Source organism: Emys orbicularis, chromosome 11 (assembly GCF_028017835.1).
Source record: "Emys orbicularis isolate rEmyOrb1 chromosome 11, rEmyOrb1.hap1, whole genome shotgun sequence".
Lineage (NCBI taxonomy): Eukaryota > Metazoa > Chordata > Testudines > Emydidae > Emys > Emys orbicularis.
In genome coordinates, this window is record NC_088693.1 from 30,749,815 (window position 1) to 30,815,315 (window position 65,501).

At 41.9% G+C, this 65,501-nt stretch overlaps 2 protein-coding genes across 2 annotated transcripts in view; both read right to left on the reverse strand.

The window, feature by feature from the left end:
* The window catches only part of ERMN (ermin), a 9,201-nt gene extending 1,202 nt beyond the window's left edge, over positions 1 to 7,999 (reverse strand). The window contains exons 1-2 of the mRNA XM_065413843.1: positions 7,753 to 7,999; positions 7,274 to 7,366 (exon numbers count right to left, since the gene is read on the reverse strand). Coding sequence (XP_065269915.1) covers positions 7,274 to 7,366; positions 7,753 to 7,999 — 340 coding nt within the window. The remainder of the gene's footprint in view (positions 1 to 7,273; positions 7,367 to 7,752) is intronic.
* Positions 8,000 to 36,023: 28,024 nt separating this feature from the next.
* CYTIP (cytohesin 1 interacting protein) lies at positions 36,024 to 58,421 on the reverse strand. Its single transcript, XM_065413733.1, has 8 exons — positions 58,251 to 58,421; positions 53,393 to 53,442; positions 52,917 to 52,971; positions 45,121 to 45,223; positions 44,881 to 44,974; positions 42,334 to 42,403; positions 37,238 to 37,304; positions 36,024 to 36,490 (listed from the first exon to the last, which is right to left on the reverse strand). Exons 1-8 carry the CDS (start codon positions 58,419 to 58,421, stop codon positions 36,024 to 36,026), a joined length of 1,077 nt encoding a protein of 358 aa, XP_065269805.1.
* Positions 58,422 to 65,501: the final 7,080 nt, after the last annotated feature.

Here is a 65,501-nt window from a genome sequence, read left to right on the forward strand (position 1 = left end):
CATGCAGTATTCTCCCAAGTAACCTTGTGTTCATATTGTCTTCAATCACTTCAAACCCCAGCCCCTTCTGTCCTATTGTCTCCTCCTAGTCTCAGTTTAGAGCCTGATTCTGAAAATTGTTATTACTAGGTATTAGAGCTCCCAGGCATAACTCATTGGCATGAATGGTACCACAGCCAGAATTGGGCCCTTCAATTGTAAATTCTTTAGGGCACAGATCACGACCTTACTTGTTTTGCAAAGTGCCATGCACATCTATAGCATTATAGATGTGATAAATAATATCAATTTGTGCACCTTCATGATGCTGGAAAGTGATGGCTTGTGACATAATGTGAAAGCAAATCTAAATATAGTGAATGTTTTGCCAAGGTTCGTTATGGCTAATGTAAATAATCAGTCTTAATGCAATGTGAAGGTCCTGAAATCAAGCTCTCAAAAGTCAGGAAATGCCAAAAAGTCAGGAAATTGGAAAGGTGTCATGGGCCATGGTTTCTCTTTCAATGTCAACACGGTCACAATCTTAGAGTCAAATGATGGCTAGGCTCCTGCATGGGGGTGGTGGGTGAGAAAGGGCACAGGGAGCCTTTCTACCCTCTCGCTAAGATGGGCATGCTGGCCTGCCATCTCCTTCCAAGAGTGCAAGGAACTAATGCAGCCCATGCTCTTATGATGCAATCTTGTGCCATTAATATTGCATTAACAAAGTGTGTATGGGGCAGAGGGAGGATTGCTGGACTTGTTTGGACTGGAGGTATCGGGGGGGAGTTGTTTTGCTTTTTTGCATGTTGATCTTTTCTGTAAAAATAATTCCAGAGCTATTTGTGGCTTGAGCTGCCAAGCTCGACAGGCTTCATCAGCTAAGCTAGCACCTCAATTATCTTGAGCATAGTTAACCATAACTCTTCGGGGTAGAGTCACAAAAAGACTTGGGTGCCTAACTGCCAGTTCAGACTCCTAAATCCCAGATTTGGGGGCTACTGGTATTCACAAAAACCCAGCTCAGCTGCCACCTAACCCTGTAAGCACCTATACTCACTCAGCACCTACATTTCAACCGTACAAATTCCTAGGTGCCTAAATTTCTGTCTCGGGGCATGCGCACTGCTGCCTAGGTCTAGGCATCTGAACGCCTAAGCTCCAATGTGATTCACAAACTGAGGGAAGATAGGTGCTCCACCGCCTAGCCTATCTGTAGGGCCCGATCCAGTAGGCATGCTCAGACGCTGCCTAACTCCACTCAAAATGGCTGAAGTAGGACCACCTCTCTCATAACTTTTAGCCCAGAGGTAAGGTTACTCACCTGGCTTGTGGGAGAACTCTGGTTCAAGTCCTCCCTCTGCCTGATGAGGAGAACAGGATTTGAACAGGAATTTGTCACCTCTCACATGAGTTCCTCAACCACTGGGCTATGGGATATTCTGATGGGGGCAGCCTCAGCCTCCCCAGTTGAAGCTATTTCACGTTGACTAAATACTTAAAGTGTCAGTGGGCCAAAGAGCAAAGGTGAGAATGATTTGATGGCCTGGTGCGTAGGGCACTCACTTAGGAGGTGGGAGACTCAGTGTCCAGTCCCCTCACTCCAAATTATTTCGCCAAAGAGGAACAGCTTCACTACACAGCTAACGCCTGCTTGCTGTGTTCCCATCCTCCATTATTCAGATAACAACCCCCTTAGTCTATTCCACTGGACATTATATGCAGCAAACCAGACAGGGTTTCCAAGATAGCTGAACATGGAACCAGTGTAACATCACTTCCTTGCACAGTTGTTTGCCTCCACAGAGAGAAGGTTCTACCTGCTTCTCCTGCAAAGTGTGTCACTCCACTCCTGGATCAAGAGTTACAAATGTGCTATAAATTCCCTCACCCACAACAAAGAGGTTGGCTCTCCTTACAAGCTCAACAACATCTTGCTCAAACACTATTAAGCCTATTGAGTTTGCAATCTCTTCCTGCTTCTGCAAATGAGCTTGTAAATTCCTGTAACCAAACAACTTTGCTGTGAGTGTTTTTTTAAAACCACAATATTTTTATGTGCGCACAACTAACAGCTCACCAGAATTTTCTGCTGCACATGCTCAGTCCTGTATATTCAAACCTTTAGGATTTTGTTTTAAAACCATTCCCCCTCAATACAGGCCAGATTGTGATATCCTTACTCGTGTTGAGTACACTACATGGCGAGTATCCCCAATAATGAGACTCACTGAAGAGAAAGATGTTAGGCAATGTGAGTAAGGGATAACAATCCGGCCCTAAGGGCCAGATTCTCCTCTGCATTCCTGTTCTACTCAGTTTAGGGAAGTAGGGGAGGAGAAAGTTTAGGGAAAGAGTTATGACTCCCTAATCCTGTGGGTTGGTCTACAATGACACAGTCATAAGTTAGAGTCACCTCAGGGTTTATACCATTTAAATCTTTGGCATGGGACACTCAGCCAATAGAGAATCAGAAAGTTATGTTCTTGATTGTTCTCGCCATTCTCGAGGAGGCACAGCAAAGATTTTATCCCATGAGTCATAACAGACCATTGTTCAGTAGATCCAGGATATTTTATCTCTTCAGTTCTGGATGTGTTACTGACAGACCAGACAGCATGGCATTCTAATCCTTGATTCTGTCAGACAATGAAGCTTAAAAGGATTGAACACTGTTTCCCTTGTGGCCAGCTGTGGTGGTTTAAGGCAGGATGTGGGTCTCCAATTTGAAAGGGGGCTTTGCCATCTGGAAGAGACAGACAGCATCCTACATCTTCAGGAGTGGGCTCATACTGCACATCCCTGGGCTGCATCAACTGGTTTTTATTTCATTCCCTCACCTAAGGGCAAGCACAGCATGCTGCATACCAATCAGCTCAGCACAAAGACTTAGCAGCATTTTGTAGCAAGTAGGCTTTTTCCTACCCTGTGAGAGGCTGTAGGAAAGCACAGTGAGACCCCAGAAGCATGGAATCAAGCAGGAGTCCATCCTAGCATTCTAGGAAATTTTGGTATTTCTAGGCCCCATTAACTCATACTCTACTATTGCAACAGAGGGTCCTGTGGCACCTTTAAGACTAACAGAAGTATTGGGAGCATAAGCTTTCGTGGGTAAGAACCTCACTTCTTCAGACTTGCATCTGAAGAAGTGAGGTTCTTACCCACGAAAGCTTATGCTCCCAATACTTCTGTTAGTCTTAAAGGTGCCACAGGACCCTCTGTTGCTTTTTACAGATTCAGACTAACACGGCTACCCCTCTGATACTCTACTATTGGTTATCAGCACTTTAGCCTTCATCCATTCATAAGAGTAAGACCCTTCCAGGATAATAGGGTGACCAGACAGCAAATGTGAAAAATCAGGACGGGAGTGGGGGGTAATAGGAGCCCATATAAGAAAAAGACCCCAAAATCGGGACTGTCCCTATAAAATCGGGACATCTGGTCACCCTACAGGATAATGAGATCCAATTAAAAACATTGGAACAGAACTGCAATAACTTAGACAATGTTTTCATCATGGTATCAATGAGAGCAGACAGGCATTTTTCCAAATGTAATTTGTTTAAAAAAAGAAACTTAAAAAACAGAAGAAAAAAAAAAGACTAAAAAGACAAGAAAAGTGGGAGTTGTGGGAATAACCTGCTGGTTTGAGTTTTTGGAATTAAAATGAATTTTAAATGAACTGGATTTATATAAGTGAACATACAATTTGTTAATCTCTCCTTAGGAAATGATGAGTCATCATATGTTCACTTGTTTAGTGCAGACAATTGGTTCATCTACTCTGGTTTCTAACAGTAATTGCATCATTGCCTACACTTGATGCCTCAAGGGAAGAAAAACCTCAAGAAACACGATTTTTGTATTTTGCCATTAGGGGAACCCCCACGCTAATCCCCACTCTAAATCAGTGTATGCCCTGAAATATGAGACATTTTCTCTCAAAGAATCAGCAGAAATCAGAAGATGGAGACATATTAGGTCATCTAAACCATACAATTCTGCCAGAGAAGGATTAGTCCCTAGAACTAAGGTAATGGAGCTTTCTGTAGGAAAATATTCTACAGTCTAATAGATTTAATCTTTGGGACATTTTGCCTGATATTTAAAGTGATCTTATTTAGCTCCAAATATATGGTATTTGTATGTTTTTGTTATTTTTCCAATGCAAAACAGATATTACTAAAATCTGTGATCCTTACACCCATGAGAGGGAAATAAAAGATTTTCAAGAAAAAGGAAAATGAGTCCCAAGTTTCAGTGAGCTGTTCACTTAAGATTCAGCCTATCCTTCATTCATTCATTAAATGTGAGACATAAAGCTAAAATTAAATCTCAATTAAGCACTGGTTTCTGTGTGCTGAAAGCCTCAATAACCTGGCTTTGAGGAGCTTTCAGCAAAGAAATAAGTTTTAATTAACATTGCCTTTTTCCCCCCTCTGTGAAACCTTCTTGCTCCAATGGCCACAATTAAAAAGTGGGCATTTGCTAACAATTACCACAGGGTGGTATCTGAGATACACTATCACACTTGCCCTTTATAATTAGAATAAGAAGCTATGTGGTAACTATGTGGTGTCAGTTACCAAATGTTGATATTTTAATAGTACCACTGTTCTTCCTCTTTATGGTTCTGAGAAGATGTAACAGTATCATAAATACCAGGAATCTCATTAAAATTTGTGCAATCCATAGTATTGTGAAGTCCCAGAATGATACATTCTGAGATATCATCAGTGAACCAGGAAGTTCTGAAAGAATTTCAGAGGAGGGAAGATAGAATAAAGAAGAGGCTAGTTTAAAGTTATTTCTGTGCTGAATGCCTCCTCCCCACCCCAGCCCCCAGCCTTGTGAAGGTGGACAATCAGTTCAGAAAGGAGTTATGAGGACTGATGATTTCCCCATTGTTGTTGCCCTATAAAGGTGACAAAGAGTTGGGAGCTACTGGAAAATGTATCATTCGTGCACTGTCTTTTGCCATTAGGGCTTTCAATGGGATGGTGGTAGATGGACTCAGTGAGAATCTGAAATAAAGGGGAACTGCAAAGTGAATATCATCATTGTGTTTGTTCCATTTAGTGTTGAAAGATGGCCTCAACTCATGATCTCACACTATTAATGCCCCTCCTCCCCCACTTCCCTTGTTTTGCCAGAGACTTTGGCAAGATTTTTGGAGGACCTAGATTGGTGATATCAAAGGAAGCTGACACCTCAGCAGATGGTCTCACAGCTAATTAGGAATGGGATGTTGAAGCTTGCTCATCCCCTTCCACCTCAATATCCCTGCCCCCTCAGTTGAGATGGGAGAGCTGCAACTCAGTTTCAGCCTTGTAGGAGGTAACGCTCATTGGAGGCAGTGTAACTGGACTGGAAGTTAGGAGATCTACTTTCGATTCTACTTTTGATTTCCAGCTCCACTGCTGACCTGATGTGTGAATTTGTGCAAGTCGCTTCACATTTCTGCACCTCTTTTTCTCTTCCCACCCTTTGTCTGTCTTGTTACTTAGACTGCAGGCTCTTCAGGGCAAGCTGTCACTCACCATGCATTTATACAGTATCTAACTTAATGGGAGCCTTATCACAGCTGGGACCTTTAGGTACCACTGTAATACAAAAAATAATTAATAATCCCACCATCCAGGCCCTCCAGAGATCTTACCCAAAATTGTCCCTCCACCAAAAAAAGAAGGTAGTCAAGATCTGATATTTCTAAAGTAATAAAACAAACAGGAAAATAAACTTTCGATTATAAAAATAATCAGAGTTGGATTTCCTGCCGTGCAGAGAGCAGGGAAGTAGAAAATACTGACCCACCAGAAGAATGAAGAAAGACCTAAAGGAGGTTTCCATGACTGCCAGGAAAATAGCTAAAGATCTTGGGGGAATGACTAAAAAGGACAGTGGAAACTGAAACAAGATAAGAGGATTGTTATGGGTGGATGGGGGAAGAAGAGGAATTTAATTGTGTGGTGAAAGTGTCCTTGCCTTGGGAAAGAGCTGTTAGAAGAGCCAATGCAACCGGGGTAGGTATTCTACAAGTGGCTCATTTGGGGCCCAATCCTGTTCTTATTGAAATCTATTGGTGTTTTGCCATTGAGGTCAATGGGAGAATGATCAGGCCCTTATTGGGAACCAGGATTCTAGCAAGCCTTGGGAATAAACTATACAGTGAGGGAGGCAAAGCAGGCCCATTAGACCAGTTTTCCAACTATCTCACCCTCTCCCTACACTGTATTTTTACAGCGCAACAGTGACATCCAGTCGCCAGCTGGATTAATCACAGGTGGTTTGTATATTCCCTCAAGACATATTCTATACTTGCTTCTCCCATTCAAAGGTGGCAGACTACATTTAGATGGGTATCTCCTATTTGTCCTATTTGGCACATCTCTATTTTAAATGACGCTTTAATGTTGCAACAAATGATCTATTCAACATTTTGCCTGTGGGGTCCTAAGTATTAATTAGGCTAAATTGGTTAGGTACTAAAAAGCTGCCTGCAATTTAGAGATAAAGTGCTTGTGGCCAGGCGTTGGGGAGAGGGGAGTCTGTGAAAGATTACTTACTAGGTTTTATTGTACACTTGTAAGGCAATACCGTTGGAATATAGATGTCACTTTAAGAAGGAAAAGCCTCCATCATGATTTATTTTCTCAAACCTATGGAGCTTCTATGAAATATAATGTAGCCACTGATAAATGTTTATATATTGTTCCTTTCCTTAATCAAAGCAAATGTAATTATCCTCAGATTCTGAGGATACCATATTTGGTAGTATTTATACAGCTCTTCTGCACCTATCCCTGAAAGTTCCATATAGTAATTCTCTTTGTTCACATGACTTTAACATTGAAATATTTTTCACACTTGAATCAGAGTTATTTTTCTGTATTTTTCTAAATAGATCTATGCTGCATTTGAGGAGGTGGTTACTATTCATGTGCAAGCTAGTATGGTAAGAGCTGGAGATACTACATGAATGATATTACAGTCAGATGGGCTTATGAAAAAGAAAGGTAACTATAGCAATCCCTTCTCTAAACAGATACGCTAATAATCAGATACGCTAATTCAGGCACGTTGTACCTTGCAGTACCAGTGATGTTTTCTAAGGTTCAACAGTGCTATAAATCATGAGTGACTTACTGCTCATTGCAGAATTAGAATTTGGATAAATTTCCTATCTTGTTATTTAGAAAAATAAATACCCATGCAATTGTTCTCTTCAAAAGTCATCCCTATGTTCATATGGTCAGCAAAATACCATACATCAGACAGCATTTCTCATTACCTTCTCTTGATTTTTCTTCATCAGTTCTTGTGTTCTCGGAAGGGATGTCAGCTGATCCCTCCTCTAGAGTTGCATTGTTTTCCTCTTGTTTTTCTTTAGAAGACACAAGACAGTGAGAAAGTGACTAATGACAGGAGTTAGTAATGATGATGATGACTAGTTTTCATAGTTACATACTGTCACCTGTATATGATAAGTGGGAACTAAAAACTGCTTATCTCTTGAGCTCTTACTACATCTTGCCGTGCTTGTAGCAATACTGTAGACAGCTAATAATTTCTCTTTCTCGTTTCCATTCCTTGTTAGTTCAAATTTATATCTGATTGTGAATCACCTCTTATCCTGGTTTAGGTCTATTCATGTGTGTGGAGTTTCTGATAACATGTAAATTACATTCTATTATTCATTATGCTATATGTAAAATAAAGGATTGGGTTTTCTTCCCAAACAAATTGAAAAGAGGCAGTATTGTACTTTACCTTCGCATTGCTTCTCCCCATCGAGAGCACCACATATTGTGTTGTCCTCTACTAAATTCTTGTTATCCTCTTGATTTTCCTTTTTAAGTGGAGCTTCAGGACTGGTTTCTGCATTTTCACATGGAACTGTCCCAACAGATTTTGCTATTTCATCAATAATATCAATGACCTGCAGCTGAGTTTTTTCAGGTGGTACATTCCCATTGTACTCAAGTATGCTAGATGTAATTGGGACTTCTTCGGTCATGATTACTGTAGTGTCCAATTAATTCCTTTGGGTCGTACACTTCCACTGAAGTCCCAGTATCCTACAACCACTGCAGAAAAAATAAGCTATACACCTTATTACCTTTCTCACTGTTCTGCCTCCCCCCCTCGAATAGTCAACAAGCTTCTCTTCTTCTGAAGGCGTTGTAGCAAAACAGAGAACAGAGAGTAACAATGTCAGGATTTGTCTAGGATTTGCCAGCAGTCCCCTTCTACAAAACTATCCAATCAGCACCTTGCTTGTTGCTTAGAGTCTTCCAGTTGCATAATTAAATGCACCATTTTAATTTACATAAACAAACAATCTGAAGCAACAAAGCTTTTGTGCTGGCATGCAGAGCGGGTCTTTCAGCATGTCAGCCCCATGGTAATAAACAGAGATTTTGTACTCTTGTCACAATGGCTCTTTGTGCGTTCGCCTTGTAACAGGAGCAACAATTGTTCTAAATCTTTAAGCCATAGTGAGTGACCACCTTTATACATATTAGTTATGTGTAACCAGCTTAACATTCCCAACCAGGTTTATGTTCTGGTAAACCTTGAAATACTGTTGGTCAGACAATGGCTTCATTTTCTATTTGGTAAGAAATAAACTAGCTTGTTTAATAAGTGCACATATTTTGCATACAATACAGTATAATGCCACTTTCTTTAGTACAGCATCACTCAGGCCAACTGTGTCCAAAAATGCTTTACAGAGATAGGGCTAAACCATGAGAGGTGCTGAGCACCTGCCACGGGCATTTAATTCAGTGGAAGCTGCAAGCCCTCAGCATCTTTCAAGATTTTGCACTTAGAAATAAGACCAGAGAATTAAAATGAAAAATAACAACAGCAGGACAGGCACGAGGGACAGGAACATTTTGAGATGAGTTTTGAAATGAGAAGGTGAGTTGATGAGGCGGAGAGCTCCAGATGACAGGATATTTCTAAGTGTTACCATGTGTAGTAGAAAAACTTCCAGTAGAATGAAGATAAAGTCTCAGCAAACTGCGTGGCTCACAGTATAACATATCAGTGTTTCCCCATTTTACCAATCCAAGTTTTAGTCCCAGCAATAATAATATTCCCTATGTTAAAGGAACATAATAGGGGCAGTGGCATGAGACTAATACGTACATCACTGATTATCAACCTGACCTACAAGCTAACTGAGTTTGAGAAACTTTTTCTAAGGTACAGTACTCACAAAGAATGAGTGAACTCATTGCTGTAGTTCACTGGGAAGCAGTTGGCTGGACCTGAGTGTCAGAGGCATTTTCTGCCCATAGCTGAACTTGTCCTCACAGTCTCTTCCACAAGCCTAGCATCTGAAGCCAAGTTTACGTAAGAATGAAATCTTCTGCTTTAAATATCTTTTCATGTCAGTACTATTATACCCTGACACCCCAATATTCACCACTGTCATGTAATTAGGATATGTCTTATACAAAGTATGCCTTGTGAGGTGTCATTCTAAAAGTTTTGAGCTGCTAGACAGTGATATCTCATTGGATTGTATGTGCTATCATTGTGTGTGAAGTTATGAAGTTTGGCTATGTATGTGTTGCTGAAACGTGTCCTGAGGTTGAAAACACCCATAAGCAGCCTTTCAGGTACGACAATAAAAAGGCCAAACAATGTTAATGGCTTACTGAGGAAATGCACACAAGCACAAGGATTACCCCAGGAACTGTGTGCAATAGAAGTCTCTCAGAGATAGCACTACACAATGGGAACTGTTTGACCCAGGTCACAGCAAAAGAGCAAGTAGGGAGAAGATACAAAAAGGGGGAAATGACATGATGGGGGGATCTCACTCTCCCTACAACAACACACCTGGAAACACCTGAGGAACAAAGACTGAACTGTGGGAAGTGAAGGTCCCAGGCTAGAGGGATTTTTAGCCTGTGTATGAAAACCTAGGAAAGCCAAGGCAACTTGTGCCTTAAGAATCTGCCAGCCTGTTTATCACTCAGGGTGAGAATTTGCTAATTTATATCTTACCTGTCTAGTGTGTTAAGCTCAGTTTGCGGTTTTTGTTTATTTACTAAGGTAATCTGCTTTGCTCTATTTGCTATCCCTTATAATCACTTAAAATTTACCTTTTGTAGTTAATACACGTATTTCTTGTTTATAACATAACCCAGTTTGTGCAATTCATATCGGGAGTGGGGGGGGGGGGGGGTGCAAGAAGCTGTGCACATCTCTCTCCACATTGAGGGAGAGGGCGAATTTTTATGAGCTTGTGCTGTGCAGATCTTTCTATACAAGTGAAAGACAGTATTATCTTGGGTTTATCTCCCAAAAGGGGTGTGCACGTGAGTGCTGGGAGAGTCCTCTCACACAGAGCTGACTTCAGTCTGTGTCTGCAGTTGAGTGTGGCCCTACCTCTGTGTGTGTGTGTGTGTGTGCGTGCGTGCGTGCTGCAAGAGGCTGGAGAGCCTACTTGAGCAAAACAGGGAGAGGGAATCCAGGCTGGTGGAGCAGGAGAGGCTCAGTGAAATCCCAGTACATCAGGTGGTATCATAAAAATGAGTTTGGTGTAAATGATTTGTAATTGTTTTAACTTTTCATGAGAGATGGCTACAGTATAAAATCTTGAATGTGGATTGAGCATATGTGAGCATAGGTAGCCACAAGGAAAGAAATTGGATACTTGGAAAATAGGTTAAGAGTGTGATAGGTAATTTTAAAACCATACGCTGCTGCTGCTGCTGCACCCCCCGATTTAAAAAGAACATTCAGGTTTGTTCAAATGGCCTCCTTAAAGCGGAGCTCTAATTTATGGCAATGAAATGTGACATGTTCTTATTTGGCAGTCAGTCTTGTTCCCAGTGCTTCTCCCAATGAGGCAACACCACTGAATTGGAGGCAGAAATGGAGCTTAGCTGAGCATCTCCAATGTCTTGGTTTGCAAAGTATGCTGTCAGTGACAGTTGTGAGGCCCACTTAGTACAATGTATATACCAATATATTGGTATTGACTATTAATGGGTTGGCGTAGGAGAGGTAGAGTGGTTCAATGTGCTGCTTTGATCCCATGATACTTATTGCATTCATTCATCATCATGCATTCTGAAAGATAGAAATGTTCTCTCCATTCTATGTTAAAGGCCAATGTAGTTAATTAAAGAAAAATCAAACACTTGGTGTTCCATGCCGAGACTCACCCTGGGCCATTTTCACCACTCCTATGACATAAAGAGACCAGAAAGGTGGCAGATGTCCTAAGAGACACCCTAGGTGGCATAGAGCTGCCATAGGCCATCCTCCCCAGGCCACCAGCCTCCAGTGTCAGTGGGGATCCTGGGGGGAGTGACTTGAGCACTGCAGCATTCTGGTATTCTCAGCTGGTGGACCAACCCTTCATGGCCATATCCAGCAGGTTATAGGTAAGAGCAGCCCCAAACCATACCAGTATCAGCTTGCTCCAAATGCTTCTAACCAGAGCTGTGTTATTAACATGGGTTTTCACCCTGGGGTCACAAACAGGAGTCAGAAGTTTACAATCACCTTTCCCATATTGCTAAATGGGAGGGAGTATCAGGAAAGGAGGTCCCAATATGGGAAAGGTTAAAAAGCACTAATCTAATCTACCTCTAGGATGCCAGTCACCATGGTATTTAGCATTACTTCCATTGCCAAGAGAGCCAGGGTATCTATAATACCCACAACTGGTCAGAGGACTTCAGTTTTGCGTCTGATAGAAATAATGGCCAGTCCAGCAGCCATTTCATTTGAAACACGACTGGCATCTTTGTAGTATCCTACATTTTTTATTAGAGCAACAGGCTTGATATTAGGAATGAGCACCCAGATCTGATTCAACAAGAATTGACCCAAACTTTTGTCCCAGTTTTCAACCAAAAACAAAAAGCTTTTTCTCGGTACCTAAAAGTTCTAGGAAGCCCTTTTACTCCTTCTCTAACTGACTGCTAAACTCCTATCCTTACTGAAATCCAACATCATGGCTTAGTATTTCCTGCAATTTTTATTATTAATTATTTTTATTATTATTATTTTCATCAGTGCTGGTAGTGACATCTGTAGTTAAGGTTGCCTAACACTTGCCATTATCGAGCCATTTTTTGCTTGCTCAGATCTTTGCAAACTTTAGTTGTTTAGGCTGAAATTTTCCTATACTGGCTGTCTGGCCCAGGCTGATTTTTTTAAGTTTCAGCAAAAATAGGTCAGTCTTTTCCAAGAATGAGGTTAGGGGAAAATATATTGTTTTGCCCATGTTAAACAAAGCTTACAATCATTTCACTGAGACGCTTTAGCAACTCCATGATTTGGAACAGGGACGTGAAATTTGTCATGGGAATCACCCTATTGTCTGGAATGTGTCTTTTTCTGTCCCAAATTTAACCAAATTATAAGTCTCTATAAAAAAAAAATGAACAGTTTGCCCATGCTCAGAAAAGGTTTATTAGAAGCTGGCAGTTAAATTCTCCAAAAATTCCACCTGCATTGAGTATACCCTCTCGCCACACACCTCCATTGTGCCAACCATATGTATATGCACATCCCCACAGAACAAATGAGCCTGCACCACTCACGACCTTTAGGGGCCTACCAAGATCTCCCCTGCAATTGCCGCTCCCAGCTGCCAGAGGCTGCTGTGGCACTGGACACCAGAACTGCGAGCACGGAAATCGTGTCTTCAGTGCATTGAGTACTGGAACCCCAGTAGCCTGACTCAAATATAGAGAGGATGGAGGTAGGGGAGCCAAGGATAAGCAGTGGGTGATAGAGGCACAGTGGGAAAGGAACAGGAGCTGTGGAGGGGAAATAGGAGCCAATGACAGAACAGGGACAGGAGATGGGTGAGAGGGGAAATATGAACAGGAGGGTCTCCATAACTTCTCTCCATACGTTGGAATTGAACCCAGGAGTCCTGAATCTCAACATTCTTCTGCTGTCAGAAAATAACTGTGAAACTCACTGGGAAAATGAGTGTTTCTTCCCCCTCTACTTTCTGTTTTGTTCTGTTAGCTTTTTTATAAAATAGGGAATTATATTTTACAACTATTTTAAAAGAATGTTAAGTTACAAAGTTGAGCACTCAAAACTTAAAGAACGAGGAGTACTTGCCACAAGTACTTCTCGTTCTTTTTGCTGATACAGACTAACACGGCTACCACTCTGAAACCGGTCACCACTCAAAACTTAGGAAGTGCTAGAATTAAAGTTGTCCATGCAACCTTAATTTGCCCGCCTTGTTTGCATGTACACAGTGTTTAATTACATAATTACATACTGTTTTTTCCGCTGGACGCCTTCCTCAGTCAGTGCATGCTGCCTCCTGGGTGGAGTTCAAGAAATAACTCAGGGTTGTGTAGTGAAAGAGGGTGGTGCCTGTGGGACCCCTGCCTCGTTTGTTGCAAAAATTGGAAGGTGTGCAGTGAATGAGACACAGAAAGGATGATCTTGTGGTTAAGACATTTGAATGCCACTCTGGAGAATCGGACTCTGTCCCTGCCTCTACCACAGAGTTCCTATGTGATGCTTGGAAATTACCTTACACCAAAATTTTCACAAGTGGCCACCGTGTTCCTTATTCTCTGGGTGCCTGTAGTGTATATGAATTGGATAATATCCCTGCAAATAGTTTGGGAGCCCTCTAGTGGGCCTCCCTGTCTTTCACTGCAGAAGCCATCGGATCCTAACAGAGGATACCATGACCATAGCTAGGCCTTGAATGTTGGTTATAGTAAGTAAACATGGTTATTTGGAACACAACTTTAGTTTCCTCATATTCTTAATGATGCATAGAGAGTTTAGAAATAGCAGTGCCCAACTTCAGACACTTGGGGCCTGATTTGCAGAAGTGCTGAGGAATGACTACTACTGCAAATGAAGTCAAAGGTGTGTACTTTAAACAAAGTGCCTATAAAAATGCATGGTACATTGAAAAATTAGATCTTAGGTGTCTCCAGTTGGGCACCGAAGATTATGGATTACTGATGGCAATTTTCTCCTAATCTCTCTGTTCCTCATCTCTAAAATGCGGATAATAATACCATTTTACTGCACAGCGTTGTGACGAAGATATATGCTTTGATGTTTGTGAAACACTCACATACTCACGAACTCCAAAACCCAGGAGGAAATTAATAATTCTGTCTTTGGCCCAGAACCATGTTAGGCTTTACAGTATGCAACACTACACCATCACAGAGTCACTTTACAACTGTATCCTTGCTATGTGTTCAATGAAAAAGTGAGTAGCTGAGTGTTCACTATCGACAATTCATACAGTGTATGCATTTCCTTAATTATAAAACAAGAGAAAGAAAGAAAGAAAGAAAGAAAGAAAGAAAGAAAGAAAGAAAGAAAGAAAGAAAGAAAGAAAGAAAGAAAGAAAGAAAGAAGCACCCAAAGTTCAGTGGGGCTTGTCTAGCTAAATTTCCAAAACCATTTGAAGTGACAACCATCACTACTTGTCACCAGTCTGACTAACAGCAAAAGGATACCATCACACACTATTATCCTGGATTTGTGTCAGGAAGACACTGTTCTCATTCAAAGAACAAATTCTTCAGCTTCCTCTTTCCTGTCCTCCCAGGCAAAGCAATGACAAGATCATATTTTAACCTTCCCAGCTAAAGCATTTATTGCAGCACCTCTCAAATCTATTCAGCATTGCACTGTCGTTCTTTGTGAACCATTGAAAGGAGAAACTCCAATTCCAGCTGGAGTTAAAACATTCAGCATTAAGGGCCCATTCTGACAAGGTGCTCGTCCCTCTCTGCTCCTATGGACATCAGTGAAGACTGAGGGGAACACAGCACAATTCAGGAAGCTCTCAGAATTTAAAGGGATAGTTCCCAAGAGCTTATCTACATCCCAAAGTTTTCCAGTATAGTTAAAGCTGCACAATGCCCCCCTTCTCTCTCTCTCTCTCTCTCTCTCTCTCTCTCTCTCTCACACACACACACACACACACAAGAGGATAGCCAGTCATACTGGTGTAAAGGTGCCTTATACTGGTGTTGTTTATTCTTGTATGAAAAGGGGAATAAGTCACACTGGCATGAGGCACCTTTATACTGGCATAACCATAGCCACACTAGGGGTTGTACTAATATAACTATTTTGGTAAGAAATCACACCTCAAACCGACATAGTTATACTGGTACAAAAGGTGTGTATACAAGGTGAACACCAAGGTAAGCTAAGAGCTCTTCGCTTTCCTTTGCAGTGTTATTGTAGCCATGTTGGTCCCAGGATATGAGACACACAAGGTGGATGAGGGATTATCTTTTATTGAATGAACTTCTCTTGGTGGACAGTACAAGCTTTCAAAACTCTTGAAAGAGCTCTGTGTAGCTCGAAAGCTTGTACATCCACCAACAGAAGTCAGTCCAATAAAAGATATTACCTCACCTTACCTACCTTGTCTCTCTTCACTTTCCTTTCATCTATCAAGGTGAGCCTAAAGAAGCTGGACTCTGGCTGACCTAGCAGGATCTGTGGTAAGCTTGCCTCAGCTCTAGTACTTAAACTGGAAATTTGACTTAATGAAGAATCCATTCTCCACCTTTAAACCAATCTGCTTTCTTTGCTCATAAATATTTCTTTTCCAGTCAATGACATTTGAAATAGAAAAGACCCTCCCATCTCCCAGCTTATGCAGGATTGTTCCCTACATTACATTCCCTAGTGGTTAGTTCAGCCTGGGTTTAAAGGTCCCAAGCAATAGGGATTCCATTTTCCCTTTGTGTTTTTGCAAAAGGATATTGTAGCAAATTTAGATATTTACTAGTGCCACCCATTGGTGGCAAAATTAATTCTGCCTTATTCACATTTCCCCAAATTAGAGTAGTGTAGGAAAACCCTGTTTGGATGATCTCTGTTTACATCTAAATCTTTTTACACCCGTCATTTTCTACTGGGAGATTTTACCATAGGTGTATTTTGAATCTATTTGTTTACTTCAGAAATAGTTCCCCACACTATGTCAGGCACTAGGATACTATGGAATCTGAAAGTGATACTCCTTCAGGTACTAACATAAAGCCAATCCTTAGAGCGGTATTAATCCAGACTCCTTTCAGTGATATTCAAACTAATCAGAAGGAAATTTTGGCTAATTCTTTGATACCTGATGATGATTTATTCCCCCCCCCCCAGCCCAATTTCTCTTTTTAATGATAGGTTCTTAAAAGCAGCTCTTCTGTGACTCTCTCTAGGTTTTAAAGATCCTGCATGTTACCACATAAGCCCCATCTGTGTTTGCTGAATATACCCTGGGAAAATGAGGCAAAGAGAAATAGCACCACTTTTTAAGTGTATCAGGGACATCTATTGTATTATCCCTATCTGCATGTCCATGGGTTCAGTTTGTGTTCAGGGGATTCTGGCTATTTTCCTGTCTTGGTTCAGTGATCCCTAATCCACAAAGCCCAAATATTAGGAAATAACAACGGACAGTGTACATCAGATAGTCATCCTTAGCTCTTCATCCATCCCTCAACAAGAGACCCACCAGTCTCCCAGTTTAATCCTTATTTTCTCTCAACTCCCCAACCTGCCCTACAGCCCATCCCTTGCCAATTCACTCACTAATCCAGAAGAGATCTACTTGTATCTGCCCACCTCCCATCAGAAGTGCCCAATCTACAGCCTCACCAGCTCCATCCCTGACCTTCATTCCCCCACTTCCCACCATGACACTGGCCTGCAACTTCTGGTCACAAGCTGAGAGTGTGGCTGGGAACTGGCAGTGGGAGTGAATGGCCAGAGAATTGGGAAGAGTTTCTAGCAGCGGGGAGGCAGGGAAGAATCCTACCCCATCTCTCAGCTGCTAGAACTCACCATACCTGGCTTCACCCCAGGATCTAGATTAGGAGACAAGTCTTCTTCGAGCACCAATGACCCAACTCATAGGTGTCAATGGAAAGTTTTCTGTTAATTTTAATGGAGGTTGGATCAGGCCATACATTCGGAAAACAGCAACTTTCTATGTATCACATCCCTGCAAACTACTCAGTTTTCCAAGTGTAAAGATATTTGTCCATGGAAACCCTGTGCGTGGAGTCTTCCCCTCTGAGAGACTGTGATGTTGATGTAAAAATATAAGAACTGCCATACTGGGTCAGACCAATGGTCCATCTAGCCCAGTAGCCTGTCTCCAACAGCAGCTAGTAACAGAGCTTCAGGGAGATGAGTGTACAGAATAAGGCAGTAGAAGTGATCCACCCTGTTTTCCCATCCCATGACTTGTGGCAGTCAGAGGTTTAGGGTCTCCTGAGCATGGGATTGCATCCCTGACCATCTTGGCTAATAGTCATTGATGGACCTATCCTCCATGAACTTATCAAATTCTTTTTTGAACTTTTGGCCATCACAACATCCCCTGGCAATGAGTTCCACAGGTTACTGTGCGTTATGTGAAAAAAAATCTTCCTCTTGTTTGTATTAAATCTGGTGTCTATTAATTTCATTAGGTGACCCCTGGCTTTTGTATTGTGGGAAAGAGATATAGCTTCTTTTAGCCTATCTTTAATAATTTAACTAAGATGCAATTCATCAAAGTGTAAGGAAGGGAAATTCACTCATACTCAATGGCCAAAATAAATCTCCAACCATATTAGCGCAGAAAAGATTACATTTAGATTGCTGGTTCACATTCACCTTCATCCAGCCTGTCTCTACATGAAATCACAGACTGCCTTTGAGTTCTATGGATTCAGCTGCTTTATTTAATTACTCCAAACTGTGTGTTCTGGAGAGTATCACAATAATAAAAGTAGAGGAGAATCAATATTTCATTGCAACTCCTCTAAGTGGGACATCTCACTCTGTGTCACTAATGTGCTGTCGCCATGGCACTGAGCAGTTAATAAATTCGGCTGTGAAAAGCTGATTGTTTCCTCTAAAATGGAAAATGTTCCTGCATCTTAATTTACTCAAAGAATTAATAAGTTATCCCAGCCTCCTCATATTAACTTTTTTACAATTCCTACAGATATGCAGTAGGCTTTTGAAATGAAATATTAGTGCATTTCTGCAGACATCTATAGCAAAAGTAAGGGTGATTTTGGGTTCACACAGGTATGCACCCATGAAGTTTTACTTTCAGAAACTCTACGGGTAGGTCTACATTTACTTCCTGGTCCGGCGGTAAGCAATCGATCTTCTGGGATCGATCCCGGAAGTGCTCGCCGTCGACGCCGGTACTCCAGCTCGGCGAGAGGAGTATGCGGCATCGACGGGGGAGCCTGCCTGCTGCGTCTGGACCCGCGGTAAGTTCGAACTAAGATACTTCGATTTCAGCTACGTTATTAACGTAGCTGAAGTTGCGTACCTTAGTTCGAAGTGGGGGGTTAGTGTGGACCAGGCCTAAGTCTCTCCACTGGGTCACAATAGGCCCAGGCTTTCCCTTACCTCAAGGTGCCTTCTTCAGAATGATGGGCTGGAAATTCCATCATCCCTGTCAGTTTCTGCAGGAGGCCATGGCCATTCAGGGGATATCTGGCCTGTGTTTAACGTCCTCTCCTCACTCTTTCCATCCGCCCTCAGTTTTGAAAATCTTCCACTCCCTTTTCACTCTGTTTTCTCCATTTTGGTTATTCCTTTTCCTTCTTTCTTTGTTTCAGATTTTAAAGCTTTCTTTCTCCAGTGCCGCCTGTTCACCACACTTCTTTTTCACCTGCTTCAACATGCTTTGAAGTGTAGTTTTCTCATGAAAAGTTCTCAGTGCAGATCATTTTGCTGCATCACATATTTTCTCCACCCCCTTCCCCCCTTCCCCCCCCCCCACACCATTCCTTCTCTTTTACACTTTGGAACATATTTGCATGATAGGAGGATTTTGGTTTTTTGATGGACCCAAGGGACAACTCCATCAGGCAGAGATTGCCAGAGTGCAGTGATGCCCTGCCCTTTTCTCTAGCTTTGCCCATTAGACCAAAGGCCAAGAGGAGGGGTGGCACATTGCCACTGCATCAGCCCTGTGTCACCCAGGGATTCCTCCACATTGGTGTAATCCTTAGGATGCTGGTTAAGATGGATTTCCCCACCATAATGGCAAAGAGTGACTTAGGAGCATACTGTTTAGCTGTTCCTGGTACCCACTTAAAAGGCTTCATAATCCTTCATTTGAGGCATAATTGATTGCTCTGAAACATAATTCTTATGCATTAATAGCAATCAGTGAGACATATTTAGTGCAATAAGATTGGCCATACTGGGTCAGACCAAAGGTCCATCTAGCCCAGTATCCTGTCTTCCGACAGTGGCCAATGCCAGGTGCCCCAGAGGGAATGAACAGAACAGGTAATCATCAAGTGATCCACCCTGTCACCCATTCTTAGCTTCTAGCAAACAGAGGGTAGGGACACCATCCCTGCCCACTAGGGACACCATCCCTGCCCATCCTGGCAAATAGCCATTGATGATTCATGATGCAGAGCTGAAGGACACTATTCCTAATATGGGAATAGCTTTGAGGATTCTGCTCACACTGCTGGTCACAGTCACGAGTGGGGAGCGCAGCTTTTCAAAGCTCAGATTCATTAAAACATATCTTCAATCAACAATGGCCGATCAGAGAGTGACATCGCTTGCTATTTTATCGCTTGAAAATGCCATTGGCCAATCTTTGGATTTTTTGGACACAGCTTCAGTTCGCAAGGGCAAAGGCAAGAAAAGTGACCTTTTGAACTAAAGGACAAGGGTTAACATTCTAAGGCTGTTGCATACTGTAATACTATTTAATACTGGTCCACCCAATGTTGGTGCGCAGTTCAAATTCTTGATGTTAGTACATTTCAGTTATTCTTAAAATTAAAAAGTTTCTATAAGCTTAAGGAAATGAATTTTTTGTTTGCTTATATATGGCATGAATAAATACATAGATTTACAGATCCTATCATGCAAATTTATAGTCTTATATGACAGGGATAAATCATGCATGCAAATCGTGCATCAAAGTCCTGGAATAGGCTACAAATGCAATAAAAAATAAATAGTCAAACGCTTAACAAATGGAGGAGGGGCACCGAAGACACTCCTCACCTGGGGCCCCATTTGGTCTACAGCTGGCCCTGAGCAAAGCCTTCTGCGGCTCATTAGTGCTATTTAAACAAGGACGCGATATGAACAGCAAGTAGGCTCAGTGAGATCTGGTGAGATCAGGGACCCTACAGCTGAACAGTAGGAGAAGACATTTACCTGTGCTTGTTTAAACTTTTTACTCCAGCAACCAAACCCAAGTCTTGGGGGACAACTTTCTCTACCCCCTTTTGTCTTGTAAATGACACTCCTGAAGCAATGAGAGAAAGAGGAACCTGGGGTTAGATTCACAAAGGGACTTAGGTACCTGAGTGCTCCCTTAGTGCCTAAGTCCAACCTTTAGGTGCCACTGACATTCACAAAACCACCATTCAGCAGCTACCTAACCTTGCAGGCACCTAAATTTCTATGGTGGGCATGTTCAAAACCACCAAAGTCCTGACACCACCCCACAGCTAACAAGCTGCTCAGAGTCCCCGCTCAGGCCTAAGGCCTGGCAGGATGCTCAAACTAGGTGTTCCTCTGCCTAGCTTACCTGTGAGACCTGATCTAGTAATTGTGCTCAGATCAAGCCTATCCCTCACAAAAGGCAGCCAGAGGCAAGCAGGTCAGAACAATTTGGGGTTATCCAGGCATCTACTGCCTAATCATAGATTACTTAATAATCTATAATATTAATAGCCTCATGGTTTGAATCCCTATTCTGCCTTGTTTGGAACAGGGGCATGAACTTCACTCTCCTACATCCCAGTGAGAGCCCTAACCAGAGGGATAGGGAGACTGACTCTTCTCTTTCTAGGCCCAATGAACATTTAATTATGTAAAATAAAGTGAAGCAGTTTCATCAGGATAGTCAGCACCCCCAATAGCTTGGTGGTTAGAGTAGTCAACTGGAATATAGGTAGACCTGGGTTCAAGTCCTTGCTGCCCCAAATAGACAGAGTAGGGATTTGAAAACAGGTGTCCCAGGTGAATGCCCTAACAATTGGGCTATAAGAGAGGGAGTGGGGGGCTCACTCTTCTGCCTTTTGTGTGAAAGGGCTTGTGACGGGTTGGATCACAGAAACCTTGGGACTGCCAACTGATATGCCAAGACTACTTCTGCCCCTGCTTTCCCTGCCAGCTTGGGACTCCAGAGCCCTGCCTGGCTGTGCCCGACATGCTTGCTGGCCACAAACATAGACCCAGGTCTGAACCATGTCCCACAAACTGAAAGCAGCTTAAGAAGTGTTCCTGTGTTTAACACTCAGATGCCCAACTCCCAATGGGGTCCAAACCCCAAATAAATCCATTTTACTTATACAGGGTAAATCCGTTTTACTTATACAGGGTAAACTCAAATTTTTCGCCCTCTATAACACTCATAGAGAGATATGCACAGCTGTTTGCCCCCCTCCCCCAGGTATTAATACATACTCTGGCTTAAATAATAAGTAAAAAGTGATTTTATTAAATACAGAAAGTAGGATTTAAGTGGTTCCAAGTAATAGCAGACAGAACAAAGTGAATTACCAAGGAAAATAAAATAAAACACGCAAGTCTATGCCTAATACAGTAAGAAAACTGAATACAGATAAAACCTCACCCTCAGAGGTGTTCCAGTAAGCTTCCTTTTACAGACTACTCTCCTTCTAGTCTGGGTCCAGCAATCACTCACACCCCTGTAGTTACTGTCCTTTGTTCCAGTTTCTTTCAGGTATCCTTTGGGGTGGAGAGGTTACCTCTTGAGCCAGCTGAAGACAAAATGGAGGGGTCTCCCAGGGGTTTAAACAGACTTTCTCTTGTGGGTGGACACTCCTCCCTCCCCCTATTTAGAATCCCAGCTACAAGATGGAGTTTTGGAGTCACATGGGCAAGTCACATGTCCATGCATGACACAGAACTTACAGGTAGCAGTCAGGAAGCTGACCAAATGCTTTACTAAGGCTACTTAGAAATCAAGCAAGTACACAGCCAATATTCATAACTTCGAACACAAAAATGATACATGAACACAAATAGGAGGAATAGATTCAGTAGATCATAATCTTTACAGAGATATGTTACATGGCATATGTAGCATAAAACATACTCCAGTAATGTCATATGTACATTCATAAGCATATTTCCATAAAGCCTTATGGGGTGCAACATCACAGGGCTGACCTGGGTTAGGCACCTAACTTCAGGAGTGGAGATCCTCACCTAATGCCTGATCAATTGGAGCTAGCCAGCTAACACCTTTGTGGAGCTGGCTCCTAAGCCCCAACCCGGTCCTCTGCATTTCACTCCTGGCTAGGAGTTAGGCATTGCATCAACTAAATCCCCTTTGTGAATCTAGCCCCTGTAAGCAGAGAGAGTCCAAAGCTGGAGGAGTGAGCTGGTGGAGCAGTAATACTGGATAGTCCATGGGCTCAGCTACACTTTGATCTGTAAATTCCAGCCCAAGTAGACATACCTGCATTACCTCTGATCGAGGTAGCACACCAATGACTGATACCCCTGGGGGCACAAGCAGCAGGAGAAGCTAGCCACCCCAAGGATGCGATGAGTGTCTCAGATGAGTACATACTCAGGGTGATTATCCCCCCTGCTGCTTGCACTCCTGTTGGTACATACTATTTTTAACACCCCAGATCTGATTAAGCTAGTGTAAGGACATCTCCTCGAGCTGGTATCTACACCTCCATCTCAAAATACAGATGTACCCTTTAAAAAATTATGAGATTTAAGAACATAAGAACGGCCATACTGGGTCAGACGAAAGGTCCATTTAGCCCAGTATCCTATCTTCTGACAGTGGCCAATGCCAGGTGCCCCAGAGAGAATGAACAGAATATGTAATCATCAAATGATCCATCCCCTGTCACCCATTCCCATCTTCTGGCAAACAGAGGCCAGGGACACCAGCCCTGCCCATCCTGGCTAATAGCCATTGATGGACGTATCCTCCATGAACTTATCTAATTCTTTTTTGAACCCTGTTATAGTCTTGGCCTTCATGACATCCTCTGGCAAGGAGTTCCACAGGTTGATTGTGCATTGTGTGAAAAAATACTTCCTTTTGTTTGTTTTAAACCTTCTGCCTATTCATTTCATTTGGTGACCCCTGCTTCTTGTGTTATGAGGAGTAAATAACACTTCCTTATTTACTTTCTCCATGAGTCATGATTTTATAGACCTCGATCATATCCCCCCTTAGTCATCTCTTTTCCAAGCTGAAAAGTCCCAGTCTTATTAATCTCTCCTCATACAGAAGATATTCCATACCCCTAGTCATTTTTGTTGCCCTTTTCTGAACCTTTTCCAATTCCAATATATCTTTTTTGAGTTGGGGTGACCACATCTGCATGCAGTATTCAAGATGTGGGCATACCATAGATTTATATAGAAGAAATATGATATTTTCTGTCTTATTATCTATCCTTTCTTAATGATTCCCAACATTCTGTTCGCTTTTTGACTGCCGTTGCACATTGAGTGAATGTTTTCAGAGAAATGTCCACAATGACTCCAAGATCTCTTTCTTGAGTGGTAACAGCTAATTTAGACCCCCATAATTTGATATGTATAGTTGGGATTATGTTTTAACGTGCATTACTTTGCATTTATCAACATTTAATTTCATCTGCCATTTTGTTGCCCAGTCACCCAGTTTTGTGAGATCCTTTTGTAGCTCTTTGCAGTCTGCCTGGGATTTAACTATCTTGAGTAGTTTTGTATCATCCGCAAACTGTGCCACCTCACTGTTTACCCTCTTTTCCAGATCATTTATGAATGCTGAATAGGACTGGTCCCAGAACAGACCCTTGGGGGACACCACTATTTACCTCTCTCCAGTCTGAAAACTGACCATTTATTCCTATCCTTTGTTTGGATTTAGTTTGGATAAACACTTATGCAAATTTTGGGCCTGATGTCTGCACTTGTTCTGCATAGGATTGTGTCCACCTTTTGCCTGATTTATCTGCCATTTACTTTGCAGAAACAGGAAAACCATGATAGCAATAGCACTGGAAGTGCATGGCTATGCTATAGGGCTAACAATTCCTTTCAGGTTGCTGGGCAGACCAATTTTCCTTTTAAACTATTAAAAATAATGGAAAAAGGCAAAAAAACTATCAGAACCACTGTTAAAGAGCTCCATAGAATAGTACTTCTGGTTCCAGCCTGAGATAGAGGCACAACCACCATTCCATCCAGTGTAGGTAAATCATGTCTTGGGAAGAAGAACTGCCTATGAAACAGCAGGGGGTTAGTACTTACTGGCTGGCAACTTCAGTCATAGCATGGAGAAGTATTTTTTTTCTCTGCAAATTAAAAAAAAAGTCAGTTTAGGATGATAAATTCAGGGATACATTAGGCTATAATGCCTAAATATGCTGGGTAGCTAAATCTTTGACAGCAAATGGAACCAGAGAAACGCAACATTCCTCCTGGAAATCATTGTTGTGGGTTTCCATGTGGTTGCTAATGTAAAAAGTACAGTAGTTGTTTATTTTGAGCTATTTGTCTTTGTGGTTTATACTCTTCAGCCCTTCAAAGTAACTTTGCACAGGAACTGATTAACTGTCCATCAGCGGGTTTTAGTTGTCATGGTGACAAGCAGTAGGAAAGTTATGTTAGCACCTAAACATTCATAGCATTATTAAACTCAAATGAAGTAGAAGATTTAAGGTCTTCCACCAAAAGTATTGATTTATAAGGTTAAAGACTGTATATCAGATCTATGAATAGCATAGCATAGCATTAGTTTAGGGGCCAGAATTACACAGGTGTGTAGGTGCCCAAAGATGCACATAGTCAGTGGGAGCTGGGCACCTAACCTGCTTAGGCACTTTTGTGAGCACCACGAGGTGCCTGTCTGCATCTTTAGACACCTACACACCTTTGTAAGTCTGGCCCTATACGTTTATCAGGCCTGGGTCACCTGGTTTCACCTAGGGTAAGCCCCCAGCTGCAGCCTGATGGTTTAAGAAGGACACCCGAGACTTTGTAGGTTTGACATATCTCAGCCTTCTTTAGGCAGGGAAACTTAGGGCAAAGATTTACCGCTAATGCTGGCAGTGTTGTTCTGATTTTTCAACCCACAATCAGCAGAAGCGGGCATACTGTGGTGACACACGTGGTGGGTGCCTTCTAACAAGCAGAGCTGGAATGGGAGCATTCGGTTACTGACAATGCTTAGCAATCCATGTAGTCCATCCTGTGACGGATGGTGGTGGCTGAAAGTAACAGACATGAAATTTTAGTGTATCCCAAATGCTTAGAATTCAGAGCTGGCAAATTAGTGGCCCATCGTCAGTGACTATTTCTTCTGGAATGCCAACATGGGAAAGGATGTCCTTAACTTTTCTATCACTTGTTGACTAGTGGGAAAAACACTTTCTACAAATCTGGAAAACTAGTCATTTCTTACCGGATAGATATATTCCTTTCCATAGCATAGGTCTCATGCTGTTTTTGGTCAAAAGACCTGCTGATTATCTCTGTGCATCTGAGAGCTTGTTTGAGTGGGGTTCTGGTCATTTTGCTCAGGGCTAGAAGACTTGGTGGTAAAAGTGTCCGAGCCCATTCTACATTGGTATTTCACCATGCCACTTCACTGATGGTGAACTATGGGTCTGAATTTTGCTAATGTGCCATGTGCACCTTGGGATTTCTTCAGCTCCATTTTGTGGGCTTAGGTGGACCACGCTGGCTGCTCCCTGCTATGCACACAGTGTGATCGCAGAAAGACTAAAGTGCCTATCAGAAGTGAAAGGACATGTGCACGTTAGAATGGTCACTGCTCCATGTGATTCATTACTGTGTCGTTTCTGGGTGGTTTCTTGGGCCATTTCAAATTATACTTACACCATATTCTTTCCAAAGTGCACATCAGAATGCTTTCTGCATTCTCCTTGATGGTGAATGAACATTTTGTATGAATGATTAATCGCACAACTACACTGGAAACAATTTCTCTTCTTTTCTGGCTATTACGGTGAAGATACAATTCAAGCAGGTTGCTGGCCTGTGTGGTTGCAACATTTTATGTTTCAGCAACAATTGGTTTTATTCCTAGAAACTGCAGAATTAGAGTAAGTGTTGCAGGCATATTAAAGCACTGTAATCCACTAATTTGTGAGAGGTGATTATGGTGAATTCCAAAATAATCTCTACGTGAGTATTACTATATCTAATGCTTGTGAATTTATATGTATATAGATACACACACCCCTGCCAAGTGGTAGATGACTGGGTGTGGTACTTGTAAAACATCAATACGAGGAAGGAAGTGTCTGGTGTTAAAGCCAAAAATAAAAAAAACAGAAGTGAAAGCATTAAGGTAAAAAGATACAGCAATCCATGAGAGGCATGCATTTAAATGTTCACTGTAAAATGACAGCAGCACAATCAGTGGAAAACTGATATGGAGTAGCAACAAGAAATCTAGAAAGAAATATACTCAAGTCCTTCAGCACCTCATAGGATTGGATCTTAATTGTGGGAGGAGAAATACATTTTTTTTTAGAACATCATGTACATGGAGCCAGAATCATTTTCTGTTTGCATCCTCAAATGTCCCCATCAGAAGCCTGAGTCCATTAGAGAGCTTTGGACAAACTTCAGTAATGGAGACAGTAGATTGAAAGAGCCCAACAGGATCTGAGGGGACTGAGGGTCATGAGGACCATCCACGCTAGCTAGAGAGAAAGAGGCTATTGCTAAGTGAAAAAAAAAACGGGGACCAATCTTATAATGGATCAAATGGGGTTGGGGAGCATCAGAAGGTGCTCTTACTATAGACTTTGTCCTGTAAATCGATTGATGTCCATTACACAAAATTTAAAGACTCCCATTGACTTCAATGGGTTTTGGATGTTAGCAGAAGCTAACATCCTGCTTCTCTTATCACTACAGAATGCACTTCAGCAAAGGCCTGCCCACTGTGATACCATACAAATGTTTGATTTTGTACCAAGAAGGAAACGCTGTGGGGTCCTGTTCCTAAAAAATAAACTTTGCCCTCTGTGTCCTTTAAATGTAGGTGCTGATCCTATTCTAGTCTGAGAAAAAGGCAAAGCCTAATGTTTTGTTCTACAATCAAGCCCAAAATCTTTAAGAACGGTCTATTCTTGCCACCTCTGGTAAGTCAGCCTTCTTCAGCCTAGTTGCCACCAAGTAACTGAAATCAGAGGCCATAGCCTATGATTCTGTCTCAGTTTTACACCAGGTTTACAAAGTAAAGTAAATGATGGCTTCGCTAAGGGCCTCTTATAGGGTCAGGCATAGTAGCAATGAGCAAATTAATTAAACAAGTTTTCTGTTTTATAGGGAATTTCGTTCTTTCAGAACAACAGCTCTTATTTCCTTCTTTAGTAAACTCAAGTTGCCCTCTTTATCCACAGAGGATAAGCAGAGTATAAAGTAATCCCTTAACTCTTAGGAAATCAAGCAAGCCATTAAAACCTATAATCAGTTAAAGCTTCTCCTTTTCTGAAGAGACACAGTGTGCCTTTCATACAAATGACAGCCTCCTGCTGACCCTCTGAACTGCATGGGCCTAATTCTTACCCCAAAAGCCAAGTAAAGAATCACTCAGGGCTATGTGTTCTACAAATCTATAGCCAACCCCCATGCCACAAAACATTAACCAACCAGCTTAAACCTCTGGCAGTGAATTATAGGGGCAGATCATACAAGCTGTTTCTCTGGCATGCTCAATGGTTTTCCCCTGTGATTCAAGAAGTTAAAACCTTCACCCTCGCCTTTAATGCTTAACATGAAGAAAGTTTTCAATTTGGGGGTTCATTTGGTGGATGAATATCCCCTTTTTACAGCATCAACCACTTCAGCTGGGTATTCACATCCCTGACACACTGGCATGCGTGCCCCTTTTTTGCATTTGCTATGGAGCACTTAGTGGCAGTGCTGGGACAGAATGTAGAATCCATGGTGAGAAAGTCTTACTGGTGGGAGAAAACAATGGGACACTGTACTTTTTGGTTGATGCCCCTACTGCTTTGTGTTTCTAAATTGGAAAACTGCTTGCGAGGTGTTGTCATTATTACAAGCTGTTTTTGAGAACTTCAAAATAAGTTTTCATGAATCATAGGGTAAAGTTGATTGCTGGACTTCTCTTACCTAGCTCTCTACTGTGAAACTGCTAACACTATTTTTAGTTATGCTCTATGGCATTTTGTCTTTCATACGTCCTAACTCTTACATGGGATCTACAAAGCTAGTTTGTCCAAACTACGGACATAGGTGAAAGCTGTTTTTGAACAGATGGATAACTGCTGTTTTTTATGTGTTCTGGCAAATTAAAATGTGCTATTTCTCCACTATGTTTTCTAACAAGCTGCTCTTTTCAAACACTAGGGCAAATGAGACTGAAAAGCTAAACAGGAATTGTCTAAAATGCATTACAAATAAACTCAGAACTAAGTTACCCAAATTACAGCTTCCTAAACTTAAGTTAGTATGCTGTAGTACTGTACACCATGTGAATGTGCGGCCATACAGTCTTGGACAGTGATTATGCCAGATCTCAGATAACTGAGGAGGGTTATGCCTGCTTAGGACTTGGCCAGGAGATCTCCAAGGAACCTCCAACATGTTGCAAGTAGTAAGGGTACAGTGGCGTTCTGTTCTCCGAGTCCATATGAATAGTGTTAGGGGGCACCGTGCTGCTGGAGGCTTTTTTTTTTTTTTTTCCTTCCCCAAATAAAACTTAAAACCAAGGATTTCGCCACAATGATCTCATGATACTTTTTGCCAGTTAGCTCTAGTGCCCCAAGCTAATACCAGTTTGGGTGATTATTATACTTTCTACCTTTTTCTCCTTAGTTTAAATAGAATAAATCAGGCAGGTTTCACTTCCTATCCTACACTGATGTCTGATTGGTTGCTAGGCACTGTTGACAATGTCTGTATCCCACCCAGAGGTGACTGTACTTCAGTAGTGGCGGATGTGATTCCTATATGGTGTATGGTATATCAATCATTTTGTTAAATGCTTTAGGATCCTAGTGAATGAAAGTCACTACTGTGTATACTATAAATGCAAGTCATCAGTCATTGTCATTACCAAGTAACAGAGTTGCACATATAGAAGTTGTAACATTTCTTGCAGAACATTAATTAACCTTGAAAAAGTCCCTGGACTGGACCTTACCCACACTGATGTGACAACACCCAGAGTAGAGAACAGAATGCCATTTAATATAGATTCTTTCATATTCAAGATATGCCAGATCACTTAAACTTACTCTGGAAATATAGTTACTTTGAAGGTCAACAAAGCAACCATTATTTGCTCAGCAATCATTTATTTACAGATTAGTCAGACACATTAGGAAGAAGAGGAATGTTTGCAAATTTACTTGTGTCGTCCCCTCCTCTTTTAAAACACATACCACGGGATCTTTAACTTCTATCTTGGGAGTGACCTCAGCTTAAAGTATGGTTGCACTCTGAAAAGTGATGACACTGAGGGGCTCGATGCTTATTGTCTCTGCGAGCTAGGTCAGGAAGGGAATTCCATGCATAGGGGTCAGCATAGAGAGGCTTGTAGGGGGAACAGATGATTTGGGTGTTAAGGATAGCATCGCTAGTGGAGCAAAAGGAGTGGGGGGAGTCAAGGAGAAAGACCAGAGAGGTAGAGAGGAAGAACTATGCAAGCCCTTGAAGTGGAGGGTCAAGAGGGATGGGGAGGGATCCCAAGGAGAGATTCAAAGTGTGGGGTGATGTGGCCACGTCAATGGGGTAGGAGAGCAATTTTAACAGCCACATTTTTAATAGATGAGATGTGGGGATTGTACAGGACATTGAGGTTTTCTGGGAGGCCAGACTGTACAAGGACAACTCTGCTAGCTGCTGCAAAGGGGAGCAGGCCATAGCTCTGCCCTGACCCCTCCCTGTCCTGCCCCTGTGGGAAAACTGGTGCTACGGGAGGTACAAGCCTGGAGTGCAAGGACTGGCACTGTGCCCAGCCCTGTGCAGGAGAGAGGAAGGTACATGGTACACGCTCTCCACAGAACGATGCCCAATCTAACTCAGAGTGCTGGGGAATCCCAAGGGGCTCAATAGGAGGTTGCCTTGCCCTGTGTCCTAGGGAATAGTCCATTATAGACGTGTGTTATGCTTATAATAATTTCAGTAATGTATTCTACTGGCACATCACTTACATAATATAGGCTACAAACTCCTTCCAGATGCCATGTACATTTATGTTTGTGTGGGAATAAACAATAAATAGCAATACAGGGTTGCCTATGAATAGGGACAGCCTCATAAAGAGCTCACAGCCCATGTATAGAGGCTGCACTTATATGTGTATGGGGCTGAATCCTGAGCAACTGAGCAACTGCCAGTTGCTGTGTGGCAAGTACTGCAGAGTACAAGGGCAGTAGTGATCATAGGCTGCTCCTTTCTTTGTTCATGAGTTTGTGTACCCCGGCCATGTTCCCAGCTCATGGTCTTCATGCACCTACCCCCTGCTATTCAGTGCAAAGAGCCATTTCGGTGTGTGCAGGTGCAAGACATGGTGTAAATTGCTTTCTAAATGGAGAAACGTAGTCTAGAAAACATCCTTATTTTCTTTGTTTTAGATGGTATTTAGGTTACATATAGACGCTTTTTTCTTACAATTGTCAAGCCATCTTTGATCTTCAGCAAACACACGTAGGCAGCCTCACATGAATCTATCACCCACATCCTGTTTTTGATCAGCTGCACATCTTGTGGCCCTGAAGAGCTTGGTGTAAGTGTCAGATTGTGGTGAAAATAATAACCAAAGTTTGCTCACTATATGCTTGGACATTTGTAACAGAATTTTCTTTCTTCAGCATATTGGATTTCCTCCATAAGGCTTAGGTTGACTACATAAAAGGTAGACAATAGTTAAGCCTGCACAATAACATCTCCTCTGTTGCATCTAAAAGACATGTACAATTAACCTTGCTTAGTTCACATTCAAATGCACATAAATACTATGGGCCATAGAGATATGCCAGTTTACAGCAGCTGAGGATCTGGACTTTAATGTTTATGTCTATAGAATATTTTAAATAGACTTTTTTTTTTTAATTATCATGCTGACATAATGCTTAAGCAAAACACCAAGTCTCTCCTTCTCACCCACACACACACACCCCGCTAGTCCAAACCTTTCTGGTCTTTGTAAATACAGTCAGAATGATATTTTCATTCAAAATATTATTTATAAAAGAATTCTGGAAAAAGAGAAACAAATATATTTATTTTAAACAATTTCCATGAGTTTACTATCTAGTCTATGTTCTTTCAATACAAAGAGCTACAGTTTAGACTTTGAGGTTGCATTTGACTCAACACAAATAAAATGTCTGTTTATTGTCATAGGGCAGGGTTCCCTTATCCTGGATCCTTACTGCAAATAGTCCTCATGCACACCAGTAGCAAGTTCAACACCAAGTGCTTTATAAACATTTGTTCTCCACAGCATAAGACTTTTCCTCAGGTCTTTACCTAATACCAAGGCAAAGTGCAGGAGGGAGAGAGAGATCTCACCTCTCTGAGATAATGGACTCCTTTGCCCTGCCTTCCCCTCTCCCTCCTGTCTCTCTTTTAACCATCCTCGCCTGACCAGCTGAATTCCCTGGCTGGTTGGTTAATAACTTGGTACTTAACCAATATCTCGTCACGTTGGCTTATGAGGGGGTTCTTACCAAGTGCACACAGTCAGCCTTTAGCTACTCACATTATTGATGGTGCAAGGGTACAAACTTTCACCTTCAGGTCCAACAGGAAAGTCTGAGAACATCTGTTGCTTGTGGAGATGGTCTCAGACCAAAACCCTGGCTCCAAACACCCTCAAACCTTGGGGAGAAGGAGGTCTGATGAAGGTTGGGTTGCTCCATGTGGAACAACCTCTCGAACTCTGAAGGACTTGAAATCCACATTTGGATCTGAAATTTGTGGTTCTGGCCTATCTCTAGTTCCTCGCTGCTGTTAAAGTGCAGCACAGAATTCAAATCCATATGTTCTGTTAAACTGATCAAGCCCAAATTAAAAGACTGACTCCAGCCAATTTCATTGCTCTGATATATAACCACCAAGGACGTAGGTAAATCCCTTAAAGAGGAGAAAGGATTTAGCTACACAGGGTCATATGTTCGAAGGGCCCCTGATCCATGTACCCACAAATTATCTTATGCAAAGCCCACCTTTGCACGTATCAGTTGCATATTCATTATCTTCCAATTTGTGTGTACTTCAGCACAAATCAGAGGCCCCTTTCCTGCAACAATATTCTATAGTTTTAATATAAAATGGCATTTTTTACTTGTGAGTAAAATTTTAACACAGCTATAGAATTCCTGTTCCTAAATAGGGTGAAATCCTGGCCCTGTTGAAATCAATGTACTTCAGTAGGGCCAGGATTCCATCCTACATGTACAGTAGACATGCTAAGAAAGAAAATATTTACTTTAAGTGAAAATCCTGCATTAGGAACTTCCTATACTTAAAAGGCCTGATTTTCAGAGATGGCTTCTAACTTGGCAGGTGCAATTTTGCATGCACAAATAACTCTGCCTGCATATTTGCACCTATATGTTGGATTGTTAGATGTCTAGGTGCTACCATGTGCAACTGCAGTTATTTGCATGTGCAAGATGTGGGCCCAATTATTTGCATTTGCAAAATTGCACCTGAAAATTTGGGATCTAGGTTGAAGTGTCAGGCCTTATATGTTCTCAGAGTGGTATTATGGGCATGATTTTCAATCCAGCCTTCACTAGAGCATCACTGTGCCCACAGTCACTTTCACTTGGACATCTAAGCATCTAATTTTTCCCACAAGGCATCCTAGTGACATTGCATCTAAAAATAACTGTGGGCGAAAAACAAAAACTAAACAAGAAAGCAGTGTCTGAAAATACATGCGATGTATCTTAACTTTTTGCCTGTGATTTACTGTGTTGACTCAGAAATGGACTCCAGATGCAAAAATTAGATTGGATCCAGGTGTGGGGTTATTTGAATCAAGGGGTTTGGTTTTGCTCAGGTTAAGGGCCAGCCAGGAAATTCAGAGCTCAGCTGGATCAAGGGTTGGACTTTGAACCACCAGAGACATGGGAATTTAGGGGGTTAAAGCACATGTTCAATTTTTAGCATAATAATAAACATATATGTTAAACTGAATAAACAAAAGAATGTGCTTCCCATAATAAACAGAGCAATAAAGCTTCCCCCATGTTCATATAATGTTTCCCTTCCCTCAACTTCACATGGAGAATTGCTGTACTACAATTTTTTTAATCCTCTTAGAAAAAAATATAAAAACTATTTGAAATGTTGGTTCACAGCTCTTGTTGGTTTAACAAGCGTTGGGTGGCTAAATCACCTTGGAAGATGTGCCTTTGAAACAAATTTACCAACTAAAGGAATATTGGGTACAATGGAAGATATTTCTTTGACTTTTTGTTTGTTTGTGGTGGTGAAAGTTGCTGGTTTGACTTTGATGTTTTAAACACAATTGAAATCTTGTTAGAGAAATGTCTGAAGTATAAACTACCTCTTAATGCTCTTTTTTAAAACCAAGTGAGTCATGTAAAACAAAAGATATTCTTAAAGATAATTATATTAACACTTCTTCCATCTATGCTATGTTTTGAAAAGTTTTGCCGCAGTTTAGAGGACTTAATTTGTGCTTAATCTATTATAAAAGTGTTATGCACATATAATACCTGATATATACATAAAGTGTCTCCTTTCCTTCCCATTCTATATCCAAACTGATTAAATAATTTCCTATAATCTTGGGTAAACTATCCCTTCCATCTTCATTACATAAGCTATAGAAATCTTTCATCCTAAAAAAAACCTAGACAATTGCTGACCCTTTTGTTTCCACAGCAGTACACCAAAATACTGTATATAGAATTCCATGAAGTCCTTAAGAGTGCAAGCTTGTTTATGGGGTTTGAATCCCAAAAGGCACACTTCCCTGACACTGATTTGTAAGGAGTTTTCGAAAGTGAGACTGAAATCTTGCATTCCATTCAGACACAAAACAAAATCCTATTGGTAACTGCAGGACATTCCCATGAGAATGGCATAGGAAGGGATGTACTTATTTCTATGGGACCTTGAAGAAGGAGAATTCATTTGATGTACTGTATTTAGGTCATCGTTCGCTGATCAATATTTTCTCAAGACTGCTGAAATTCTGTTATGCTTCTTTGACTGCAACAATCTCAATTGGTGACAGTGAAGAATCATAACCTTTAAATTACTTGTTACTGAGCCTGACATATGCACAGTACAGGGAAATATGTTTTCAATAAGCCTGATTAGAATTTCAGAAACAAGTGACAGGAGTTAGAGACATGTCACTATAAGCAGGGATGCCGGGCCCACCTGAGCTGTCACAACAGGGTCTTGAAGCGGAGAAAACACAAAAGCAGTCAGACTATATCATAGTTTTCCAGACCTTGTGCTGCCATTCGATTTTTCCTTTTCTTTCTATTTTCAATCAGTTCACCCTGGAAGACTCCTTTTCTGGCATTTCATTCCAAACCACTGAAATCTATTCCAAAACCTTTGTTACCAAACTACTGCAATGGATGTTATTTTGCTCTGTACACACCTGTCCAATATTTCTTTGGCGTTCACCATTTCAATGATCTTTGTCATCGCTGCTGCTAAGTACAAGGTCAATTCATGTTACCGAAGCTAATGTCAATCCGATACCAGCAGCACCAGAAAGCCACTTCCTCTCTCTTTCTATACTACCGTGCAGCTGCAGATCAAATAATATACCTCAATTGAATACCTCCCCCAAACATACTCAATCATAGTCCAAGGAGTGTGGCTCTGCAGTTGTCTCATATTTCAGATACCCCCTCCATTTTTTAAGCCAAATAACCCTTTATGCTTTTCTCCACCAGTTCTTTTTAGAAAACTGAAATATTTTGACTCCCAAGTTCATTTACGTTCAATGGCCCCAGTTTGTTCCCCCTACCCAGATGAATGAAACACACACCCTGTGTTTTAAAAGCTCAGTAACTCAGCTATTGTGGCCAGTCTAGTGTAAAAACAACAGACAATGGTACTGAATGAGCTGCCATAGTAGAAAAGCTTTGGGTTGTTATCTGAGGAATCATGTAAGTTTGTGAGTGACCCTAGATTTCAAATTCCCTGTGATGGTAAAGACTTACCATGACATATCAGTGATTTCAACCATGAGGACCAGACAGGTCTGATAAAGTGTGGGCCATAGGTTATGATGTGTATTAAAATATTAGCATGAAGAGAAGAAAAATCCCAATGATATCCTAGGAGTTACTGCTACGGGCCCTGCAGCGTGTGCATGCTGTCCTGTGGGCATGACTGACTGGAGAAATGTGCTCTCTAACTTACTGACTGGCAAGACAATTGCATTTAAATAAAAGTCCCTAGTCTCTGCTACAGAAACTCAAATATACCCTAGTCTGAGCCACAGCTCAGGCAACAAGGTTAACAAACATACAAGTAAATCCTTCAGACTTCTAGTTACTGCACTTCTTTTCACAGTTTTGTTCTTCTGTGGTGTGCACATTTGTAGATGTGGGGCCTGATCCTGCTCACGATGTGACTTCTGCCAATGATTTCAGCAGCAGCAGGCCCTTTAATAAAGTTCTTTGAAGAATATAATATTTGGCTCGCTAACGTAGGAAATAAATAGCTGTAACTCTCACACAGAGTGGACTACATGGGTAACACGAGGGTCGATGAGAAGGTGCTGCAAAGCTTTTCCACATACCAAAGTTAGTCCCTGAAAACCTGTTCTATACTAACAAAGCTGGGTTCACAGTGTGCTAGCTGCATTCAAGAATAATGGAAAAAAACAGCACTTTAAATAATGTCAGTCCTGTCATAAGGTTATGTCGGGGAAAAACGTGTGGCTGGGTGAGTCAGTATGAATCCCAGGCACTATGTGGTTTTACTGGTGCAGTTTCTGCCTATGGATACTAACACAGTCCTTGCTACTGAAGAAGATACTTAAGATGTCAGACACGACTTTCTTCCTCTTCAACCGCTCGGTGAAGACCTGGAATGAATTTTAAAAGCTGCTTTCGGACACTTCCTCTCCTATTTTTCCGTGGGAGTGTTCCAAAAATATTTGAAAAACTGCCTCCATCCCATGAGGGTGACATTGATCCACTGCTAGCCAGACTGATGCTTCTGTTCCTCCTCAGTGAATATTTCCCTACTGCAGTGTCATTGTCCCTCGAAAAGAAGCAATCATCATCTGTGCTCGACTGTCGGCTCAGAGTCTCATGAGCAGAATCCTCAAAAACATAGGTCTGGTAGAAGCTATCCTCACTGTCCACTGTCATTGAGCTCAGCTGGCTTTTACAGCTGCTTTCGCTGGAGAATCGGGGCTTAATTGGGAAGGCAGGCCTTGATGAAGCACAACTACCAAATAAATTGGACTCCAATTCCAGGGTGTCAAAGTTGTTGTCATTCACCTCCCCTAGAAAAAAAAAAGGTATAAAAGGTATAAAAGCAGCGACATTATACAATGTAAATTACGTAAAGACCAGAGCACAGGAAGTTTGTGTATCAAAGATAATCTACAACTTCGCAATCTGAACTTCCCGAAGTGTCATTAGAGAGATATGTTACTGGCAATTGACGCCTACATGTTTGGCTAGTTGAAGAGAGCTGCACAAGGCACGTCAACAGTTTTATTTTGTCTCCCCTAGATTTCTCTGTTCTTCCTTACTGTCATGGTATCAGCTTTTTTCAGCCAGGAAGATGGGGAAGAGCCCCATGGATTTATCATGCCAGCTTAGAACATTGATCTATCAAGTCCAGTGTCCTGCCTCAGGCAGTGGCCAAGTACTGATACTTTAGAGGAAGGTGTATTAGCTGTGTACCTATTGCTTCCCCCTAGATAAACAGAATGAAGGTCATTCCCTGGGTCAGTCAGTAAAGGAAGGGAGGGGGAAAAAGTGTGTAACCAATGCCAACTTCTGTTTTCTAGAATTCATACAAATGACCTTTTGTTCTGCACCAGCCAAGGAGACAAACATCCCCATTCATTAATCCCTGAAACAGTTTTTCCACAAAATGCCCTCATTAACAGGGAAAAAGAAGCCAAATGAAAATCAGACCCAAGCAAACACCTGCTTTCGACTGAGCACACAGAATTTCTGCCGAAGAAGCTGTGACGGTCATGAAACGTACTGTGGTTTCCTAACAGGAAATCAAAACTTACCATGCAGCAAGCGTTGTTCCTGTAATTGCAGCGATCGGAACTCCACCCATTTTTCCTGCAAAGTTTGCTGTGAAGGGTAAATTGTGAATGATGATTAGCACTAACTTTCACAATGTCAAGCTTGTTTAGAGAAATGGTGTATTCAGAAAAATGGCAGCTTAGTTCTAGGAAGCAGGTACTTTCAATAAAGTGTATGTTCTCTTACCAGTCGTATTAACAGAGCCTGCTTGAAAATTAGTAAGTTTCCCCCAGAAACAAATTATTCTGTTAATTTTTGTTTGACTTTTGCTGATGCACCTAACACATGCTATTATGGAGTATTATCTGGGTTCTCTTATTACCCATAGATATGATAACACTAGTTATTGGAAGTCGGGCTCACCTCCTACAAGAAGAGAATGCAAAAGTTCAGAGGCATGATACTATAACTACCTGTACCAACAGCATTTGAATACTATCTGCACATCCCATAATAGAAGCAGCATCTTTGAAGCAAAAGCCATAACTGTAGTGCAATAACTATATAATAATCACCGGCAAGGACAGTGAAACTCATTTGCCAAAAGAAAGGCTGGGAGAGAGATTATCTAGTTATTTGGGATAAGAAGATCTTCAGAATTTCCAGCATTGGTTGCTGTATTAAAATTGCCAGTCATCCCACTGTGATGCCAGCATCATGGGCACTGTGGACTGGATATTGAAAAATGCTCAGCTACCATTTAGTCACCAAATTGAATGACCAGATTTTTCAAAAAAGCTCAGCACATCAGGAGCCTAACACTTTTGAAAATGTTGTCCTGTTAATTGTCCAAGTGGGAATTGATCTCTTCTGGAAATCTGTCCCCAGTCGTGGGTGCTGAGCTCTTGAAAACAAGGCACATGTGCTTCTATAGCTTGTTCTGCCATGAGCAATGTCCTGATGTCATGGTTAGCAACAGCACTTTCAGTCTGATGCCTATAAAGGATGATCTATCCTGATGTTTCTCAACATTTTTGCTTCCTCCCTGCTGCATGCTTATCTAGACATCTCAAATGCAGTTACAGATTTTAATTAAAACAATAAAACCTGTACCATTTTACTTTAAGGTGGATGCAATAGGGCCATCTGCAGTGATGTAAATGAACTCAGTGTACCTATAAATAGGTAGCTAGACACACCGTTTCCTGATTTACATAGGCAGAAGCTTGATGTTGAATACAAATGCAAATTTTTGCTAATACCACGTGTGTGCAGACATCTGTGTGGACTGTTGTTTCAAGGGCAGTCATATTAGACTACCGCCTCCCTTCTTAATGACTAGAGCTAAGTGGATAACTGATTTTTGGTTTGGTGGCTGAACCAAAAAAAACCCAAATAAAATTAGTTTCAGGTCGACACAAAACAAACTGAAAAATTTCTTTCTTGCTGCAGTGAAAAACCGTGAGAAAAAAATGTTTGGAAATGTTAGCAGCAAGCTTCTAACAAGCACTACTGAACTTTTGCAAATGGTGATTTTCAGAGGCCTATAATTTGGCCAAATCTGGGTGAATTCTCATGAGGGCAGCATGACACCTTTTATTGATTATTCAGAATATCCAAGATTTTCCTTATTCTCATCATCACCACATCAGAGTCCCAGCTATCCCCTAATTATGGTTTCTGGCACCTAGTTGAAATTTGGGAGCAAGCACTTGGACACTCAAATAAATGATGTGCATCCATCTGTTGCTGCCAAGATGCTAGCTAGACTTCTCTTCAGTTTGTTGGCCCAAAAGTTTAGAACACATCTCTCTAACAACGTGCTTACATGTTCAGTCCCTAGTTCTGTAAAAAGGTTATTTGTATCAATCTGGCAGGTTATGTCAAAAAACAAAACAATTCTTAAACTCTAAATGTGCTTATTCTGTTTGCAGTGTAGTTGTAGCCGTTTTGGTCCCAGGATATTAGAGACACAAGATGGGGGAGGTAATAAAAGATATTCCCTCACCCACTTTATCTCTCTAATTCTGTTTATAATGACTCTTTGTACTTGTGGTTCCTTATCACATACTTTAGTAGAGTCTCAGTTATAGAAGCCTTTTTGGGGACTGATCTTTTATAAACAAAAAATTGGTTTCTTACCATTGTAACCACACTAATATGAAACCAGTGGGCCCAGGCCCACACCCTCTCAATACTTTGATATATGACAACTATTTTGTGAGGTAGTGGTTTTGCACTTCTGGGAAACTATAGTTGATATATTAACCCCCTTCTTGAAAACAGGGCATATAGTTAGAGATGCAGCAGTTTTGCTTTATCAGTGACTTAAGCTTAGAGATGCTGTGGTCTATGCTGTGAGGTCACAGGATGTTCAAAATGACCGGCCCTATTAGCACCATCATGGAGCATTACAATGTGGTCTGCACGGCAGCAAGAGGACTAGCCATTTTGGAAGCAGATAACTGCTTTAATTAAATTCTGAATGAGGGCAGAAAGAGGGGGATGGGGTTAGATTCTGAATATGGAAGGGGAAAGGAGAGAGATGAATTTCATATTTAACAAATCCACTTAGCAAGGCTAGAGTTCGGCTGCTAAGAAACAGATTGGGGATATTTTAAATCCATCACTGTAAAGTAAGTAGCTCTGTTCCACCTGCTGTTTGTCAAATCAAAATGTACATGGGTATATCACAAAGCACAGTAACTTTATGATGTTTTTCTTAGGCTCAGATGCTTTTCAAAGCTTTTATCAGAGAGAGAGAGAGAGAGAGAGAGAGAGAGAGAGAGAGAGAGAGAGAGAGAGAGAGAGAGATCAATTGTCAGGCAGTTTATCCCAGCCTGTACAACTAACAGTAATGGACTCTGTAGCGGTACTAGTGACTGCCGACATAATAATCAACTACTGTGGTCTCATTAATCACAGCAATGAAATGTCTGGCTCTATGACTTGGCTTATTTCTAGTTCTTTCTGGACTAGGTGGTGGTGGCTGCTTGCATACTTAGATGATTTAATCGAAGTTGGGGTTGCCATTCCAACATCAGGGTCATTTGGAGGTCAAACTCGGGTGGTGGCCCCATGTGATGTAAGCAACGTGCTGGGCATGTGTAGTTCCCCTACCTCCCTCTACCTTCCTAAATCTCCTAACACTGAGGGACAGGGCAGAACATGGTAGATTGCATAAAAGCAGCACTGTATATGAAGGAGCTTTGCCTCAGAGCCAGCGTTGCAAAGGAGCACCTGGTAAATATTATTATTAGAGTAGCTGCATTACATAGCACCCAGAGGTCCCAAAGGAGAGTGAGAGACAGTCCCTGCCTTTATATTCTAAATGAAGACAATAAAGGAGAAACAGAAACACAGAGACTTGCCCCAGGAGACACAGCAGGCCAGTGGCAGAACAGGGAACAGAGCCCAGGTCTTCTAACTTCCAGTCCAGTACCCTATCCACTAGACTATCCTGCCCTGAGAAACCCAAAGAAAACCCTGTAATTCATTGGGAGATTAGATGTATTTTAATAGTTTTAAACAGGCGCTTTCTACTTACTACTTCTGGGACACTTTAAAAACTTAAATTCTTGACTAAAATTAATCTGTTTAAATTACAAACACTTTAAAGGCCAAGTACTTTCCTTGTAATAAGAGAGTAAGTGGGCACCATTGTGGTCTGAGTTACACTAATGTAAATCTGGAGCGCCTCCCCTGAAATCATTAGTGTCGCTAGTGAGAGGTGAATCAGGCCCAGCATTATTTAAAAGAAAAGAAAAACAGTAAAGAGGATGGGTCAGATTCTGCTCTCAACTACACCAACTCCAGATATGCTGACACTAGTGAATAGTTTGACTACACCAGACAGGTATGTTAATTGGATCAACTTGATGACTTAACTTGTATGCATAGGGTATGTCTACACTGCAATTAAAAACCTGCAGCTGGCCCATGTCAGTTGACTCAGGCTTTCGGGGTATGGGCTGTGGGGCTGTTTAATTGCGGTTTAGATGTTCTGACTCAAGCTGTGGCCTGAGCTCTGGGACCCTCCCACCTCACATGGTTCTAAAGCCCGGGCTGCAGCCTGAACCAGAATGTCTACACTGCAGTAAAACAGCCCCACAGCCAGAGGCCCACAAGTCCAAGTCAGCTGGCACGGGCCACTGCTCAGATCTGCCACGGCTCACTCAGTTGGAGTCAGATGTAAACACACACACACGCATGCTTAAGTTCAGCATGCATTTTTTGTTTGGTTTTCTGGTTGTTGTTTTTTTTAAAACTCTTTATGAATTCCATGTCATGGTACAAAACTGCTGGTGGTATTTGCTAAATACAAATCAAATTAAAAATCATACCAACTCTGTTAATAAAAAAATGAATCAAGGTCTGTGTCATAACACCTAGCACTTGCCCATTACTGACACTCACATGGCAGAGATTATTATAGGTTTACAGAAGTAGAAGTAATTCTATCATCTAGATATTTTAGGTGCTTATATGGCCCTTATCACCATAGTATTTGAGTGTCTTACAAAAGCCTGTGATGTAGGGAAGTGCTATTATCCCCATTTTTCAGGTAGGCAACTGAGACAGAGACTTGCCCAAGGTACACAGGGTGTCTGTGGCAAAGCAGAATATTGAACCCCAATTCCCCAAGTGGCAAGCTAGTGCCCTAACCACAGTACAATCCTTCCTCTCAATCAGTCTTGAAAACATCATCCAGCAGCTTTGGGCTATCCTGAGTCAGCAAACATTCCTTAATTCTACTCCTCACACATACTACGTATGAACAATGTCCCAAGCTAGATGACCTTAAGCAGATGATAAAATGAGGGCCTGGGTATTTTGGGGTTCCCCTTGTGGAGAAGCATCCTCTTCACAAAGACTGCCAACACACCTGGTATCCTCGCTGGCAGTAGAACTAGCAAGGTCAAAGACATAGGAAATGAACTAGCCTCTCAGCACTTGAGGCACGAGGGGTTGATGCATATTGGCAGGGCAATGCGAGATGTTGCATTTCCATTGCCTGTTCCTTCTTTGTCTGCAGAAAAATAGATGACTTCGGTCTTCAAGAAGTCAATCTGGCACTTTTTACACATAACATATTTACATGAGACACACCGCACTTAAACACCACATATTAAATTACCTTCAATAACTGCAGCTTGGTTTCAAGTTCCATTCTCCTAACAATCCTGGCTCCATTAACAGTCTCTAATCTGTAAAGAACAATTGTTTTCATGGCTGAAATGTACAAAGACCATTTAAGCATGTATGGGTATTACATTACTACTATTAGTTAATGTTTATACTGCAGTAGCACACAGAGGAGTCAGTAGGCACAGTAAATACCCTAAAGAGCTGACAATCTAAAAAGCAAGTGGAATATGGAGGGCTGGGGAGAGGGATGCAGTTAGGATATATTATCTCTCTCAAATCAGCTATTTTAAGGAGTGATGTGTTTCCTGTGTTACAGAGGAATCAAGCCACTTTGTAAAATTCCAAACACAGGAGTGTGGAGAAGCAGGAGAGGGTGAAGAGAGAGTATTGGGCCAACATCCAAAGAATGATAAATATAAAAAAGGGGATCCTAGGGCCAATGGGGACAAGGAGGTAAGTATAACAGTCTTGACTAGTTAGTCTTCCTACAAGTTTTACGTCAACAGGCAGTGAGAGAACTAACACTACTTACCACAAAGATCCAAGTGTGTGAGTGTGAGATTGAGGGGGTCTTGTAATGGCCTGGGAATTCTTCCAATATATCATTCTATAAGTGCCTGTGACAAACAGCTTTGTGCTGATCCACTGCGAGAACCTGCCTACCTCATGCTCAATAGTGCTTGCAAGAGTAGGGTGACAAGATGTCCCATTTTTAAAGGGGCTGTCCCGTATTTAAGCCCTCCTGCAGGTGTCCCGAGTTTTGCTTAAAAACTGGCAAATTTTCCCATATTTTCTGCCTCCCCTCATCCGTACTGGCAGGTCCTGCTGCTGGCCCGTCCCTGCTTGCCAGCTACCCGCCCACCAGTGGTGAGTGGAGGGGTCCTGTGGCTGACGATGGGGGTGGGTGGGCAAGGCTGGTGGGGGGTGAAGCTGCAGCACGTGGGGCTGGTTGCTCCCCGGTGCTCTGTCAGCACAGCCCCCACTGCATGCTGGCTCTCGGCCAGCATGGCCCTGCCCCCTGTTCCATTTCTGGCCGGGGCTGGCTGTGGCGGCCGGTGAGTGTGGGCAGGTGCCAGGCAGCACCTGGTTACATGTCGCCTGTGCTGCCCACCCATTGGCCCTTTACATGTTCCCCTTCTCACTGTTCTCTCCCTGTTTTGCCCCTTCTCCCTTCCCCCCAACCCCTCTGCTCCTCCATATCCCCCCTGGCAGGGCACGTCCCACTCCTACCGCTGTGAGGAGAACCAGCCCCTGGTCAGAGCGCTCAGCTCACCAGCAGCCTGGCTGGCAGGCTCCTTCCTTCCCCCACTGTGTCTGGTTGGGCCAGCACCCCAGGAAAGTCCAAGACCCTCCTGCCCTGTGTCCTGCCCGCAGGGGGCACGGGGCTGCTCTAGCCCCTAGGCACCCTCCCCTGCTGACCCACCTCTCTGGCCAGGCTGACTGCTGAAGCCCCTGCAGTCAGGTTCCCTGGGCCCTGGTGCACAATGCATCCTTAAGGCTTAACCCCTTCCTGCCCACACTATAGCCGGGGGACAGGAGGCGGCTGGGTTATGTACGTGGCCAGCAGCGGCCTGGAGGTGTTAGCTGCCTTCTGACACTGTGTGGGCAGGAAGGGACAAGCTATTTCCAGCCACTGGGGGTGGAGGAGAGAAGAAGAGATGAGCTCTGCAAAGACACAGGCCAGGTTGTCCCAGCAGCAGGGGAGGAGGAGTTGGGGGGGTGGGGAGAAGAGGGAAGGAAGCAGCTCCCGTCCCTTCCATCCCTCACAGTGCCAAAAGGCTGCTGCTGGCCACATTCTGGTATGAACCCTGGCAGAAATCTGGGGGGGGGGGCATGTGACCCTGATTGCCCACAACCCCCCGTGTTGCCTCAGGAAGATGTGGTGCCAGATACCAGGAGAGGCGAGTCTGTCTCGGGGGCTCAGGTCAGTCGGTCACTCCCTCCCCCCATATAAGAGAGGTGTATGGGAGTGTGTGTGCGCGTCACCTCTCCCCATGTGTGTGGGGGAGGGGAGGGGTGTGTGTGTCACCCCTCCCTGTGTGAACCCTAAAGTCTTAAAGATAAGAAGAATCCAACTGCTCAGTATTTCTTTTTAATAGGGGCTCAGTCAACTTGATGTTAATTTGAATGTTTGTACTGCATCATTCTGATTGACTGCCGCTGAACTCACTTGAACACGAGTAATTTTACCTGGTGTCCCATATTCACCATAGGGAAATATGGTCACCTTATGCAAGAGCAGGGTTCAATTCTAATTTGGGCAATTACATTCTGCATATTTGATGTGCTATGGTAACTCTGCACTTCTTGTCTTAAACTGTCATGTAGTGCGGCTCTATGATTTTGAACTTGCTACCGTGTTCCTGCCTACAGGCAGAACTGTGGATCTTATTTCATCAGCAGAATTTGATTTAATCCTTTTTGCCTTAGCATCAGAAACAGCAAATGGAGCATCAGGAAACAAGTAAACATTTCTTCTTAGGCTCATAGTGTGAGAAGGGATTAAACTAAAATGTTTGAAAAAACACTTAATTACCTTAAATAATTCCCTGAAGATTTTATCAAGTCCACTATTTGCTTGTGACTAAAACCTTCAGTGCTCACTCCATTGATATTGGCTAGAATATCACCTGGTAAATTTAAATACAAATAAAATGAACATCTCAGGTACACACCATTCTTTCCACAGCCTCTAAAACAAAAACTAAATGATACAGAAATAAATGGGAAAAGAAACAAACAGAGCCACAAACCATAGGAAAACATGAATAGTTACCTGTTTGCAGGCCAGAAAGATGGGCAGGACTTTCTTCTTGTATTTTGCAGACATAAGTGCATATTTGCAGGGAGCAAGCATTTTGGTGTTGTAATCTACGTGTCTATAAATATCAAATTGACAGTGTTACCAATATTAAAACCTCAAAATCAATGTAAAAAGTTAAATATTGTCTTACAGCCCCATCAGTGCACAGTAAGTGTTCATCTTATTTTCATTTTTTTCTTATTTTTTGTATTGCATAATGTTTTATTAGTTTTGTTATTATCATAAATGAGAAGTCAGGAAGCCTGGGACAATAGGAATAGTCTATGTCCTTCTTAGGAGAGAAATGAGTGGAAACAGAAAAACAATTAATAAATTATCCTTGTTCATTTTATTTACAATATGTGCCATTCCTACACAACATAGTTTTAAACCAAGATGGCTATTAAACAGTAAAAAGAAAAGTTTAGGCCTATTTATACATTAACTGTAGACAAGAACAACTTTCTGGTTCTAGACAACCTGGACATAGATTATTCTCTTGTTTACACTACAACAAGCTACCATCTTGTAGGATCCAGTTATAACAGTGTAGAGTCTGACACAGCCTGGGAACATGGTTTTTAAAATTTTGGACCCATCTGTGGTACCATATTTCAAATGTCATTTTAACCATCAGGTAATATTAGATGGGACAAAAGGCTATTATGAGATAACTGAGAAGCAAGGAAAATTGAACCTACTCTTGTCCTAAGTAATTTTTTAAGCAGTAAAAGCTCCGAGTCCCAAGGCACAACATTGTGTCCACACCTGCTCCAAGAAAAAAATAGCTGCCTCTATTTTTTATTTTGAAATGAATATTTATTAAATAATTATAAAAAAAAATCAAGCAAAATCCATCATCTGTGTCACACGTACTTCGAAAAATAGCCAGACAGGTCATGTAACTGTAAATACCTAATCAAAATCTCGGTTATCTTGCAAAGACATAAGAAATAACCAGTCCTGTTGGTTGCCTGGTAATATCAATATTTAACCACCTCTTCCTACCACAATTCAGGACTGGAGCTGTGCAAAACATTAATAGTGAAACAATAATGACACCACCGCTTACAATTACCATGTCCGCTTCAGGAAAAAAATTGACTGAAATCCTTAACAAACAAACATCACATCTACCATGATCTCTCCACCGCCATACAGTCCCTGAAATCTAACCACCAGAGAGTGATCAAACCAGTAGACAAAGGGGACACCATTGTCATGGGCGGCGAATATAATAGGCCAGGGGAGGCTCTCCCATGGCTGCTGGATGCCCAGTTTGGGGGGGGGGGGAGAAGAGGGAGTTTTTGCTTTATTATGCTCCATGCAGGTTCTGGGGCAGCTGAGGAGGTGGTATGTGCTATTCAGCTTCCTGGGTTCATCAGTAATCTTCCTGGACTCCCTGAACTGATGAACCCAGGAAGCTGAGTAGCAAATACCGCCTCCTCAGCCACCCCGGAACCTGCATGGGGCATATGAAAAGCTTCTTCAAATGAAAATGAGAAACATTTCCCTGTGGCTAGGCTGGGGCTCCTCTGGGCAGGTGGAGGGAGCTTGGGGCACGTCCAGGCAGGTGGAGGGGGAGGAAGGCTCAGAGCTTCGGCTAGCCCATGACTCCTCCAGCTGAGGGGGGAGGGCGCTCCAGCTTCTGGCCTGTGCGAGGCTCCTCTGGCCAAGGGGGAGGAGGGGAGGCTCGAGACTCCTCTGAGTGGGTCAGGGTCTCATGGCCCCGGCCGCAGGGGAGGGGTGCAGGCGGACGTTAATGAGGCCAACTGACAACTCTCCAACATCCCCTACTATAAAGATCTCAAAGAAGATCCGACACCACACCACAGGACATCATCAAATCCTTCCCCAAACAATTCCAAGAGTAACTCTACAAACTCATTCCCCACAAACTCATCCCAAGGACCTCCTACATGCTTCCCAAGATACAAAAACAAGGGAACACAAGCAGACTCATCCTCTCTGGCCACAGCACTCTTACTGAAGGAATATTGGGACTCATAGGAAACCATCCTCTAACCACTCACCACACAAAGGGCACAACTGTCTTCCTTCACAAACTCTGCAACATTAACAACCTCCCTCAGAACACCATCCTCACCACCATGGATGTCACTTCCCTATACACCAACATACCTCACAATGTCAGCATCATCATCTGCCTCGAAATATTTACAAGATAATGGACTATCCACCCCAAAGACATCAGCAAACTCATCCATTTCATCCTCACCCATAATTTTACATTCAACAACAAACACTTTGTTCAAACCATGGAAACAGCCATGGGTATTAGGATGGTCCCCAATAGGCCAACCTCTTCATGGGCCACTTTGAAGAAGAATTTTTGGACAAACAGTGATATACCTGATATTTTCATCTTTTGTACAGACTGTTTAAACTCCCCTCATAGATTTCCACCACAAATTCAACAACCACCACCCATCCACTAAACTCTCTCTGGAACACTCCCACACTAACATCAACTTTCTGGACTACAACAAGCTTTAACAATGGAATCCTACAGACAACCATATACAAGAAACCCACAGATCACCACACCTACCTTCGTAGATCCAGTAACCACCTCAAACACACCAAGAAATCTTATCTACAGCCAGGCATTCAGATACAACAAAGTATGCTCTGAGGAGAAAGCCCAGGATATACACCTTAACACACTTAAAACCGTCTTCACCAAACAAGGACACTCCACCAGACAAGTAGATCACATCATGGAACAGGCCACCCAAATGTCCCAAAAGAACCTGCTTCAATACAGAAATAGAACCCTCTCTGACCAAATACCCCTAGTTGTCACCTGCAACCCTACGCTGGAACCCAACCGGGGTATCATCAAACAATTACAACCTATACACAATGGGGACCCCATCCTGAAAGAAATATTTCCTGACCCTCTACTTCTGGCCTTCAAACAACCCCCCAACCTCTTCAAGCTCATCATCAGAAGCAATTTCCCCACAGACCAGGACACACCAATTCAAAGCGGCACCAGACCCCGCCAGAACAACAAATATCTCCACTGCTGTGATGATCAACAGTCCCCACAACACACCTTTCAAGACCCCTGGGTCCTACACATGCCTATCACAACATGTGGTGTGCCTCATCCAGTGCACTAAATGCACCAATAACAATGTGCGTTAAACCAGACAATCAATACGCTCTCAAATGAACTCACCCAGGAAAATGATAAAACACCCTATCACTTGTGCGTGAACACTTTTCACAAAGCGATCACTCTATATCTGACCTATCAGTCCTCATTTTCAAAGGAAACCTGCACAACACTTTCACAAGGGAGCTTAAATTCATAATCCTGCTAGACAATAACAATCATGAACTGAACAGAGGCACTGGATTTGTGGCTCATTACAACAATCTGTAACCTACTAACCCCCTCTTTTTGTCCTATGACTCAGAGGTGTTAACGGGCCACTTTGTCTTGAATGGTCACTTACAATACTGTATGTGGTAACTCCTTATGCTAAACCATGTGTTCCACTTTCCATTTACCTGTCACACTCAGACAGTGCTTAATTTGTAATGAAAGAGGTACCAGGACTCACGCAATTAGGTACTAAAGCTTAAGCAATTTTTTTACATTCATAACTGATGCAGCAAGCCCAGAGGTGCTGGGGCTATGAACTGCCAAGTCTAGCCCTGGCACAAATTAAGCACTGCACTAAGTCTAAGGCTAGGTCTACACTACCCGTCTGAATCGGCAGGTAGAAATCGACCTCTCGGGGATCGAATTATCGCGTCTCATCGGGACGCGACAATCGATCCCCGAATCGACACTCTTACTCCACCAGCGGAGGTGGGAGTAAGCGCCGTCGACGGGAAGCCGCGGAGGTCGATTTTGCCGCCGTCCTTACAGCGGGGTAAGTTGGCTGCGATACGTCGAATTCAGCTTCGCTATTCGCGTAGCTGAATTTGCGTATCTTAAATCAACCCCCCCTGTAGTGAAGACCTGCCCTCAGAGTACCTTTCTCAGACCTGAAGAGGAGTTCTGTGTGAAACTAAGACAGCCAAAACCCACACAATTCTGAGTTTCGTTACAACCCTAAAATCCTCGGCAGGTTCACAATTTTTCTAATCACAACATGGATCAAATGGTGAGCAAACCTGGCATGAGTTTCTAGCAAACCTGGGCTTATTTACTTATTCACGAAGAAACTATGCAACTCAGTGATTTCAACATTAGGCACAACTTAATGCTTTCAGCTAAATCCAATATTCCAAGTGAAACTCAGGGGTTTCAGAATCACACCAGTACATGCCATTTAACATTGTCCTACCAGACTGAAAGTTTATACCAGCCTGAGAAATATTATCTAGCTATTTAGGCCTCAATCTTGCACACACATGTATGTACATTAGTAACTTTTTAGACACATGCATGGTCCCATTACAACAGTACTGATTGCCGTAATCTGATTACAACAGACTGAGGCCATAAATGGGAAGTACTGGTAGAATCGTTCAAATGGGCAGAAACTTTCAAATGCAAAACTTTCACTGTAATTCTCATAAACCACCTGCAAATGGTAGCATAGAGATTCATATAGTCCTATTCGGGGGTGCCTAAACTCATACTATAATAATGAAACAGAATATCAAGGTTGGAAGGGACCTCAGGAGGTCATCTAGTCCAACCCTCTGCTCAAAGCAGGACCAATCCCCAGACAGATTTTTGCCCCAGATCCCTAAGTGGCCCCCTCAAGGACTGAACTCACAACCCTGGGTTTAGCAGGCCAATGCTCAAACCACTAAGCTATCCCTCCCCAATATTTTTGGTTGTTTGCCCCAGATCCCTAAATGGCCCCCTCAAGGATTGAACTCACAACCCTGGGTTTAGCAGGCCAATGATCAAACCGCTGAGCTATCCCACATAATCACATCTACACAACGTAAAGACTTCAGGCCAGATTTTTTTTAAAAAGATGCTTAGGTGTTGCTCCAGTCAGCGTTGCAAAGCCTAAGAATATGTCCACACTGTAGCTGGAGATGTATTTTCCAGTTCAGGCAGAAAACCCCATGCTAGCTCTAATCAAGCTATCGCACTAAAAGCGTAGCTGTGGTGGCAGGATGGACAAGCCACCCTGAGTACAATCCCATCTGACACCCTGGGTATGTACTCAGGGCGGCTAGTCTATCCTGCGGCTCATGCCACCACAGCTACACTTTTATTTTTAGCATGGTAGTTTAATCAGAGCTAGTTCTAGCAAGGGTGTGTCTACCTGAGCTGGAAGTTACACCTCCAGCTCAAGTTCAGACATACCCTAGCTGACAAAGGAGCAGGGGTGCTGGGACAGTGGGGGCAGGAGTCATGGCCCCATCACTTTTTACTGGCTGTAAAGGCGAGCCAAAGGGGGAGGGGACGGAGAGGAGCAAGCGTGGGGTGGGGCCTCGGGGGAAGGGGCAGCATGGGGGAGGGCCACGGTTCGGGTGCCAGTGGTCCCTCCACACACACTTGTAGGGAGCTTCCACCGCCACTGCTTAGGAGCCTAAGTCTCGTGTGCAGAAGTGATTTAGGCTTTTAGGAGCCTACGTCTTATTGAAAGTCAATAGGATTTAGGCTTCCTAAGAGCCTAAATCAATTCTGAAAATGGGACTTAGGTGGTGCAATGGTAAGTGGAGTAACATCTAAATACCTTCAAAATCTGGAGCTAAATCAACCTATTTCAATACCAAACAGATACTGGCTTTTTATAGACCAGGCTATCAAGTGAGAGGCTCACAGACAATGTACATTCAGGAAGATATGCCAAGAATAATTATTTTTAATCTGAATGCCACAAATAATGAAAATCTGCCCTGTCAATTCATACAAAAGCACAGTAATTGACTCAATTATCTTCACTTCTAAAAGCTCTCCACTATTCCTGACACGAATACTTACACACTCATTAGTCACAGAACTAAATCAGAAAAAGTTATGCTTCTCCTAATACACTAATTTGGCTGAAAAAATTATTTATTCTCTGTGCATAAATATGGGAAATGCTTCAAAGATGTACAACAACAGCACTGTAAATAAATGGGTGGTTTCATTCCTATGTATTGCAAGTTGGGAACCAAATCCTTATGTCCTCAAATAAGCCTAAATGCTTGATGCTTCCTTGAGAACATTTCTAAATTTATTATTTATATACTCTGCTAAATAACTATCTTATTTATCTCACACCATTAACATCAATGATGTATTTTAAAGCTACAACCATGCCACCCACAGTAATTATGCAAAATGATAAATGGACGCAGATAAAGACTACCAGTATATAAACAAATACTGTACAAATGTGTGTATGTATAGATTAGAAATACAGTATGAGGAGGTGTTCTATGATACTTGTATTAGACAACGGCCCTGAAAATTGCATCAGTTTTGTTTTTCTAGTGATCTAGGTCAAAGTATTAAAGTAGTCAGCTGAAAGAGGAATAGCAAAGATTTATATCTCCCAAAATATATAAGAAATCTGCAAAGGCCTGCCCCTGCAATCCTAGATTACCTCTGTGAGTAAAGCTTACAGGATCAAACTCTCAACTTATTATGAACCATAAGTAATTTTATTTTATTTTTATTATTTAATGTATTTATATTGATTCTTGTATGTGTGTCCTCTCCCTATATATATATATATATATATATATATATATATATATATATATATATATATATATATATATATATATATATATATATATATATATATATATATATATATATAGGGAGAGAAGGACACACACATATATATACACACACACACACACAGTTATTTTTAAATAAATTGCATGAAAAGTAAAATAGTTGAACTTAGTATGCTCATTATTATTATTTTAAAAATTCTTAATGTAGTTCCTCTATACACTTACTTCCAAAAATATATCTACTTAAAGTTAAAAAAGAGATTTTAAAAAGACAGTACAGTGTTTTCAGAAGAGAGCATGTGTGTGTTATTTTCCCATAATGGATCAAATATTTATATTCTATACTTGTTCTTTATCCCTTCCAAGTTTGCACTGGACTCTGTATAAAGGACTTTTTGCTGTTTCCCCTCAATGTCCATGAGGAAATCCCATACAAGTTAGATACACACATTGAGGCTATAGAGAAGCGATCCCTGAGTTGCAGGGATCTAGACATAAGTGTCTAGAATACTTATATAGCAGCGTTAATCTAAAGCACTCTAAAACTATTAATTCTCACAACATCTCTATGAGGCAGGTAAGCACAATCGTTACCCATTTTTCAGATGGGTAAACTTAGGCCAACATAAGTTATATGACTTGTCTAAAGTTACTCAAGAAGTTAGCGACGGGGGTGGAAATTGATATCAGGAGTCCTCTTGCTTTCTAACCCTCTATTCTAATCAGCTGACGACACCCCCTGCTTTTGGCAACAAGAAGCATATTGTGGATTCAGAAGGAGGATTAAAACAACCATGTCATGGAATAGGAAGAGCCATGGAAGTTGAGGGTATCTGGATCTAGCGTTTTGTTTTGGCCCATAATAAAGATAAGGCCACCTACAAATCTGGGATCTGGATTCAGATCCGAATCTCTCTGAAGTTCAGGTGTAATGGCTGGTGATCAGAAGATTTGGTCTGTGTCCTTCTCTATTTGTAAACCCTTTGAAATCCATCACATTCTGGGTCCATCACTTCAATTCGTCATGAACACAGACCTATCATAGTCAGTGAATTAGATAATCTATATTCACAGTGCTGAAGACTCACCTCAATTTCAAATCCAAATGTTTCATTATCTTCTTTGACAATAGCAAGAAGCCGTCTGTAAGAAAAATACATAAATCTGCATATAAAGAACACAGCACCCTATTTGGGGGGGTTTATTTATTACTAAGAAATGCAAAATGCCGCTATTTATCCAACTGTGACATATCAGCCCTATCAACAGTCTGGATTCATGGCATGCACATTTACAGACAGTCATAAATCTTAGGAGCCCTTCCTCTCAGTATTCAAATTACTTTTTAAACCCACCTGCTCTACACTGCTTGCTAGCTACTGTGTGCGAATGAACCACCATTCTCTGTCTGGTATCTGTGCTGTACCTACTCTTTGCTGTTAGATTGTAAGCTCTCCAGTGAATGGCTTTTATTTCATTTTCTATTTTATATTTTTACTATCCATACATCTATAGCACAATATAAATCAGAGCAAGTATTATAGTAAAAAGCAAATCTCTTTACCTTTGTGGCCCAGAAGAGTCACCTAAGGAACTTGATCTGGTTAAAGCAAGCTGGAAACAGAAATAAAGTTTGCCATTGTCAATATGTCCATACATTTAACTTTACGTATACAATGAATAAAATCAACAAGTTAATAGAAAACTACACCCTGTATCCTATGGGAGGACAGAAGGTGTTACTGCTGCCTAACCTCCCTTGGTGTTCCCCCTGGTGTAGGAGCAGGTGCAGAGTGATTAGGGGATGTGCTGAATCAGGGCATCTCACATACACTCTCTCCAGCCATTCCTGGCCACTTTTGGGATTGCATTGGCTGCACGCAGGTCCCTCAGTAGAGGAGAGAGTTTGTAGCCACTTTGCAACCTCTCCCCAGCAGTTTTCATCTTGTGGGTGCTGTACCTTAGGTAATGCCTAAAAAAACAATATAAGCCTGAGATGAATCTAGGCCTAAAACTATATTGGGTAAGGGAAGACCAGAATAGAAAGATCCCGTTCAAGGTCTTGGTACCACCATCCAATGGTTGGCACTTGGGTGGTCTGTTAGTCATGCATGAATTCAACAGCAAGGTTCAGTATTCTCCATAGATCTGTTGTAAACAAAATCCCTCTGATCTTCCATACCATTCCCAGTCTCTGTGTCATTTCCAAATGGAATGATGAGGGAAGAGACAGGTCTCTGGGAAGTTTGGTAGATTACGTAGTGCTGTACCAGTCAATAACAAAGGCACTTCTGACGCTACATCCCTCAGTAATAAACACACAGCGGCAAGTGGGAGCGGGTCAGACAGAAGAGAGAAGAGATTTCATTTTGTTAAGCCGTCTCTAGGTCCATAGCGATGGAGCTGAATGACAGAAAGGTAAACTATAAACAAACTGGATTTAATTTGAAATAAAAGTTTTAATTAAAACAGTAAATCTGATCAACCTGATGAAAATGACAACTGTAGAACCTCAGTTTTAGAAGCTAAATACAAGATTGCAAACCAATTTCCATTCCTCTTCAAATCCATCTTTTTAAAGCTGGCTGGCTACTTCTAATTAATAACTGTCAGTATATAAACCTGTCTGCTTTCTAGGGCTGACTTACCATTTCATGTGTAACACTCAGTGCTTTTACAGGTCATTCATCATACATTGTTTCAGTATTGTTATGATACAGAAAGTCACCGGTAGGAGCAACATTTCCAAATGGGTGTGAAAGTCACTTAATATGATCTTTCCAGACTCTTTGATACACAGATTCAGAAACTGCGTATTTCCACTAACATGTGAAAACATTTTGGACATGATATACCCTTATGTGACTCCAGTGTTATGCCACTGTAAAATCTGCAATAGTCCTCCACTGGAAATCTGCAATGAATCAAGCCTTATTTAAAAAACTCTCCAATATCTGTATAGCCAAATGTCAGGCATGATCCTGCTGCTAATAGTATAAAGATGAAACCCATTGATATATTGTGTTACCACTGGCCAATAGAAGTATGAGGTAACTCACAGCACACTTTTGTACTGGGAATGGCCACCTAGGACCTTTGTGATCAGCTTTCAAAAGTTTGGGAACAGGTGCCCTTAATACCAAAGTCCTGGAGGGGTATGTAACTTGGTTAAGCGATGACTAGTATACCTGCTGAAGAGTTTGAAGGCTGTAAACATAATGGAAGGGATTGTTTAGGGTATTGAAAGCAGTTGTAATTAAAAGTAATGGGCTGAGACTATAAAGAGGGAAAATTTAAGCTGAATAATAAGAAAATCTTTTTGAGAGTGAGACTGGTTCGACTGTGGATTCCACCCCCCATCACTCCACCCCCCAATTGAAGTGCTGGGAGTTTAATTGCTTGGGACATTTTAAACTGGAAAGGACAATAGACCGTACTCTGTAGGGGGAAACCCTGCGCTGGTCGAGTAGCTGAAGTGTTTCCTATGATTCTAGAACCTATTTTGCATAATGTAGGAATGCCATGTGACAGTATTTTGTGGAACTTTCAGATAGGAGGAATGACTCTTAATGTTCACTGATAGGGCTTTGGAACGGAGACTGGAGCTGGAGTGCGGAGCAGCTCCAGAGCAGTGGAGCTGCAGGTTTTTGCCTGGAGCTGGAGCAGAGCTGGAGCACAGCTCCAAAGCCCTGACTGATATTGTGGAAGTTATACTGCTGTGCACTATGGAAAATGTACAACCTGATCAAAGTCTGAGCTGTGCAGGTCTGAACACCCGCTCTCTGCAATCAGGCACAGCCTAGCCTAGACATGGCCACAATCCACAGGCCCCAGACATGCTATCTTACTAGGGGGCTGTAGGTGTATCACAAATGCATTATTTGGAGTGACGTTGGGAGGCATATAATGTACATGAATCATGCAGTGTGTTTTTCAAAACATTTGGGAACCCTTCCAAATGCAGTCTGAAATATGTGGAGCTCCAAGGCCAGTAAAGGGCATGGGCAGGGCTGGTTCTGGGGGCAGGAGAGCAAGGCAGTCATCTTCCAGGGCATGTTGAACTGCTGCGCCACTCAGTTCTTATTTTCCTTTTCCTCCAAGGGTGGCAGGGGGGCAGGTGCTAAAAATATTTTCCATCCTGTCCAGCAAAATGGGTAGAGCTTCTCCTGGGGTAGGTAGTTCTAATCAGAGTTAATATTTTTATCGTGCCAACAGTGTATTTTAATAGCACAAATACTTTTTACACCTCTCTGGCACCTTCCAGCAGAGGACTTGAAAGCATTTTACAAACATTAATACTTAACACCCTGTGAAAAGAAGAAGAGCTCTGTGTAAGCTCAAAAGTGTGTCTCTTTCACCAACACAAGTTGGTCCAGTAAAAGATATTACCTCACCCACCATATCTCACCCCATGAGAAACTCAAGTAGAATGATCCCTGTTTTACAAATGGGGAAACTGAGGCAAAGAATTAATTGACCAAGATCACACAAGAACCAGCTGAACCAGCAGCAGGACTCAAATCTTTTTGACTCCCACTCTTGTGCCTTTACCACAAAGCCACTCTTATCTCTGCCAGCATTCATCCATGAGTAGCCAAATGGGCCTATTACCTTCTCCGCTGACACCAATGAGAAATAGAGATACATCAAAAGAACAGACCACCTGGGCTGGGATTCAGAAGCCCTCAGTTTTGGCCTAACTCTGCTCCCATTGAAGTCGATTTTCCATCGTCTTCAACTGGAGTAGAATTAGGCCAATGCGGAGCACTTTTGAAAACCCCACAATAGGAGTATTGCACCCACACAGCGGTACTTCCGGGAGTGGTGTGATAGGAAAGGAAATGCTGATTTGCTAATGCTAATTCCAGCATTTCTAAAAGCAGATCTAAGTTTCACCGGGAGTTATTGGGGTGACTAAATCCCCATGTGTGAGCAGGTATAGGAGTGTCTGTGTGACACCACTCGTTAGAGGAATACTCTTATCTCCATGCACGGTGGAGTCCAACAGCATACACACATTCACGAGGCCAGAAAACCATAACTTGATATTTCAGGCAAATATAAAAGTATTTAAGAAATCAGGAAGGATTCTGAAAAGGGCTAACATTAATTTTAAGCAAAGATTCTTGCCAAAATGTAGATTACAAATGAGGAACTACTGGCCTGTATCACAAAAATGTCTATGGACTGCAAGTTAACATAATAAAACATATGACAGACTTCAGAGGGATAAAACTGTGCCTCATCATAAAACAACCATCTCTGTACAAATCTTATTTCAGAAACATGTATTTGTTTTTGGGGAGGAGTGTTAGATGTAGGTTGTTTGTGAGAGTTAAATATGCACATAACTTTAAACTGATCTACTTCTCTAAAGTATCCATCAGATATGTAATTCTTTGCATAGGGTGGTTCTCATAGCAAATACATGTGTTGCAATTTATTTTTAACAAACATGGTCACGTCACAACCGTTACTGTAGATGTTATCTCTAAATCAGGCATGATTGCCATAGAAAACTGTGCCTATCACAATCATCAACAGCATTCCACAGAAATATATTCATCTGTCTAGTTCTGGTTCTGCTTTATCTTCTTTCTCCAGGATTGTACAAAGAGAAGGATTAAGCGCAGTTATATTGTTATACAAAGTGAATGCTTAAGTGCACAATCAGTATGCACATATTCTTTGATAATTTGTGTTAATGTGTTTTACGTACTTTCAATTTAGACTGCTTTACATTAGATTGTTAGATATATCCTATAAGTGCTTATTTGCCAATTCACAGCATTAGCAAGAATAGAAACGGGCTTTCTTAAAAGTCAATTACAAACAGAAATCTGTCATGCTCGAAAGAAAAAGAAAGAAAAACAAAGAATATTGTATTGAGAAACAATTCAAATCAGAATCACTTCTAGCAAAATACTTCAAACCAGATGGACACAACTAATGAGAGGTGCTTTCAATCATAGATGTGGAAGGCAGTTCATGAGGGAACCAAAAGCCCAAATACCGGAGCAAAGTAAATTAAACGATCAGAAACACCCAGAAATCAAGAGAGTCTTCTCAACACAGCTGTAAACAGAACAAACCCTAATGCAGCACAGCTAGGGACTTAGCTGCAAAAGAACTTTATGTTCCGAGTTGCCCTAGAAACTTACCATATTAGTGTTTCGTTCTAAAGGTTTTAATCACAATCCAAGAAAACAAATTCCCCTTGGTGTAATTCCACTGACTGTATTAAAGTTAAACCAAGGTTGAATGTGGCCTGCTACATTCTACAACAAACCATTAAAAATCACATGTTGATAACCTTGTAGCTTACACTTAGAAATAAAAAAAATAAAAATAAAAAACACAGAGAAACAATTATCTGTCCTGCAAAAACTGGACCTTCCAGAATGTCAAAACTGAAAACATACCTGTTTGCGTCCCCTTGGCAACGTCCCCACTGTGTTTGCCAGACTCTGAATTCTTCTGTTATCCATCTGGGGACTGCACATTGGATCCAAGTAAGGTGTGTAACTTGGACTAACGCAGTAGCCCACAAAATTGGCATTGCGGTTTTGCTGAATGAGCTTTCTTAAGGACATGTTGGACGAAGGGCACTTAGACTGGCATTGCTAAAGAACATTGCTTGGCTGAGGAAACTAAAACTATAACCTCCTCTGCAAGCAATCAAAAGTAGCAAACAGAAAGAGCCCATGTGACTTGTGGTTTAGGTGCATGTTACATAAATCACTTCTTGCAGATCGCCAACATTACTCAATGTTTTTTTAAGCTCATGGGAGAGCTAGGAGATGCGTTTTGCAATTAAAGAAATCTGCTTGTTTTTCCACTCCTGGATACAAGCAGAACTCACATCATGCAGTTTTTATGTTCTGTGATGGTTTGTGTTTAAAAGACCATCTTGCTTTAAAAAGGTCCCTGAATTTGACATTCATTCTTACATTTGCTCCATGTCCCTTCATATCCCTCAAATTATCATTGACATAAAAAAAAATAATGTTTTTGCAAATAATGACTTCAGTGAAGAGTTAGGGACATCAGAAAGAATTAAAAGGACTTGTCGGAAAGTATTCACTGCAAGAAAGCACTATTCCTGCACAGTGATGCTCTTAAAAGAGAAATTGCATTTTGCTGTTAATTATCAATTCTGTTCCAAAAAGAAAAATTTATGTAATTCCAGGCAAGCAGGAAGGCGATACCAGGCAACCCATAGACAGAGCCATGAGGGGAAGAGGAGCATGCCAGTCAGTTCACAGTCAGAGAGGGCCATGGCATGAGGATAAAATTAGGTATTTCACAGCTCATGGTCAGTTTGCTGGTAGGTGGGGCCTCAGAAGGATGGTGACACCAGGCAAGCCACAGACAGACAAGGAAGTCAGAAAACTGTTCCAAATTGGTCCCCCAACAAGTGGGCTCAAATGAACAGGCAGCACTGTAGCTGATAAAGGCACTGCAGAGGTCCCAGAGGCAGGGGTGCTGGAACAATTTGTATAATGGGGATGCTGAGAGCCATTGGACCAATTTATAAACCCTGTATATGATGGAAACCACTTCAAGCCATGGGGTGTAACAGCAACCCCAACACCCTAGTTTCAGCACCTCTGAGGAGGCTCTACCACACATATCACCCATCTGTCTGTCACTACACACACTGCATATTCACAAGATATTGAGCACCGTATTGCAAACAATGGCTCAGACTCTCTCCCCTGATTGGACTCCTTTATACCTCTCTCGTGATACAAAAGGGCACGATACAGGTTGTATGTGGCCAGATAGAGAGGATCTCTCAGCTAGTGTAAAGTCAGAGCAGTACTGGGACCACCATTCACTTGTACATAGGCCGCCACACAGATGGTTGATTTTTGTAAATATCCATAGCTTGAAGATGGAATTTTATAACTGATTCCTTTTCCTTGCACATTTTCGCTGGTATTGTTTCCACTTGCTGCTGGGACATGTGAATGGGTCACAGTTGGTTGCGATTGTTTTGTTTTGGATTTTTTTATTCTCTGTTTTTTTTTTTAAACTTCCTAGCGCAGCCTCTTCACTGCTTGGTTCTCAAAATATTTTATTTATGGGGAAACAAAGAAGTCCATAGACCACAATTTCAGAAGTACGTCACAAATAGAAAAGGGGCAAATAACATTTCATAAACCCAAATTTGAGAGAGCCCAGCTACCAATTGGCTACAGTTAAACAGTTCAAGAAGAGAAAGGGGATAGAATACAGGAACTTTCCAAACACCTCCCCCACCCCACCCTCCCCACACACACAAAATCAGCTCTTTGTGTTTCTTATAGCTCCTGTATAAAAGTTGACATTACCACTTTCAGACATCAGCAAAGCAGAAAGATGGAGTGTGAAGATGTCAATACAAGTATAATACAAGCCTGAGATGCTTGCTAGATCCACCAGCCTTACCTCCTTTGAACCTAACAGCCGAAAATGTGTGTGAGAGAAAACAAGGAATTACCTATGCTTCACCAGAGTTCTGAAGCTGATTAACGCAAGAAATCCTGTCTAGCCTGCCAGCCCAGAACTGCTGCTCTGCCAAGAATGCCATTTTCTGATGGCCAAAACCAGCCTCTGGGGGAGTCTGAATGGTCTGATGGAAGTTCTCTGAAATTCACTTTCATTTTTGTTCAGTGTATGAATATGAACACTTTAGACTCATGGATGAGTGTCAAACAAACATTAAAGTCATCAGGATTTGTCATCTATAGTGGTTAGTACTAGCATGCTCTTGAGATCTTGAACAGAAGATTTAGGGCTTCAGACTATCACAGAATCTCAGAAGTTACATTATTTTTTCTCAATACGTCTTTCCTATGTACCTTTAAAAAAAGTGTGCGTCTGGAATTCCCAACCACCAAAAGGAAATTCCAGCACATAAAATCACAGGGGTCATGGATCACACAGAATATGGATAGTGGTGAGCTAAGTGCAAGAAGGTTTAGAGAACTCTGCCAAAACTTCAGACTAGGGCAGAAGTTACAGATTCTAATTCCTCTCATCTTCTTCTAGCCACATGGATTTCAGTGCAGTCTTTTTAGTATCCATATTATGCAGGGGGGAATCTGATACAGTGTTTGATTTAGATCTGGTTTGTACTTCCCTTTTACTTGTTCAGTTTTAGTAAAATGCTCTGGGGGAGAGAGTGGAGTGAGAGTGGAATCTCTCAAAAAAGTTAACTGACTCTAAATGATGCATTGTGGAAGACACAGCAGCCATATATTCATTTTAAAGCAGAGACCTGCTCCCTTTATCATCCTGAAAATTAGAAAGACAAAACAGAAGCTTAAAGTCAGTAACAACGTATTTGGGAAGTGGTGAATGGGGCCCCCCTTTCAAAAATATAAAGCAAGTAGAATGTAATTGCTAGCACAATTCATTTTCTTAGCTGTTGTTAATCTCTTTTCAGATGTAGTAAGTCCATTTTCCCACCTATCTGATCTGAACTCAGCTGTTTCCAGTGTCTAGCTCAAAAGGAGATTTGCCTTAGCTCTGGTTTCCTGTACAACTGTGAATCAACTGACAACCGGCCACAAGCACCAGAGTGTGAAGAGCAGTAAGGCCGCCTTCAAGATGTTCTTTGCACAGCAGCACATATGTGAATTCTTCAAGCTACTCGAACGTAGTGGTTCCCAACCTGTGGTCTGCAGACCCTCCAGGAGTCCACGGACTATGTCTAAGGGGTCCGTGAAAGACAGACTGAAAACTGACTGAACAGAATTCAACTCTACAGACAATAGATTTTCAAAGGGGTCCGCACCTGCATTTGAAATTTTGTAGGGGTCTGCAAATGAAAAAAGGTTGAGAACCACTGCTCTAATGGATAGCTGGGGAAACATCTACTTCACATAATCACCATTAGAGTTGCTAGGAAATACCCTTATTCTATTTTTTTTTTTAAATATAGGATCTGATCTTGCATTCCTTCTCAAGAAAAATTCCCAGTGACTTCAGGACAAACCCAGAGTGTTCTTCAATAGTACTACAAAACATGGCAGGTTACAAGTGTGTTGTTATATGCTTTTGGACAATTACTGTATTGTTTTAAAAGTTTGCAGCAATGTAGAGCACACAATCTTTTGTGCTAGGAAGGAAACCTCGAATGGCTTGAAGTATGACCTGAACTACCTAGCATTCATTTTACATACTGAAGAGATTTGAAGCTTCGTCCAGCCACTTCCCAGACATTATTCTAAAGTCCTTCACATTCACAAATCCTTTCCTGTGGTGCTTGTATACTGGTGCTGTTCAAAACGAACACCAGCGAAGGCAAGTTTCAGTAGCACAAAGTTTTTGAAAGGCAGGTGGTCAAATCACCAAAACCAAAAAAAGTCACAAAAATGTGAAATCAGATTTAAGACAGATAGGAATTTCCAGACTGGCAAAATTACCAATGGGCTACAAGTGGCCAGTTCTTGATGCTTCGGAGAAAGGTGCCAGAATCCTCACAAATTGACTTGCTTATTTAAATCAATGTAAGATTTCTAAAATTTCCTAAGCACTGATAGCCTACACAAGACTGTCCACACCATTTAAAGTCCCATGCAGGGTCTGCATAGCAGCTGCAAAGCAGATGCCTATGTGCCATGGAAGAGGTCTTTATGCTGGCTCCAAACACTACCCCAAATTTGTTTTTAAATGGTGGTATTATCGTGACATTTGCTGCCATCATATTGTTCACTCTGCTTGTGTGTTATACCCCTTCCCCCATTCTGTGTCCATCTGCTACTCTGTGTTTATATGGTGCCTAGTACAGTGAAGTCTGGATCTTGGTTGGTCCCTAGCACTGCCAAAATAAATAAAAATATTGATAATGAATCTGCTCTTGACCCAGATTCTCCACACAGGCCCTGCTGTTCCAACCCCTAGGTTAAAACAGTGACCATGGAATAACTGTACTGTAGTACCATGGCCTGCCCATGAGTTGGGGGTTGAACTCCATCATCCAAATCCAATGTCTTTTGCAGTCACTGAATTTTTCCACAGACTTTCCCAGGCCTTAAGTTTCCTGCACAAGCCCAGCTGCTGGATCTGCACAGTGGTGAAATCCCACCAATTACTTACTTGTGGGGTTTTGTTTTGTTTTTTAACCAGTTTCACAAATTTTTGCCCACGTGTGCAGTTTTAATTCAGAAAAATGTGTGAAGCAAATCAGATATTCCCCAGGTGCACGATACAGCTCATCTGTTTCAGCCACTTCTTCCCTGTCTTCTACAAGTTCCTGCTCTCCCAGCATTACCAAAGGGTGACTGTGTGTCACAGAAACCCTACCCGCAGATTTAAGTTTCTTCATGATGTTCTAACCTTGGCGCTGATGCTGTTATTTTCTTGTACTTGGCACAGATGGAGTCTTTTCCCTTTATGTATAATGTGGATAGAGATGGGCCCAAATCATAGCCCAGAGCAGAACATAGAACTTTGGTGGGGTTACAAGCTGGATCCGGATTGGATTGAGCTTTGCAGCTAACCCTTATCTCCATAATGGGTCATACTGACTCCTGGCTCTAAAAGAACCAGACCCAGATAATAACTACTCCATTCTCCCATCCATTGTCTGGCTCATATATTTAGATTGACAGCTCTTTGGGGCATGGACTGTTTCTTACTTGCACAGTGACTAGAACAATGGTACCCTAATTTTGTTTAGAGCTGCCAGGCTCTACCATAATACCTACTACTCAGTAGTGTAGTGGTAAAAGAAGAAGCAAGTAAATTAACCTAACCTAAACACCACATTCACCAAATGAGAAGTGGGTAAACTCCATTTACCTGGGTTTACCCTTGATACACTACTGCTACTAATAACACAGAAGAAAATCAGGCTACAATTTTTCCATTCAGGACCATTGCTGTTCCCCTCCAGATTTAAATAGAGGGGATTCAGCCATCAATCACAATAACTACATCCTGGTATACCTTAGGTCCCACCCCTGCAACCCTTGCATCAATGGGACTACTACCATAGTGAAGTTAAATGCGTGTGCAACTGTTTGTAGGAACGAGGCCTTCATGGCCATCTCTCCATTTTCCCAGGAGTACTGCCAGGGATTACAGGTTAGGGTTAGCTATCTGAATATGCTACGGTGAATAAAAACGTGAGATTGGGGAAATGCCCCTAAAAATTGTGCAGGCATCTCATATACTTGGGGACAATGTCTCACATCTACAAAGAATTTATTCCACCTAAATTATCTTCCAGTTGCAGAAGATCCAGACAAATCTTAAAGAATGGAGTACATCCCCTCCTCAATTAAAGGATGTAACTATGCCAGAAAAAAAAAAAAACAACGATTTCTTACTGAGTTTTGTATTTTTATTTCTTGCTAATCCAAATCATTCCCATCAGGCTTTTTTCATGCAGCTAAATTCTGTCGGCAAACAAGCCCCATGGAATGTAGAAAACTGAGAATTTACAAATCAGTCTCCTAGTCCCAACAATATCCCCAGAGGGTGAACATTAGAACCATGACATGCTGTAGTCTTCTTAGCAAGACCAAAGTGTAAACATTCTGGCAAATCAGACCGGGAGGGATGATAAAGAAAAGGACCGACCTGAACTACCATTTTAACTGCCCAGTATGAGAGTTCCCAAGAAGTAGACTGACTGAATACCCAACATATGATAAAGCTGCTCTTCACATCATCGGCAATCCCTTGAGGTCGAGGATGATCTCTTTCACGGGTTTTATTTTTCATGGGTCCTTTGGTGACTGAGGAGTCCGATCCTTGAGCCACAGGCTCATTGCCAGACATTGCAGGTGGTGTTGGAAGACCAGATTGGGCCACGATTGTTGCGTGACAGTAGTCTGTCCTTTCTTTTCTGGCATTTTTCTGTGACCAGGGCAAGCCGATTTGAGGCGATTTTCCTCAAACGTGGACATTCCTTCTCTGACAAGTCTTCGCCAATTATCCCTATCCTGGGCTGCTCTCTCCCAGTGTGTGGTATCTATGCCACATCTCTTGATGTTTATCTTGAGGGTGTCTTTAAAGCGTTTCTTTTGGCCTCCCTGTTTTTCTCCTTTGGTGAGTTGGGCATACAGCAGTTTTGGTAAGCGTACATCAGGCATGCGCACACGGTGCCCACTCCACCTCAGCTGGTGCGGGATAATCAAGGCTTCAACACTGAAGAGTTTGGCCTCTGTGAGGAAACTGACATTAGTGCAGTGATCCTCCCACTTTATGTTGAGGATCTTCCAAAGAAAGTGCTGGTGCTGGCATTCCAGGTGTCTTCTATAGGTCTTAGCATGGTATTAATAGTTCAGATTAGAGAGATTTCTAGCAGTCTAACAAATCAGTCCTTTTAGTGCTCAGTCCTTGCCAGTGGACCAACAAAAAATCAATGATAGGATGGAGCTGAATGAATGCTGTTCTCTCAGTAGTGCTGGATTCTACAATTATCTAGACTGTAACATCTTTAGGGCAGGGACTCTCTTTTTGTTCTGTGTTTGTACAGCACCTAACACAATAGGGTCCTGATCCATGACAGGGCTCCTATATGTTATCTTAATACAAACAGTAAATAGAAATAAAGGAAACACTGAAAAAGAATCAGTCAAAAACTAGTGGAACTATAGGTCCATGAATGGCGGCAAACTGATCTAACTAACAAACCCTGATTAGATCTTGATTTATCCCAGAGTACAAACATT

Excerpts from the sequence above, each read along its gene's own strand:
- CYTIP (XM_065413733.1), bottom strand. The coding sequence starts at position 58,421 with ATGTCCTTAAGAAAGCTCATTCAGCAAAACCGCAATGCCAATTTTGTG. Across the intron at positions 53,443-58,250 it reads TGCCAAGGGGACGCAAACAG|CTTGCTTTAACCAGATCAAG; the intron begins GTATGTTTTCAG and ends TTCTGTTTCCAG. Across the intron at positions 36,491-37,237 it reads GGAACAACGCTTGCTGCATG|GGGAGGTGAATGACAACAAC; the intron begins GTAAGTTTTGAT and ends TTTTTTTTCTAG.